A 72,089-nucleotide genomic window follows, 5' to 3' on the forward strand; every position below is an offset into this window, starting at 1 on the left:
TAATGTATGTCATACAGTATGTGTAAGGGGCATTACTGTGTTGGATTATGTGTATAAAGGCATTACTAATGTGTGGCATTTTGCATATACGGTGCTCTACTGTGTGGTGTAACATATAGAAAGGGCACTACTGTGTGGTCTAATGTGAACAAAGAGCAATATGGTGTGGTGTAATGTGAATAAGGAGCAATACTGTGTGATGTAACCTGAATAAGGGACACTATCACATGATAAAATATGAGTAGAGTTGCACTACTGTGTGGCGTATGTTGAATTGGGGGTACTATTGTGTGGCCATGCCCCTTCCCAGCAAGAACACGCCTCCTTCTGGGCTGTGCGCTGAATGTGTGCACTGTTCCTATTTAAAATATAAGGGGTAGGAGCACCAAAACGAGGACTGCTATGGGTGAGGGGTGATGGTGCTGGGAAAGGCGGTGCTAGGGGGCACCAGCCAAAATCTTGCCTAGGGCATCATATTGGTTAGGGCCGGCTCTGCCCCCCTGGCCCCCTAACCCACTCTATTCGTAGCGTTCGGGATCCTGCTGTCAGGAATGCAGGGCCGGGCTGGAGACCCTATTTGGGATGTCAGTGTTGGCATTCCGAATAGTGTTGGGATTCCGGTGTCGGTATTCTGACCGCCAGGTTCCCAATTGACACCCTTTCTCTCACCCTGACACTCTTTCTCTATCGCTCCTCTCTTTCTCCCTGATACTCTCTCATTCTCCCCTCTCTCTCTCTCCCACACAACCCCTCGCTCCCTCCCTGATACCCTCTCTCTCATTCTCCCCTCTATCTCCCTCACTACCCCTCTCTCCCTCCCTGATACCCTCTCTCTCATTATCCCCTCTCTCCCTCACTACCCCTCTCTCCCTCCCTGATACCCTGTCTCTCATTCTCCCTTCTCTCTCCCGCCCCAATCCGCAGCCCCCACTCCCTCGCCCACACCCCGTCACAAGGGGCTACGCCCCTTCACCATCAGACTCCCTTTCGTCGTGCAATATAATATTTAACCACTAACAAAACTAGGAATGCAGGTAATACTCCAGAAAATATAAATATTGAACGCCAGAAAGGCGTGCAGAGGTTAAGGGAGCGTAGCCCCTTGCGATGGTGTGAAGAGCGCCCGCAGGGAGCGATGATCCACCTAGTTACTCTATATTGTAAGTCAGAGGTACGTAGATTAAGTGTGGTAATGGGTATGCGTCCTTGTGGGTGACTGCATTCAATCTCCTGTAGTCGACGCAGAAACTAAGGCTGCCGTCCTTCTTCTTGACAATGACCAGCGCGGCGGCCCACGGACTGTGGCTCTCCTTGATCTTGCCGGCCTCTTGCATCTCACTGATCATGGTTCGTACCAGTTGGTACATGGCCGGTGGGAGCGGTCTGTGTCTCTCTTTGATTGGTGGGCTCACTCCGGTCGGAATGTGGTGTTGCACCCCCTCCGCTCTGCCAAAGTCAGCTGGGTGTTGGCTGAAAGCCCCGGCATTCCTGCACACGACTTGGATAACACCCTCTCGTTGGTCCTCTGGCGTATCCGCATCTCCGATTTGGATCTCGTTCCACTATGGGGTGTCTGTGGTGATCAGGCTGGATTGGCTGGTCACAGTCTACTGTTGGGTTCCGGGCACGGGTTCTCCCAACACGTCCTGGAAGTCGACCCACACCACGCTAGCCACGGGACAGTTTCGAAACAGTCGGATCGGTTAATTGTGCGGATTGAGTACCCGGACTGGAACTCTTCCACGTTCCACTCTCGCCAGCGTCCTGGCCACCGCGAATGGCTGCTGCCCATCGGGATCACAGGCTTCAATGACTGCTTCATAATCCCGCCCACCTGGGCCGATTCTGGCTTTACACCATATCACGTGTTCAGCATTGGGTTGAAGGATAATGGGTCGGCGGTCCGTGATTCTGGCCTTGCCCACCTCTCCCTTGGGATTAACGAACCGTTTGTGTCCTTCAAGCAGACGCATCGTCTGCTGCATCGCCTTCCGTTCTCTCGGGGCTGCGGACTTCATCTCCATCCTGAGGGCCTCCACCAACTCGTCAGGACAACTTTTCAGCACGTTCATCCTCAAAATGACAGGCGGTAGGTGTCCATTGCAGGAAGTCGTGATCAAACAGCCTTGATGTTCTAGCCGGGCTTCACCAATAGATAAATCGGCCTCCCAGTAGCCACTGAACTGAATTGGTTGACCATTGCTGGCCAGTAGACTGAGCCAGGTGGTAGGTGGGGCGTCGTCCTGAGCCTCGCGAGACTTCCCATCGTCGTCTGCTTCGTCCACCCGAATTGCGCCGCCAGCCTCCGCGTTTATTCTCAGCCTGTTCCAAACGTATGTCTCGGATTTCTTTCATAATCTCTGTGACGGCACTAGTGAGAGTTCCAATCGGATCTTGGCTGGCTTGGACCTGTTGAGTGACCACACGCTTGGGCTGGCTGGGTTCGGGCATCAAATACAGTTGTGCCTCGTCGCCCTCTTCATCCTCGGTGAGTTCCAAGGTCGCCCCATCTTCTGCGTCTGTATTCTGATTCAACCCCAGTATGTCCATGGAGGTTTCCTTAAATTCGGGGAATGTACAATTGGGCTTCTGTTTCCTCCACATTCTCAGCTGGGCCCTTGTTGTTTCACTCTGGGCACCTTCAATAAACAGGTCTATCAATGTTTCGTCGACATGTTCCACCTTCCTTGGAGTTCTCGCTTGGATTGCCCGCATCGCTTCCTGTAACCCCAGGGCAAAGTCTCGCAATGATTCTTGCGGCCGCTGTTTTCGGGCGTATAATCGCCCCTTCAGTTCTGCAATGGATTGGGAGTTATAGATGCTGGCCAGTTTCTTTAGGATTCCTTCAGCTGTCTTTCGGTCTGCGTCCGACCATGATTGTGCCTCCCGTAGCGCAGACCCTTTTAGTTGGCCGATGACGATCTCTACTCGCTGTTCCTCGCTCAGCATGTATAACCGGAACATGAAGTGTAACTTTTCCTTGAATTGCCTGAAAGAACTGGTCCCGCGTACGCGGTTGTCGCCCGAGTATGTGGGAAGCCAGGGTGCCCCGAAGTAGTATGGCATGGTGATCCGTCGGCACTGGTGCTGTCGGTATTTGTGCTGTTGGCATTTCTGCCGCTGGAGGTGCCGGGTTGGGTGCATCAGGCGCTCTTCTGCGGCTCGTGGTAGAATCCGCCGACTGCGGTTGTCCTCCCGTATCTGGTGTGTCTTGTGGCTGCGACATCTCGCCGTTCTAAAGGGTATCTGTAATCCTGTTCGTAGACGCCAAGTTGTAATAGTACCCCTGTGTGCGTGAGTGCAACCGTACCTGCTTTCTCTAATCGACGCCTGCGGTTCGAAGGCTTCTCCCGACTTCCTCTTCTGGAGCCTGTGGCAGAAGAATGATCACCCCAAGGAGGACCCCACCAATAAAGGGAAAGGCAAATGGGGGGTGATAACACGTTTATTTGACCAAAAGGACAACCACCTTTCAATACCCTCGCGTGTTGTTCAGCGAGTCAATCGTGCTTCAGAAGTCGCACTGCGCCACATCTTGACCGCATATCATTTGCATAATCAGCATAACCTCTATCACATATCATTGGCATAATCAGCGTGCCCTGTATCACATATCATTTGCATAAACAGCATAACCTGTATCACATATCATTTGCATAAACAGCATAACCTGTATCACATATCATTTGCATAAACTGCATAAATGCTCTTTAAAGCTCAGAAGAAAATCCCGAATGTCCTTTTGACTAGGAGAGTACAGAAATGTTCAGATCATATACCAACTAGAGATGAGCGCCGGAAATTTTTCGGGTTTTGTGTTTTGGTTTTGGGTTCGGTTCCGCGGCCGTGTTTTGGGTTCGACCGCGTTTTGGCAAAACCTAACCGAATTTTTTTTTCGGATTCGGGTGTGTTTTGGATTCGGGTGTTTTTTTTCCAAAAAACCTAAAAAACAGCTTAAATCATAGAATTTGGGGGTCATTTTGATCCCAAAGTATTATTAACCTCAAAAACCATCATTTCCACTCATTTTCAGTCTATTCTGAATACCTCACACCTCACAATATTATTTTTAGTCCTAAAATTTGCACCGAGGTCGCTGGATGACTAAGCTAAGCGACCCTAGTGGCCGACACAAACACCTGGCCCATCTAGGAGTGGCACTGCAGTGTCACGCAGGATGTCCCTTCCAAAAAAACCTCCCCAAACAGCACATGACGCAAAGAAAAAAAGAGGCGCAATGAGGAAGCTGTGTGAGTAAGATAAGCGACCCTAGTGGTCGACACAAACACCGGGCCCATCTAGGAGTGGCACTGCAGTGTCACGCAGGAAGTCCCTTCCAAAAAACCCTCCCCAAACAGCACATGACGCAAAGAAAAAAAGAGGCGCAATGAGGTAGCTGTGTGAGTAAGATAAGCGACCCTAGTGGCCGACACAAACACCGGGCCCATCTAGGAGTGGCACTGCAGTGTCACGCAGGATGTCCCTTCCAAAAAACCCTCCCCAAACAGCACATGACGCAAAGAAAAAAAGAGGCGCAATGAGGTAGCTGTGTGAGTAAGATAAGCGACCCTAGTGGCCGACACAAACACCGGGCCCATCTAGGAGTGGCACTGCAGTGTCACGCAGGATGTCCCTTCCAAAAAACCCTCCCCAAACAGCACATGACGCAAAGAAAAAAAGAGGCGCAATGAGGTAGCTGTGTGAGTAAGATAAGCGACCCTAGTGGCCGACACAAACACCGGGCCCATCTAGGAGTGGCAATGCAGTGTCACGCAGGATGTCCCTTCCAAAAAACCCTCCCCAAACAGCACATGACGCAAAGAAGAAAAAAAGAGGCGCAATGAGGTAGCTGTGTGAGTAAGATAAGCGACCCTAGTGGCCGACACAAACACCGGGCCCATCTAGGAGTGGCACTGCAGTGTCACGCAGGATGTCCCTTCCAAAAAACCCTCCCCAAACAGCACATGACGCAAAGAAAAAAAGAGGCGCAATGAGGTAGCTGTGTGAGTAAGATAAGCGACCCTAGTGGCCGACACAAACACCGGGCCCATCTAGGAGTGGCAATGCAGTGTCACGCAGGATGTCCCTTCCAAAAAACCCTCCCCAAACAGCACATGACGCAAAGAAAAAAAGAGGCGCAATGAGGTAGCTGTGTGAGTAAGATAAGCGACCCTAGTGGCCGACACAAACACCGGGCCCATCTAGGAGTGGCAATGCAGTGTCACGCAGGATGTCCCTTCCAAAAAACCCTCCCCAAACAGCACATGACGCAAAGAAGAAAAAAAGAGGCGCAATGAGGTAGCTGTGTGAGTAAGATAAGCGACCCTAGTGGCCGACACAAACACCGGGCCCATCTAGGAGTGGCACTGCAGTGTCACGCAGGATGTCCCTTCCAAAAAACCCTCCCCAAACAGCACATGACGCAAAGAAAAAAAGAGGCGCAATGAGGTAGCTGTGTGAGTAAGATAAGCGACCCTAGTGGCCGACACAAACACCGGGCCCATCTAGGAGTGGCAATGCAGTGTCACGCAGGATGTCCCTTCCAAAAAACCCTCCCCAAACAGCACATGACGCAAAGAAAAAAAGAGGCGCAATGAGGTAGCTGTGTGAGTAAGATAAGCGACCCTAGTGGCCGACACAAACACCGGGCCCATCTAGGAGTGGAAAGAATAAGGTAAAATATACCCAAAAGGTATTCGGGCGCTGTGAGACAAGATGGTTAGCTAAGCAGCAGCCAATATTACAGGGGAGTCACTCCCAACAAAGGAATACAGGAAAAAGTGGAGGCTGCGCTGGTAGAGGAAAGAACAATGTAAACCACTCAATAGGTAAGTATAAAAATTTATTTATAAAACATAAATTCTTTAAAAAGCAGGAATTCTGTGCAAGATAATGTGCCAAATATATGCAGGAAAAAATAAAAAAATAAAATAATAAATAAAATATAAAAATTGCCAATAATATGCAAGGTTGGAGTTTACCCTGGATGCTGGTACAGGATTAATGGAAATTATTCTCTAGAATCCGTTCCATATTTTGCCCATCAATATAGTGTCCAGTTATAATCCGGAATAGAGGATGCCCTTTTAGATGTTGCTAAAGAGAGTCCATGAGAGATTTTCCATATACCGCTAGAGGATTAATGCAATGTCTCTTAGATGTAGAGTACCTCATGCAATGCGGGAATAGGCTGGTGCCTCTCTCGGGCTTCTCCGGGTAACTGGTCGGCAAAATGGGCTGGTTCGGGTCCAATTCAGAGATGTCCTGTTCCAACGGGTAATACCACTAGCCATGAACATAGGCCAGGGCCTCAGCCGTTCCTTGCCACTCCGTGTGGTAAATGGCATATTGGCAAGTTTACGCTTCTCCTCCGACAATTTTATTTTAGGTTTTGGAGTCCTTTTTTTACTGATATTTGGTGTTTTGGATTTGACATGCTCTGTACTATGACATTGGGCATCGGCCTTGGCAGACGACGTTGCTGGCATTTCATCGTCTCGGCCATGACTAGTGGCAGCAGCTTCAGCACGAGGTGGAAGTGGATCTGGATCTTTCCCTAATTTTGGAACCTCAACATTTTTGTTCTCCATATTTTAATAGGCACAACTAAAAGGCACCTCAGGTAAACAATGGAGATGGATGGATACTAGTATACTTATGGATGGACTGCCGAGTGCCGACACAGAGGTAGCTACAGCCGTGGACTAACGTACTGTGTCTGCTGCTAATATAGACTGGATGATTGATAATGAGATGAAATCAATATATATATGTATGTATATATAATATCACTAGTACTGCAGCCGGACAGGTAGATAATATATTTATTAGGTAATGATGACTGATGACGGACCTGCTGGACACTGTCAGCTCAGCAGCACCGCAGACTGCTACAGTAAGCTACTATACTATAGTAGTATGTACAAAGAAGAAAGAAAAAAAAAAACCACGGCTAGGTGGTATACAATTATGGATGGACTGCTGAGTGCCGACACAGAGGTAGCTACAGCCGTGGACTAACGTACTGTGTCTGCTGCTAATATAGACTGGATGATTGATAATGAGATGAAATCAATATATATATGTATGTATATATAATATCACTAGTACTGCAGCCGGACAGGTAGATAATATATTTATTAGGTAATGATGACTGATGACGGACCTGCTGGACACTGTCAGCTCAGCAGCACCGCAGACTGCTACAGTAAGCTACTATACTATAGTAGTATGTACAAAGAAGAAAGAAAAAAAAAAACCACGGGTAGGTGGTATACAATTATGGATGGACTGCCGAGTGCCGACACAGAGGTAGCTACAGCCGTGGACTACCGTACTGTGTCTGCTGCTAATATAGACTGGATGATTGATAATGAGATGAAATCAATATATATATGTATGTATATATAATATCACTAGTACTGCAGCCGGACAGGTAGATAATATATTTATTAGGTAATGATGACTGATGACGGACCTGCTGGACACTGTCAGCTCAGCAGCACCGCAGACTGCTACAGTAAGCTACTATACTCTATAGTAGTATGTACAAAGAAGAAAGAAAAAAAAAAACCACGGGTAGGTGGTATACAATTATGGATGGACTGCCGAGTGCCGACACAGAGGTAGCTACAGCCGTGGACTAACGTACTGTGTCTGCTGCTAATATAGACTGGATGATTGATAATGAGATGAAATCAATATATATATATGTATGTATATATAATATCACTAGTACTGCAGCCGGACAGGTAGATAATATATTTATTAGGTAATGATGACTGATGACGGACCTGCTGGACACTGTCAGCTCAGCAGCACCGCAGACTGCTACAGTAAGCTACTATACTATAGTAGTATGTACAAAGAAGAAAGAAAAAAAAAAAACCACGGGTAGGTGGTATACAATTATGGATGGACTGCTGAGTGCCGACACAGAGGTAGCTACAGCCGTGGACTAACGTACTGTGTCTGCTGCTAATATAGACTGGATGATTGATAATGAGATGAAATCAATATATATATATATGTATGTATATATAATATCACTAGTACTGCAGCCGGACAGGTAGATAATATATTTATTAGGTAATGATGACTGATGACGGACCTGCTGGACACTGTCAGCTCAGCAGCACCGCAGACTGCTACAGTAAGCTACTATACTCTATAGTAGTATGTACAAAGAAGAAAGAACAAAAAAAAACCACGGGTAGGTGGTATACAATTATATGGATGGACTGCCGAGTGCCGACACAGAGGTAGCTACAGCCGTGGACTAACGTACTGTGTCTGCTGCTAATATAGACTGGATGATTGATAATGAGATGAAATCAATATATATATATGTATATATAATATCACTAGTACTGCAGCCGGACAGGTAGATAATATATTTATTAGGTAATGATGACTGATGACGGACCTGCTGGACACTGTCAGCTCAGCAGCACCGCAGACTGCTACAGTAAGCTACTATACTATAGTAGTATGTACAAAGAAGAAAGAAAAAAAAAAACCACGGGTAGGTGGTATACAATTATGGATGGACTGCTGAGTGCCGACACAGAGGTAGCTACAGCCGTGGACTACCGTACTGTGTCTGCTGCTAATATAGACTGGATGATAATGAGATGTAGTATGTATAAAGAAGAAAGAAAAAAAACCCACTGGTAGGTGGTATACAATTATGGATGGACTGCCGAGTGCCGACACAGAGGTAGCTACAGCCGTGGACTACCGTACTGTGTCTGCTGCTAATATAGACTGGATGATAATGAGATGTAGTATGCTTAAAGAAGAAAGAAAAAAAAACCACGGGTAGGTGGTATACAATTATGGATGGACTGCCGAGTGCCGACACAGAGGTAGCTACAGCCGTGGACTACCGTACTGTGTCTGCTGCTAATATAGACTGGTTGATAATGAGATGTAGTATGTATAAAGAAGAAAGAAAAAAAAAAAACACGGGTAGGTGGTATACAATTATGGATGGACTGCCGAGTGCCGACACAGAGGTAGCTACAGCCGTGGACTACCGTACTGTGTCTGCTGCTAATATAGACTGGATGATAATGAGATGTAGTATGTATAAAGAAGAAAGAAAAAAAACCCACGGGTAGGTGGTGGTATACAATTATGGATGGACTGCCGAGTGCCGACACAGAGATAGCTACAGCCGTGGACTACCGTACTGTACTGTGTCTGCTGCTAATATAGACTGGATGATAATGAGATGTAGTATGTATAAAGAAGAAAGAAAAAAAAAACCACGGGTAGGTGGTATACAATTATGGATGGACTGCCGAGTGCCGACACAGAGGTAGCTACAGCCGTGAACTACCGTACTATGTCTGCTGCTAGTATAGACTGGATGATAAATAATGATATAAAAAATATATATATATCACTACTGCAGCCGGACAGGTATATATTATATAATGACGGACCTGCTGGACACTGTCTGTCAGCAGAATGAGTTTTTTATAGAATAAAAAAACACCACACAAGTCACACGACGAGTGTTTAACTTTTTCAGGCAGACAATCACAATATACTGGTGGTCAGTGTGGTCAGGTCACTGGTCAGTCACACTGGCAGTGGCACTCTGGCAGCAAAAGTGTGCACTGTTTAATATGTACTCCTGGCTCCTGCTATAACCTATAACTGCTCCCCAGTCTCCCCCACAATTAAGCTGTGTGAGCACAGTCAGATATTATACATAGATGATGCAGCACACTGGGCTGAGCACAGATATGGTATGTGACTGAGTCACTGTGTATCGTTTTTTTCAGGCAGAGAACGGATTATATTAAATAATAATAAAACTGCACTGGTGGTCTCACTGGTCAGTCACTAGTATAACTAACTAACTACTATCAGCAAAATTCTGCACTCTCTGAGTACTCCTCCTAAGCTCCAGTAAATGAAGTGTCTCACTCTCACTCTCCTATCTATTTCTAAACGGAGAGGACGCCAGCCACGTCCTCTCCCTATCAATCTCAATGCACGTGTGAAAATGGCGGCGACGCGCGGCTCCTTATATAGAATCCGAGTCTCGCGATAGAATCCGAGCCTCGCGAGAATCCGACAGCGTGATGATGACGTTCGGGCGCGCTCGGGTTAACCGAGCAAGGCGGGAAGATCCGAGTCGCTCGGACCCGTGTAAAAAAACATGAAGTTCGGGCGGGTTCGGATTCAGAGGAACCGAACCCGCTCATCTCTAATACCAACACGCCACTAGCTGGCGCTGCGGGTGCAGGAAAGGCAGTCTCTGGTCTAAAACACAATCCGGGGAAGTTTGATGGTGAACCTAGTGACTTTCCACCAGTATTTACTTAAAAGCGCTGAGCAACGGTCCGACTTAAGGCACAGCAAATGATCTAGGCAGGTTAGGGGATGTCTCAGTTCACTGTAGGGCTGCGTGGGGCTGCAGCGATGTGGTCAGCCTATGGAGGCTAGAAGAACATTCCCCAAAGGGGTGTAGGTTGGTGGTGCTGCTCCTTCAATAAACAGAATGTCTGTTGCACTAATAGGACTGCGGCCAATGTCAGTACATGGTTTTATAAGGGGTTTACCGAGGGAGGTCCAGCGGGGCTCCGGGTACTACTTAGGTCTGCAAGGTGAAGGTATTCTGAGGCACAGCGCATCTATTCTAGGAAAGTCACCGTAACTGCTGTGTGCGGGACTGAATAGGCTGGTAGAGTCCATTCCCCTGTGGGGTACCCCTCAATAATGCAATTGGGGCAGGCTATAGATATCCAAAAAAATACCTTCCTTTTAGCGCTACTGCAGCTGCTGGGCTCTCCTTAGCGCTGGATCCCGGTTCTCAGTGTAGTGCTGCGGCTGGCGGGTGGTCAGGTCTCGGCTCTCCCTCGCCGTCCCGCTGTGCGACAAGCGATTCTCCTCCCTTTACGGCTGGATCTGGCGTGGGGCTGCAGCGGGCGGAACTCTCCTCAGACGCTGCTCCACTGCTCTCCTGCGCTGCCCTCTCAGCGCCACCGCTTCTTCTCCCGCGTACCGTAGCAGGGCGTCTCCCTGGTCTGTGCGGTCTGATCGTGGCGGCTGCACTTCTCCTCACCGCGCCAATACTTCCCGCTCTCTCGATTCTCTCCCCCACGGCTATATCAGTCAGCTCCTCCTTCTCCCTTTGCCGTGTCTCGCCCTCCAATCAGGCGACTCTCAGGCTTCCCGCTCTGCAGGGACAGGGTCAGTTGTCGCTGGGTCCCAGAGCCATCCTAGTTTCCCCCCCCGGCGCTGTGGTTGCTTAGCAATCGGGATAAGGAGATTAACCCCCTCAGGCTGCCCTGGTGTCCATGTTGGCTCCAATAGCTACCTTGGGGGTACCCCAACGGCAGGGTACCACATAAGTAGATGGTAAAAATGTATTGTCCCTCTGAGAAAACAGATATGTGCTACAGTCACACCAAACAGCCCCTCGTGGCACACCAATGTGTGAGAGAATCTGCTAGTGCCGGGTATCTTTTTTTTGCATCTTTTTTCTGCCAAAAATGCATCTTTGTCACACTACAATATGACTAGGATGCACAATGAGACTATGCTGATTAATGTGATATATGACACATGTATATCTGTGTGTGAGGGATGCAGCCAGTTTACCGGCTGTCGGGATACGGGTGTTCAGGAGACCGACGCTGGAATCCCAACACCTACTCGGTTGGTGGATCCGCACCACCGACCTAGTGAGAATAGAAGCCGCCACCAGGCCAGCAAGGGGACTCGCTACCGTGACTTCGGCAGATGATTCAAATGTAACCCTTTTTTATTGTTTGCGCAGGACCAGTACAAGATCCCGGCGGTCGGGATCCCGGGGGTCAAGAGACCGACGCCGGGAGCTCGACAGCCGGAATCCCGGCGGCGAGCACAGCGTGTCCGCTCACCACGCTTTCAGTCGCCACAGGTATCTATTCCCCTCCGGGAGGGGGCGTGGACCACCACCCAAGAAGGGTAACCACCCGGCAGTCAGGACTCCGACCGCCGGTATTTCAGCTGGTGTCAGTATCCTGACTGCCGGGATCCCGACAGGCGGTGAATTGACTGCCTCCCGCTTGTGCAGTATATCATTCCCTTAGTGCTCCATTTTATTATAATTTTATCATTGTAGATGTGTATCTGAGCAGCTTCTCACAACAAGGGCGTTTTTTCTTTTATTTTTATAACAAGTTCTTTTCTGCTGTGTATACAGAGACTCTGGGCCTTATTCAGCTTCAATTGTAAAATTGCAAATTGTCCGACTGCACATGCGCTGCACCAGCATTGTGCATGCACCAAAGCCGCAGTGTGATCACAGGCCCAGCAAATTCTGATTGTAGTGCAATCACCAGGAAGTGACGTTAGTGGGAGGTGTGCATCTGACATCAGCTGCGATTCCTGCAACTGAAAACATGGCATCCGTTGCGACTACATTCTCCTTATTTTGAGTAGCCCTGGGTCATCCGCAACTGTCTATGGTACTCGATTCCTGCGTATGCATCGCAATCCAACCTGCAGTTTCCCGATGAACCTATCCTGTGCATGTACAGGACGGGTGCTGCGATCACATCTCAGTAATGCAATTGCCTCTGCCTGATTGACAGGCAGATGCATTCACGGAGAGGGATGGGGACGGCCGGCATTGCCTGGAAACAGGGTCATGTAGGAAAGAGATGTACTGCCACATACCAACAGCACCGGGTACAGTAACTGGGCTTGATAGCCCTGCGTGTGACAAAAACTAAAAATACCTAACAATAATCACACCCACTTAGCACAGACAATAACTAACAAACACCAACCCACCCTATATACCCTCAAAAAATACCCCCACACCCCAAGAAAATCAGTGCCAAATCCAGAGCCCTTTAGCAGTGGCAGCAAGAAAATTCTTTCAGAAAATGAGGAAGCCAAGGAGTTTTTGAACAGGTCTGTACAGTGGAGAGTGCAGGAGATCCATGCTGCAGGACAGAAAAATCTACAGCACTTCAGCACCCTCTAATATAGGCTGGCCAAACCGGTTTTCAAGATCTGCTAACAGTTCATGTTTTCCAGACTAACTGGTGCACAGGTGTAGTCATTACTAACTGTCACATTTTCAAACATGTGGTGTGTTCATTCCTAACCGACACATTCTACTGATCCACAGGTGATCCACGGGTGGTCTGGAAAACATGAACTGTTGGTAGATCTCGAGGACCGTTTTGGTCTAATAACTTGGGTTAATGTTATGGTTCCATTTTTTCACCCAAGATATTAGAGGGTACACAGGTATTAAAGGAGGTCCCCATTGCACTGGAGAATTGTCTGATTTGCAGTTCGCTGAGAGCTCAAATGGGAATTCTTCCTTTTTTCCTGTATCTACCGCACTACCACCTGGTGCCAACCAAAGAAAAAAAAAATCATTTTGCTGCGTGAACTGATGCCCCATCTTTGCTCTATGCTTTTTATGCATTATTTAGTAGAAATTACTGTCTGGGAATTTAGGGGCAGATTTATTAAGCTCGGTGAAGTGATAACGTGGAAGGTGATAAAGGACCAGCCAATCAGATCCTATCTTCCAAGTTATAGGCTGGGTTTGAAAAATGACAGTTAGGAGCTGACTGGCTGGTGTGTTATCACCTTCCAATTTATCACTTCACCGAGCTTAATAAATCTGCCCCTGAAAGTAATTTATTTAAAAAGAATATAAAGAAGATTAGTTAATATACTGTATCATCTCTGGTGTATTTATAATGGGTGCAGTTACACTCCTCTCTAGTTCCACCCTGTATTCATGGCAATCCAGGCGCTGCAAGTGTGCCCACGACTAGGATGCGCACATGCGTCTAAGTATGCGCGCCAATAGGAATACATGGGTAGCGTAATAAGCCACAGCTCGGCGTACCAAGTCGCACCTGCACCTCGGCGCAGCGCTTGTGCCCGTGCAGCCGTGCCACAGGCTGGATAAGCGTGACTACAGCTGTAGCTTGTATTGAGGACGAGTACTACTGAAATTCAATTTTTACCCATTTCTTTCTAAACAATCACTTTTAAAAGTAAAGTGAATTCACAGGTCTGTGCTGTTCCCTTATGCAGCAAAAAGAGGCCAAGTATCTCAGTGTATTTCAGCATTTTAGCTTCATATTTATGGCATCATGCTATTTCCTGTGAAGAATAAATATCCTACTTATTTCGCTCCATAGTGCCTGATTTTGCTAATGTACCAGAAGCATTTTACCTCTCATAGTTACATGAGGGGATCTTGTGCCTATTTGTAGTACCCACTTATATTCAGACGTGACGGAAAGGTCAGTGCTGCGCGATATAATGATAGCAGAGCACTGCATGACCACTGCAAAATATTAAAAGGCAATGTACTGTAGCTAGCAAGCAAAAGGCTGCAAGCCAGAGCGGAAAGCTACGTATCATTAAATTTCTCAGGTAAAATAGGTCAGTTTTGGGAATATTCTGGAATACCGTGTTTTTCTCTTAGGTTGTATTTTTTTATTTGATCTGAAGCCAAATACTGTAATACCTTTATTGAACAAGGCTACATGGATATTCTATTCTTATTTAGGCGTATAACAAAAGCAGTGCTTACCTAAAGTGTGTTATGATTGTAAAATATAAATTGACTAACATTTTATTTTCCCCAGTATCCATTGACAGGGCTGCCATCAGAAGGGGAAATGCTGGGACTGGAGTCCCGGGACCGGACTCTGGGGGTTATGGGGGGCAGCAGCAGGTCAGGGACAGGCAACCAGCCATAGAGAGACAGAGGCTGCATTTTGAATTTGGCGCAGCAGCTCTCAGACCGGTAGCCAAGCAGGAGCAGCCGCAGTGCATACTTATTACAGATCAAGAATATGTGTGCATCTAGACCCAAAATATTCTTTGATGTTTGTTTTAGATAAATATGATAGATTGACATGTTATAATAACGACCAACCTTTGTCAATTTTTGTTGTTGTTTATGCACCGATTGATGCCTTACCCCTGCTGTAGCTCCACCCACATTATCCACAGCTCCATCCACCTTTATAGCAATCAGGGCCATCTTTTCGTATGGGCTCAATGGTCCTGTGCTGATAGCTGAGGGTTCACTTTTTCCAGGGACACCAGATTTTTGAAAATTCACCCTGGGGATCCAGAGATATTGGACTTCAAAGCAGTGGTCCTCATCCAAGCCAGATAATTGCTCTTCTCAGCCAGATATCTTGGGTTCTGTCTGACCTAGAGTTTTTCTGAGGATATACTCCAAAAGCTGGGATTCTCCCCTTTCGGTGGACACTGGCAGCGTGTCTCTACTATGCTCAGAACCAGAGATATCAACCTTCCAGCAGCTGGTCTCTGCTCTGGCTCCACATGCCTGTTATCGGTTTTATATTTTCGTTGGTGGATTGCTCTGGTTTCTGAACTCTGATCCCCAAGTCCCCAGTACCTCCTGAAAGGTGGGACTCTCTAGTATTTTATCCCATTGAAAGCTAAGAAATCTATTTCAAGGAACTGGAGATATCTGCAGTCAAGCAAGCTGCTCTCCCACCAGAAAAAAAGATGAATTTGAAGCCCACTCCACTATCCACCCCTCCTCTGCATTTTATACACCCCATACCACCCTGGAAGCAGTGCTGAAAGTAGGGTGGTATGGCATACCATTAAGAAATGTGGTGGTACGCAGTACCATCAGCCCACCACCAGCGCTGCAGGATGCAGGGTCTCTGTCCGCAATGAACATACAACGCCTGCCAACGAGCAAGAAAACCCTGACAATGACCATGTAGGGCGATCAGTTCTATAAGTGGCATTATGTGTGTAAGCGGCACTGCAGGGGGCATTATGTGTGTAAGTGACACTAATGGGGCATTATGCATGTAAGCAGCACAGCAGGGGGCATTGTGTGTGTAAGCGGCACTACAAGGGGGCATTATGTGTGTAAGCAGCACTGCAGGGAGCATTATGCATGTAAGCGGCTCAACAGGGGGCATTATGTGTGTAAGCGGCACTACAGGGGACATTATGTGTGTAAGCGGCACTGCAGGGAGTATTATGCGTGTAAGCCGCACTACAGGGGGAATTATAAATGCCATTGGGGGTATAGAAAATGTATAATTACACCTCTGCATTTATAGCGTTACCCAGAAGTGCCAGGAAAGCTGCATCTTTTGCCATGAAACCCCTGGCAGCAAGTAAATAGAAGCCTTACTGTGCATCAGATTTTGTAAGGCGCATTTTTGTATGTGGGACATAAAATGGTGTCGGTGGCATAACTGTGTGGCATAATATGTAATAGGCATTACGGTGTGTTGCATAATGTGCAATAGGCATTACGGTGTGTGGCATAATGTGTAATGGGCATTATGGTGTGTGGCATAATGTGTAATGGGCATCACGGTGTGTGGCATAATGTGTAATGGGCATTACGGTGTGTGGTGATAATGCTGATTACCTAACATGAATGAAAGCTATACCTTATACACACTTAGAATACACTTTACCATGGGGCCGCTGCGGCCGCTAAACCTAGTACACACGCTACGTACTTTATACACTGTTTGCGTACGGAGTCCCGTATCACTGTACGGACTTAGCGTACAAACGCTGCGCTGGGGGTACAAAGTAAACAAAGCGCACACACCCAGAGATACACTTTAAACCTTTACAGTAATGCAATGCAATGCTATTACACTTTAAACCTTATGCAGCAATGCAGTGTGATGCTATTACACTTTAAACCTTATGCAGCAATGCAGTGTGATGCTATTACACTTTAAACCTTAGCAGGGAAATAAATACACGACACCAGTCTGTAGTTAAACCACTGGGTTCCGACACCACAGCGTATTATTGCTGAAAGGGGGTTACAATACAAACAATACAATACAATATAACAGAGTAAATGGCTACATTCAATGGTACATACTTGAGTGGACAAGCTTGCGCAACCCCGGCCGGTCCCCGGTCATCTGATAGATAACTTTGTGAGTCTTGTGTGTGACCAGGCTGCAACAGGCTTTATTTATACAATTCTTCCAAAAGCAATACAATGGATACTGTAATCCCTTTGTCCATTGGACACAGGAATGCACTTTTACAGTACAGGAGAGGTCATAGGTCGATTTGAATAGGTAGGCGATGTCTTTCCCAACTGCTCTTGTGGGTGATCTCCTCTGGATTCCTGCCGCATACATAATGTACAGTAAATACAGTTTATCTCTTTACTCTGCTCCTGCACATAACTATCCGCAGGAACATGCGATCTTCCTCAAACCAACATCGGAATGTTTCCCTTAAAATACCCTACAGCTGGATACCAAACACCACCTTGTAACCTTGTTCTGTCCCCTCCTATCCTGTAAAGGTGAATCCCTTTGTTCTGTTACCATTTAAACTGATGTTAATTTCAGATGTGGTGCTAGCAGACTATGTGTACATTGTGCACTATTTGGATTAAATATGTAATGTGTTTTGATAGCCTTCCGTGCGTTCACAAACTCTACCGTAAATACTCATACCACGCACTAATGCGCAGGACCGCGGGAGCGACCATACGCAAATTGCGGATATGTGCACGCACGACAGAACAAGTGCACGCAGGGAGGCCATCTGTGTGTAGTTTGTACGTTATGTGTGTACTGCAATATTTTTCGACTTTGACAGTGGCATAATGTGTAATGGGCATTATGGTGTCTGGCATAATATGTAATAGGCATTACGGTGTGTGGCATAATGTATAATGGGCAGTATGGTATTTGGCATAATGTGTAATGGGCATTACGGTGTGTGGCATAATATGTAATGGGCATTACGGTGTTTGGCATAATGTGTAAAGGGCATTACGGTGTGTGGCATAATGTGGCCATGCCCCTATTGCCACGTAGCCACTTCCCTAGTTTCATGTGACCACACCCTCTCATGACATGTGGCCACGCCCATTTTTTTTTCTATCAGTACCACTAAGAAAAAAGGTCTACCTGCACCGCTGCCTGGAAGTCATGTACTGGGGCATTCAGCCTAATGCCCCCTTCTACAGTTTAGTGTTCTCCCTCCCGCCCTATCTCTCACCATCTGTGCAGTAAAGGAGTAATTAGAAGAAATTACTGCTCCAGGACCTACATGCTGAGCAGAAGATAGAACACCCCCTACCGCCCGCGGGACATCAAAGCTGCCGCTGATAGCACCCCCCACCCCTACCGCTGGAGGATGGGTAGGGGCCCCAGTGCATTGTTTTGCCAAGGGGCCTACACTGCTGTTAAGATGGCCTTGATAGCAATGTATAACAATAATAAACAGTGCTAGCTGTTTTTCATTGTTATACAATATTTGGTTATTGCACTTTATTACTTTGATAGATGTTCACTGATAGACTCCATTTGTAAAAGATTATGGAGGATGCTGGTGATTTATATAGGAAATAGGGGATGATTCAGGGGTAGACAATAATTGCCTCACCATGTCTTTGTACGCATCGGCAGTGCGCACATATGCTAAATCTGAAAAAGGCTTCTTGTGTAAAAAGACGTCCACCTGTGGCTTCCCTGACCGGCACTGCGTCCGAAGAAACAGCACTGGATACCCATCAAGACCATTGGATTCAGCATCGGTCATCTAACTAACCCTAAGGATACTCACAATGTGCGTCACATTTATGCCGCCATGGCAGGTAAATCTGCGTGGGAAGATGCAGTCACTGGCCTCAGCACTCCCACAAAATGGAAGGGGCATGCCACCGTTTTGTGAAATGGTTAGCGATGTGCGCAAACCTCCACATTTTGCTTTTAGATCTGGATTACTTTTTATGTTTTGGTTTCGTAGAACCACCCTCATGTGTTTGGTTTTGGATCTGTATATTTTTTTTTAATAATACATTTTTATTGATTAAAGCAGTAACCAAGCATAGTATATAAACAAAGTACAAGCAGTGCTACGGTCAAATATCACAACAAGACTCCAATTACAGAGGCATAAATACAGTGCATTGTACATTGTATATAATAAAACCAAACAACCTTACAATCAAGTAAGCAAATATGGGGGGGAAACAAGTGGGCTTATGTGTCTATAGTGTTCCTACGGCTTTTACAAATATTTTAAAAATATTTTATGGTGTTTTATTGGTGTTGTACTTATGATATCTGTTTCACTCACATGGAAATCTCATTGTTTGGTCATACGTGAATATTTAATGATAATAATAAATTCAATTCAATTCAATTCAATTCAAAGACAAACAGGGGTAGACAAGGAGATAAACACAGTATGTCGTGCATGTCAGTCATGGATTGAACAATATAATGTGGCTAGAATAAGTTACAGAACAGAATTGTCTCTCGGAGAGTGTAAAACTGTCAAATCTACAGGATCACTGTATATAGTGGACTGACCCTTATTCTCCCAGTATTCGTTCCACTTGAACCACCTCATATGTATAGAGGAGGCAGAGGAAGAATATTTACAATTAGCCGTTTCAAACAGATGTTTGTGGACTTTATTCACAATATGCTGAATACATGGCGCAGAAGCTGATTTCCATAACTGCGCTATAGCAGCCTTAGTAGAAATGAGTATGTGTCCTAAGAGATAGGCATCGCCACTAAGAAGCCAATGTGAAGTATAATGAAACAACGCCACTACAGGGTCAGCAGGAATTATCACCAATAACACATCTTTTATAAGAGAAAACACCTCAGACCATAGCGGACGACGCACAGGACATTCCCCAAAAATATGATATATAGGGGTCATTTGTCGCAGCTGAGCGAACGGGTCTCTACAGCGCATGCCAGACGGCCGAAGGCCGTAGCAGAGCAGCGATCGCCTCTGCCTGATTGACAGGCAGAGGCGATTGCTGGGCGGGAGGGGGCGGAACGGCGGCCTTTGGCCGCCGTTTTGTGGGAGCGGTCCGGCCAATGCAGGTGTGGCCGGACCGAACTGGGGGTTGGCCACAGCGGCTGCGTGACATCACACGCAGCCGCTGCGGGCTGGGGAGCGATGAGTAGCTCCCGGCCAGCACGCTAAAGCTGCGCTGGTCGGGAGCTACTCTTGAAGTGCAAAGGCATCGGCGCTGTGCGATGCCTTTGCACTTCTGCGGGGGTGCTGGCACTGACATGCGGGATGGACTAGCCCTGCGCGTGTGAATGATCGTAGCTGTGCTAAATTTAGCACAGCTACGATCAACTCGGAATGACCCCCGTACTCCCTATACAGCCACAGTTCCTCCAGCAATACCGGGAAGTGGAAGGCCATATACTATGTTGCCGCTCCGGTGTGAAGTATGCCCTCTGACACAGTTTATAAAACATCTCAGACTGACTCAAACATTTTGACATCTTAAAACAATTATAAGAGATAAAGTCCCATTCATCCTCACTAAGGGTTCTAGACAAATCCTTTTCCCATTTAACCTGACCTTGTAATTTCCCAGTTTTGAAATTAGTCACTATAAAGTGATACCATTTCGTTATACCTCCTCGATGTTGTGAAGAGGTCAACCTAGAAAATAATAGTTTAGGGAAGGGAGGGAGACCATGCACACCAGTGACGCAATTGAAGATTCTTATAAAAATCTTGTTTGGAAATACCAAATTGCATTTGGAGGTGGGAAAAGGACGCAAGTCGTCCCTCAGGAAAAGTATCTCGTAAGCTCAAAAGGCCTGCTAGATGCCACGAATCGAGCTTCAAATCAGGAATGAGCCGTGGTATCGTTGAAAGTGTAAGGTCTGGGGCGGGCAAAGATAAGTAATCATGTACAGAGACAAATCTATGCCACATGGACATAGCATGTGGAGGGAGCCAGAGCAGATCTGTAAGCATCACTGATGACACAAAGGAACGCTCTATCATTACCCAAGGCTTCGGTGCTGGGGAGGCAAACCAATCTCGAATCTGGTTGAGTATACAGGCTGCATGATAACCATCTAGGTCAGGGCAGGCCACACCACCAACAAATTTAGGCAAAACAAGAGTCCGCCTGGCTATGCGAGGCCTAGCACCTTTCCAAACATAATGAGACAGGATTTTATTAAATTTATCACCTATAGATATGGGGAGAGTTCTGGGAATAGCACCGAAAAGATACATGAGTTTTGGGAGGAGGATCATCTTGGCAGCTGCTATACACACTAACCAATAAGTTATCATGAGTTAGCCAATCTTTAACTAACTTCTCAAAACCGCATATCAAAACATTATAATTACAATTAAATAAATCGGTATCCCTAGATAAATGAACCCCCAAATATTTAATAGATCTATACTGCCATGCATACCTACAGTATATTTATCTTTAAGCAACCTAACCACCGCTTCCGAAATGTTTAAGGGGAGAGCCTCAGTCTTAGACGTATTCAATTTATAATAAGAAATGTGGGAATACCTATCTAACACCTGGTGAAGGGACTGGAGGGATATTTCTGGATGCAGCAAACATAAGAGGATATTGACCGCAAATAAATTAATTTTGTGGGATAGTCCCCCTATCTCAGGTCCTCTGATACCTTCAGTAGATCTAATCTTTTAAGCCAGAGCAGAGGCGTATCTAGGGCAGGGTGAGCAGGGCATATGCCCTGGGCGCCGTGACACGCCTGCCAGAAGCGGGCGCCGCCGGCCAGGGCAGTAAAAAAGGTTCAGTGTCGGCCGCTGATCATCCTGCTCCATCTCTGCTCCTGACGTCCAGTGACAGGTGGGAGTGTTTAGTTGCGCCCACAATGCGCCGGACCAATAGGAGAAGGATGGGGGTGGGGACAAGCAGCTCAGGCAGCAGCAGCATTGGTGGGCGGAGTGTCCGGACTCCGGAGGCATCCCAGGCTATATTTAAATGTTGAGCGCTAGAGTCCGGGCGCCGGCATCCCCGCGTAGTGGATTGCGCTGGTGGCAGATTGGGGCTGCTGGGCACTGTGGCAAACGCTGATGGGGAATCACACGGAGGATCGCAGTGCAGCGGCAGCGGCCAGAAGCGGGACACATATCATGCAGTGCATGGCCCTCTCTGTGCTGTTCCGTCTGCTAGAGGCTCCTCCCACCAACCCTCTTACACACATGGCGGGCGGAACCTGCTCCCTCTGCTCTGATGCATGGCACTGAAAGCAGCATGCAGCCACAAGGCCCACACATCCCGGTGAGTTGACTGGGTGTATGAGGAGGACTGTTGCAGGGGCTGGGTGCTGTAGCGTATGAGGGGTGCTGTTGGGGTGTATGATGAAGGGGGGCTGGGTGCTGTAGTGTAGGGGGGGGTGCTGGGTGTTTGAGTATTTGGGGGGCTGGGTGCTGTAGTATATGGGGGGTGCCAGTTTTTGTAGTGTATGAGGGGGTCTGTCTGGGGGTTGCTGTGTCTGAAGTGGTCTGTTGGGGTGTATGAGGAGGGGGGGGCTGGGTGCTGTAGTGTATGAGGGTGGATGCTGGGTGTTGGTGTATAAGAAGAAGTGGGTGCTGTAGTGTATGGGGGGGGTACTGGGTGTTGTGGTGTATGAGGAAGGGAAACTGGGTGCTATAATGTATAAGCGGGGGTTTGACTCTCTCCAGTCTCTGACTCAGCCATTTTAAGGACCCTTAGGTGGATGGTGGGCTGGCACTTATACAGTGTATAATAGACACTACCACTGTGTGGCGTAATGGGTATAATGGGCGCACTGTGCTGCGTAATGTGTAGAATGGGCGCACTGTGCCGCGTAAGGTGTAGAATGGGCGCACTGTGCCTCGGAATGTGTAGAATGGGCACACTGTGACTTAAGGTGTATATGGAGTAGAGATGAGCGCCTGAAATTTTTCGGGTTTTGTGTTTTGGTTTTGGGTTCGGTTCCGCGGCCGTGTTTTGGGTTCGAACGCGTTTTGGCAAAACCTCACCGAATTTTTTTTGTCGGATTCGGGTGTGTTTTGGATTCGGGTGTTTTTTTCAAAAAACACTAAAAAACAGCTTAAATCATAGAATTTGGGGGTCATTTTGATCCCAAAGTATTATTAACCTCAAAAACCATAATTTACACTCATTTTCAGTCTATTCTGAATACCTCACACCTCACAATATTATTTTTAGTCCTAAAATTTGCACCGAGGTCGCTGTGTGAGTAAGATAAGCGACCCTAGTGGCCGACACAAACACCGGGCCCATCTAGGAGTGGCACTGCAGTGTCACGCAGGATGTCCCTTCCAAAAAACCCTCCCCAAACAGCACATGACGCAAAGAAAAAAAGAGGCGCAATGAGGTAGCTGTGTGAGTAAGATTAGCGACCCTAGTGGCCGACACAAACACCGGGCCCATCTAGGAGTGGCACTGCAGTGTCACGCAGGATGGCCCTTCCAAAAAACCCTCCCCAAACAGCACATGACGCAAAGAAAAAAAGAGGCGCAATGAGGTAGCTGACTGTGTGAGTAAGATTAGCGACCCTAGTGGCCGACACAAACACCGGGCACATCTAGGAGTGGCACTGCAGTGTCACGCAGGATGTCCCTTCCAAAAAACCCTCCCCAAACAGCACATGACGCAAAGAAAAAAAGAGGCGCAATGAGGTAGCTGTGTGAGTAAGATTAGCGACCCTAGTGGCCGACACAAACACCGGGCCCATCTAGGAGTGGCACTGCAGTGTCACGCAGGGTGTCCCTTCCAAAAAACCCACCCCAATCAGCACATGATGCAAAGAAAAAGAAAAGAAAAAAGAGGTGCAAGATGGAATTATCCTTGGGCCCTCCCACCCACCCTTATGTTGTATAAACAAAACAGGACATGCACACTTTAACCAACCCATCATTTCAGTGACAGGGTCTGCCACACGACTGTGACTGATATGACGGGTTGGTTTGGACCCCCCCCAAAAAAGAAGCAATTAATCTCTCCTTGCACAAACTGGCTCTACAGAGGCAAGATGTCCACCTCATCTTCACCCTCCGATATATCACCGTGTACATCCCCCTCCTCACAGATTATCAATTCGTCCCCACTGGAATCCACCATCTCAGCTCCCTGTGTACTTTGTGGAGGCAATTGCTGCTGGTCAATGTCTCCGCGGAGGAATTGATTATAATTCATTTTAATGAACATCATCTTCTCCACATTTTCTGGATGTAACCTCGTACGCCGATTGCTGACAAGGTGAGCGGCGGCACTAAACACTCTTTCGGAGTACACACTTGTGGGAGGGCAACTTAGGTAGAATAAAGCCAGTTTGTGCAAGGGCCTCCAAATTGCCTCTTTTTCCTGCCAGTATAAGTACGGACTGTGTGACGTGCCTACTTGGATGCGGTCACTCATATAATCCTCCACCATTCTATCAATGTTGAGAGAATCATATGCAGTGACAGTAGACGACATGTCCGTAATCGTTGTCAGGTCCTTCAGTCCGGACCAGATGTCAGCATCAGCAGTCGCTCCAGACTGCCCTGCATCACCGCCAGCGGGTGGGCTCGGAATTCTGAGCCTTTTCCTCGCACCCCCAGTTGCGGGAGAATGTGAAGGAGGAGATGTTGACAGGTCGCGTTCCGCTTGACTTGACAATTTTGTCACCAGCAGGTCTTTCAACCCCAGCAGACCTGTGTCTGCCGGAAAGAGAGATCCAAGGTAGGCTTTAAATCTAGGATCGAGCACGGTGGCCAAAATGTAGTGCTCTGATTTCAACAGATTGACCACCCGTGAATCCTTGTTAAGCGAATTAAGGGCTGCATCCACAAGTCCCACATGCCTAGCGGAATCGCTCCGTGTTAGCTCCTCCTTCAATGCCTCCAGCTTCTTCTGCAAAAGCCTGATGAGGGGAATGACCTGACTCAGGCTGGCAGTGTCTGAACTGACTTCACGTGTGGCAAGTTCAAAGGGCATCAGAACCTTGCACAACGTTGAAATCATTCTCCACTGCACTTGAGACAGGTGCATTCCACCTACTATATCGTGCTCAATTGTATAGGCTTGAATGGCCTTTTGCTGCTCCTCCAACCTCTGAAGCATATAGAGGGTTGAATTCCACCTCGTTACCACTTCTTGCTTCAGATGATGGCAGGGCAGGTTCAGTAGTTTTTGGTGGTGCTCCAGTTTTCTGTACGTGGTGCCTGTACGCCGAAAGTGTCCCGCAATTCTTCTGGCCACCGACAGCATCTCTTGCACGGCCCTGTCGTTTTTTAAAAAATTCTGCACCACCAAATTCAAGGTATGTGCAAAACATGGGACGTGCTGGAATTGGCCCAGATTTAATGCACACACAATATTGCTGGCGTTGTCCGATGCCACAAATCCACAGGAGAGTCCAATTGGGGTAAGCCATTCCGCGATGATCTTCCTCAGTTGCCGTAAGAGGTTTTCAGCTGTGTGCGTATTCTGGAAAGCGGTGATACAAAGCGTAGCCTGCCTAGGAAAGAGTTGGCGTTTGCGAGATGCTGCTACTGGTGCCGCCGCTGCTGTTCTTGCGGCGGGAGTCCATACATCTACCCAGTGGGCTGTCACAGTCATATAGTCCTGACCCTGCCCTGCTCCACTTGTCCACATGTCCGTGGTTAAGTGGACATTGGGTACAGCTGCATTTTTTAGGACACTGGTGACTCTTTTTCTGAGGTCTGTGTACATTTTCGGTATCGCCTGCCTAGAGAAATGGAACCTAGATGGTATTTGGTACCGGGGACACAGTACCTCCAACAAGTCTCTAGTTGGCTCTGCAGTAATGATGGATACCGGAACCACGTTTCTCACCACCCAGGATGCCAAGGCCTCAGTTATCCGCTTTGCAGTAGGATGACTGCTGTGATATTTCATCTTCCTCGCAAAGGACTGTTGAACAGTCAATTGCTTACTGGAAGTAGTACAAGTGGGCTTACGACTTCCCCTCTGGGATGACCATCGACTCCCAGCGGCAACAACAGCAGCGCCAGCAGCAGTAGGCGTTACACGCAAGGATGCATCGGAGGAATCCCAGGCAGGAGAGGACTCGTCAGACTTGCCAGTGACATGGCCTGCAGGACTATTGGCATTCCTGGGGAAGGAGGAAATTGACACTGAGGGAGTTGGTGGGGTGGTTTGCGTGAGCTTGGTTACAAGAGGAAGGGATTTACTGGTCAGTGGACTGCTTCCGCTGTCACCCAAAGTTTTTGAACTTGTCACTGACTTATTATGAATGCGCTGCAGGTGACGTATAAGGGAGGATGTTCCGAGGTGGTTAACGTCCTTACCCCTACTTATTACAGCTTGACAAAGGGAACACACGGCTTGACACCTGTTGTCCGCATTTGTGGTGAAATACCTCCACACCGAAGAGCTGATTTTTTTGGTATTTTCACCTGGCATGTCAACGGCCATATTCCTCCCACGGACAACAGGTGTCTCCCCGGGTGCCTGACTTAAACAAACCACCTCACCATCAGAATCCTCCTGGTCAATTTCCTCCCCAGCGCCAGCAACACCCATATCCTCCTCATCCTGGTGTACTTCAACACTGACATCTTCAATCTGACTATCAGGAACTGGACTGCGGGTGCTCCTTCCAGCACTTGCAGGGGGCATGCAAATAGTGGAAGGCGCATGCTCTTCACGTCCAGTGTTGGGAAGGTCAGGCATCGCAAACGACACAATTGGACTCTCCTTGTGGATTTGGGATTTCAAAGAACGCACAGTTCTTTGCGGTGCTTTTGCCAGCTTGAGTCTTTTCAGTTTTCTAGCGAGAGGCTGAGTGCTTCCATCCTCATGTGAAGCTGAACCACTAGCCATGAACATAGGCCAGGGCCTCAGCCGTTCCTTGCCACTCCGTGTGGTAAATGGCATATTGGCAAGTTTACGCTTCTCCTCCGACAATTTTATTTTAGGTTTTGGAGTCCTTTTTTTTCTGATATTTGGTGTTTTGGATTTGACATGCTCTGTACTATGACATTGGGCATCGGCCTTGGCAGACGACGTTGCTGGCATTTCATCGTCTCGGCCATGACTAGTGGCAGCAGCTTCAGCACGAGGTGGAAGTGGATCTTGATCTTTCCCTAATTTTGGAACCTCAACTTTTTTGTTCTCCATATTTTATAGGCAGAACTAAAAGGCACCTCAGGTAAACAATGGAGATGGATGGATTGGATACTAGTATACAATTATGGACGGACTGCCACGGTTAGGTGGTATAAAAAAACCACGGTTAGGTGGTATATATTATAATAATAATACAATTATGGATGGACGGACTGCCTGCCGACTGCCGACACAGAGGTAGCCACAGCCGTGAACTACCGCACTGTACACTGGTTGATAAAGAGATAGTAGTATACTCGTAACAATTAGGATGACACTATGACGGTATAAAGAATGAAAAAAAAACCACGGTTAGGTGGTAGGTATATAATAATAAATAATACAATTCTGGTCGGACGGACTGCCTGCCGTGTGCCGACACAGAGGTAGCCACAGCCGTGAACTACCGCACTGTACACTGGTTGATAAAGAGATAGTAGTATACTCGTAACAATTAGGATGACACTATGACGGTATAAAGAATGAAAAAAAAAACCACGGTTAGGTGGTAGGTATATAATAATAAATAATACAATTCTGGTCGGACGGACTGCCTGCCGTGTGCCGACACAGAGGTAGCCACAGCCGTGAACTACCGCACTGTACACTGGTTGATAAAGAGATAGTAGTATACTCGTAACAATTAGGATGACACTATGACGGTATAAAGAATGAAAAAAAAACCACGGTTAGGTGGTAGGTATATAATAATAAATAATACAATTCTGGTCGGACGGACTGCCTGCCGTGTGCCGACACAGAGGTAGCCACAGCCGTGAACTACCGCACTGTACACTGGTTGATAAAGAGATAGTAGTATACTCGTAACAATTAGGATGACACTATGACGGTATAAAGAATGAAAAAAAAACCACGGTTAGGTGGTAGGTATATAATAATAAATAATACAATTCTGGTCGGACGGACTGCCTGCCGTGTGCCGACACAGAGGTAGCCACAGCCGTGAACTACCGCACTGTACACTGGTTGATAAAGAGATAGTAGTATACTCGTAACAATTAGGATGACACTATGACGGTATAAAGAATGAAAAAAAAACCACGGTTAGGTGGTAGGTATATAATAATAAATAATACAATTCTGGTCGGACGGACTGCCTGCCGTGTGCCGACACAGAGGTAGCCACAGCCGTGAACTACCGCACTGTACACTGGTTGATAAAGAGATAGTAGTATACTCGTAACAATTAGGATGACACTATGACGGTATAAAGAATGAAAAAAAAAACCACGGTTAGGTGGTAGGTATATAATAATAAATAATACAATTCTGGTCGGACGGACTGCCTGCCGTGTGCCGACACAGAGGTAGCCACAGCCGTGAACTACCGCACTGTACACTGGTTGATAAAGAGATAGTAGTATACTCGTAACAATTAGGATGACACTATGACGGTATAAAGAATGAAAAAAAAAACCACGGTTAGGTGGTAGGTATATAATAATAAATAATACAATTCTGGTCGGACGGACTGCCTGCCGTGTGCCGACACAGAGGTAGCCACAGCCGTGAACTACCGCACTGTACACTGGTTGATAAAGAGATAGTAGTATACTCGTAACAATTAGGATGACACTATGACGGTATAAAGAATGAAAAAAAAACCACGGTTAGGTGGTAGGTATATAATAATAAATAATACAATTCTGGTCGGACGGACTGCCTGCCGTGTGCCGACACAGAGGTAGCCACAGCCGTGAACTACCGCACTGTACACTGGTTGATAAAGAGATAGTAGTATACTCGTAACAATTAGGATGACACTATGACGGTATAAAGAATGAAAAAAAAACCACGGTTAGGTGGTAGGTATATAATAATAAATAATACAATTCTGGTCGGACGGACTGCCTGCCGTGTGCCGACACAGAGGTAGCCACAGCCGTGAACTACCGCACTGTACTGTGTCTGCTGCTAATATAGACTGGTTGATATTTAAAGAGATATTAGTAGTATACAACAATACTATACTGGTGGTCAGGCACTGGTCACCACTCCTGCAGCAAAAGTGTGCACTGTTAATTAATATAATTGTACTCCTGGCTCCTGCTAACAACCTGCAGTGCTCCCCAGTCTCCCCCACAATTAATTATAAGCTTTTAATTTATACATTGATGACTGTGCAGCACACTGGGCTGAGCTGAGTGCACACAGACTGAGTCACACTGTGTGACTGACTGTGCTGTGTATCGTTTTTTTTTTCAGGCAGAGAACGGATATAGCAGAGAGAAGTGAACGGATATATTATATTAAATAAAAGTTAACTAGCAACTGCACTGGTCACTGACTGTGGTAAACTAACTCTGTCTGCGACTCTGCACAATCTCTCTCTCTCTATCTAATCTATCTCTATTCTAATGGAGAGGACGCCAGACACGTCCTCTCCCTATCAATCTCAATGCACGAGTGAAAATGGCGGCGACGCGCGGCTCCTTATATAGAATCCGAGTCTCGCGATAGAATCCGAGCCTCGCGAGAATCCGACAGCGTCATGATGACGTTCGGGCGCGCTCGGGTTAACCGAGCAAGGCGGGAAGATCCGAGTCGCTCGGACCCGTGAAAAAAAACATGAAGTTCGGGCGGGTTCGGATTCCGAGGAACCGAACCCGCTCATCTCTAATATGGAGTAGTACTGCTGTGCGGTGTAATGTGACTAAGGACCACAATTGTGTGGCATGTGAGTTTTTGGTATTTTACTACAGTATATATAATGTAACATGGATCATATTCATTTATAAAAAGCCACCATGGCCACTCCTGGTTTAAATAGATTTTATTTTTTTTAAGTAAAAATAATAAAAAAGTTCCAAGCCTTGCTTAATAAATAAGAAAAAAAAGAGTCCCTAAGCCTTTTTTCTATATTAAAAAAAGCCTCTTATTTATTAAAAGAAAATCCCTAGGAGAGCGGTGGCCAACCCGCAGCTTTCAAGCCGCATTCAGTGGGTTAAGGGGATGGTGTGCTGAGGGACGAGACAGGGGGTAGTTGACGGTATGCCGAGTGTCGACGCAGGGAGAGCAGGGAGAGGTGATGGTGTGCTGAGTGTCGACGCAGGGAGAGGTGATGGTGTGCTGAGTGACGACACGGGATAGGTGATGGTGTACTGAGTGATGACATGGGATAGGTGATGGTGTGCTGAGTGACGACACGGGATAGGTGATGGTGTGCTGAGTGACGACACGGGATAGGTGATGGTGTGCTGAGTGACGACACGGGATAGGTGATGGTGTGCTGAGTGACGACATGGGATAGGTGATAGTGTGCTGAGTGACGACACGGGATAGGTGATGGTGTGCTGAGTGACGACGCGGGATAGGTGATGGTGTGCTGAGAGACGACACGGGATAGGTGATGGTGTGCTGAGAGACAATAGTGGGGTAAGGGGATGGTGTGCTGAGTGACGAGACAGGGGGAGGTGATGGTATGCTGAATGACAACGCAGGGGGAGGTGATGGTGTGCTGAGTGACGACACGGGATAGGTGATGATGTGCTGAGTGACGACATGGGATAGGTGATGGTGTGCTGAGAGACGACAGTGGGGTAAGGGGATGGTGTGCTGAGTGACGAGACAGGGGAAGTTGATGGTGTGCTGAATGACGACGCAGGGGGAGGTGATGGTGTGCTGAGTGACGACACAGGGGGTAGGTGATGGTGTGCTGAGTGACGACACAGGGGGTAGGTGATGATGTGGCTGAGAGATGCAGGGGGCAGGATGTGAGTCTTGTTGAACCGCTGTTGTATGATGGTGACCTTGTTAATATTCCTACACAAACAGGCATCTTCTGGAAGATGGGATCTCCTACATCAGGCATGTCCAAACTGCGGCCCTCCAGCTGTTGTGAAACTACATATCCCAGCATGCACTGACACAGTTTTGCTGTCAGAGAATGCTAAAGCTGTGTCAGGGCATGCTGGGATGTTTAGTTTCTCAACAGCTGGAGGGCCGCAGTTTGGACATGCCTGTCCTACATGAATAGTGAATACCGACTGAAGACGCCGTCTGCCTCAGAGGATACATTTCTTCAGAGGTTCCACATTGCGAGAAACCATCATACAGGTAAGGTATGCAATTGAAAATAATGTTTCCATTTGTGACGCGAAACAGGTGGCGTGTCATGTCAGCATGCCCCATTTTCAGTGGCCATGCCCCCTCCGGTGCGTGATTACGCCCCCTCTGGTGCGTGACCACACCCATTTTTTCAATGCGCGCCTGCTGCGCGCACACATTCTTTGATTTATACAAAAAAAAAAATTTATGGGGGGGTGGGCGCCATTCATAATCTTGCCCTGGGCTCCTAATACCCTTGTTACACCTCTGAGCCAGAGGCTCAGTGGCCAGAGCAAAAATAAGGGGAGTCAATGGGCATCCCTGCCTAGTACCATTGGAAATGTCAAATCCCAAGGACAGACAGCCGTTCACAAATACCTTCGTGGAAGGAGCGGAATACAAGGCCAAACCAGAGTTTAAAATCCATCCAGAAAAGCCAAATCTGCAGATAGCCCCAATGCAATCTATCGAATGCCTTCTCGGCATCGAAAAACAAAACTAATAGGGGTTCCTTTTTAGAGTCACAATATTCCATGATGTTGAACACCCTGCGAGTATTATCCGGAGCCTGCCTGCCCGGAACAAACCAAACCTGGTCATCAGCAATTAGTGAAGGAAAAAGGGGAAAAAGGCGAGTAGCAATTAGTTTAGCAAACAGTTTAATATCCATATTTAGCAGGGCTGTCGGACGATAATTTTGCACTGAAGATGGGACCTTACCCGACTTTGGTACTGTTATGATTTGTGCTTCTAGCATTTCTTTAGGAAGTCTTCCGTAAGCAGACGCTTCATTGAAGAGTGCCAAGAGAATCGGGGCCAAATCACTTTTATAGCACTTATAGAAATTTGCTGGATAACCATCTGGGCCCTGAGCATTGTCAGCTGGCATAGCATCAATAGCAGCTTCAACCTCAGACAGAGGCCAGGGAGCGCAAAGAGAATGGCAAGTCTCAGAGTCAAGGGCAGGCAGGTTCAAATCAGTCAGAAAAGCCTCAACATCAGAATCTGATGGTTGGGGGGTACTAGGGTCTGCACATAAATTATAAAGCTGGGAGTAGTATTTCGCGAAGGCATTTGCAATATTATATGGGTCCGAAACTTTAGCACCAATGGAATTATACACCTGGTGAACTCGTGTTTTCGCACGACGGCCTCTCAACTTCCTAGCAAGAAGTCGGCCAGCTTTATTGCCAAAAATGTAAAATCGCTGGTTCAGGCGCTGAACTTCCGGCTGATAAAAAGATTTAACCTTCTCTTGTGCCTGTGGAAGAAGCTTATAAAGTGATTTATCAGATGGATCGGCTTTGTGCGCAGCTTCCAACCTAGTAACCTCCCTTTCCGCTGTTGCGCAACTAAGTCTATAAACTTTCTTAAGTCTGGCTGCAGTTTGTATGGCCAACCCATGCACCGCTGCCTTAAGGGAGCACTAGTGGACAAAAGTGTCTGTCTCCTCAGGGCGATTAGTAGGTACAGGGATATGGAGTTTTGTTGGGCCTCTGGCTGAGACAGAAGAAAGTCACCAAGTCGCCATGGGTCTGGGGCACTTCTACATGTCACCAAGTCCCAATGGACAAATATGAGGGAATGGTCAGACCATGTCATGGGCATAATGTCAATCCAACGTAAAGATGACAAAGTCCACCTATCCGTCAGCAATAGATCAATTCTTGAATAGGAGAGATGGACATGAGAATAGTATGTATAATCCCGAACAGTCAGATATTTAGCCCGCCAGGCATCATAAAGGTCATATTCTCCCATCAAGTTATGGAATCCAGAGGCAGATTCCAGGGGTGCGGCAGATTTCAAAGCAGTCGAACGGGATCTACAGTATCTACCTGAGGTTCCAAAGCCATATTAAAATCACAGAGAATCATAACAGCCCCCATAGCATGTTTCTGGAGAACTACACAAAATTTCCTACAGAAAGGGAGTTGCCTAGAGTTAGGGCTGTAATAGGAGACTATGGAAACATCAGTATCATCAAGTCGCCCAACCTAAATAAGATATCTCCCTTCGGGGTCTGCATATTGAGAGGCTAAAACAAAAGGGCAATATTGTGAAACAAGTATGGCAACTCCCGCTTTTTTAGCAGGCCCATTAGCCATATAGCAGTGAGGGTATCTACTATCATAGAATCGGGGATGGTCTGATTTGCGGAAGTGCATTTCTTGAACCGATATGATATGCGCTTTCATCTTATGAATGGAGGACAGAGCTAATTTTCGCTTTTGTGATGAATTTAAACCTTTGGTATTAATTGAGACAACATTAAGCATAATAAAGAATAAGCAATGCAACCAGAGATAGGCAATGACTGAAACATGCACTAAAAGGACTCATAATTAATGTAGACAGGGAGAAGGGAAGACAAGACACAAGACACATGAAGGAGAACACACAGAAAAAAACAATAAGCAAACAAACTCCAAGGGGGGAGTAATAGCAAGGCACCAAAAAACACCTCACTCAATAAGTACTGGGAGGGGGAAACTTACCGCCCCGCACTCGTCCAGAAAAATGTAGTAGCAAGCTCAATTCCAAAACTGTTAAGGGTTGAACAATTATCAAACTGTGCAAAATCGAGGCAGATATGAACCTAAGAGGCCTCGGTAGTACTGACCAAAGGTAAATATAGAGTAAGGTTAACTTCTCACTAACATGCAAAGAGGCAAAGAATAAATAAATAGGAAAGGAAACCACATTAGTACATTATCAAGGAAATATGGTCATGACCGGTGAAGAGCCACAAAGAACAAATAGAAGGAAGGTCAGTACAAGCAAGAAGCCTCAGTCATTGAAGAAGTCTATGAACTCTTCCCAACCATTGCCCAGTCCTGCGGAAGGCAGCGGTCTGGGGAAGAAGCGCCCAAATCACCAGAGAGGTTCCATCTGGCAAGCAGCTTCATGCCATCTTCCACTGAAGTGACGGACACAGTAGATCTCTCCTGGGAGATCAGGAGTCTAGTCGGGAAGCCCCAGTGGTAGGCTATGCCTTCCTTCCGAAGAGTGGCCGTAACAGGTTGAAATGAGCGTCTTTTAGTCAGAGTAGCCCAAAAGAAGTCTCCAAAAAGTTGCAGGTTACCCAATACATCCCCAGATTGAGACTATGGTCTGGCAGCTTTAAGTAAGGCCTCTTTAATATGAAAAAAATGCACTCTCATTAAGACATCACGAGGAACACCATCCGGATCATTTCTGGCTTTCGGCAATCTGTGGATGCAATCTATTAGGAGATCCAATGTGGAAGCCGATGGCAACAGTTTCTTAAACAGTTCAAGCGCCACATCATGCAGACTACTGTTAGAGACAGTTTCAGGATACCCCGTAACTTGAGATTGTTCCTGCATGACCTGCCAGTTTATCCTGTAGGGAGCACAATTGGAGAGGAGAGAAAAGACAAAAAACCCTTGTTTGGGAGCACTCATTTGTAATAATGGATATGATATATATATAAAAAGAAAATGATGAAATAAAATAAAACTTAACCTTTAATTGTTTCTTGAGTAAAAGAACAAGTGGAAAATAAATTTGAGACTCGTGTCTGGTGTTTTGACTAATAAAACTTGTTAAAACCTTTTTAGCAAATGAGGTACAAGATAATTGAAAAAGGTGAAAATATCAGAAAAAATATTTGTGGATGCCATATGGTTCTAATGAAATCAAGGTATCCAGAAGAATCACTGTAAATGCCTTGGAATGCAGGTTTGACTGGTAGCGTAATGTAGTAATAATGGTAGTCTAAAGATTTAGGTATCAAGAAGATAGAGGAAAGATCAACTGGATGTGTTGAAGGTTTTCCTTTAGAAAAAAGGCCCACTGCACCTGGTATTCTCAGGAGGTTTCCCTTCCTAATACTGACCAGGCCATGCCTGCTTAGCTTCCGAGATCGGACAAGATCGGGCGTATTCAGGGTAGTATGGCCGTGGGCCGTTAATTAAGGTAGAAGAGAAAAAATGGGGGGGAGGGGAAATCCACTCCTATTATCTGTACTGTACATAAATCAGAACCATGAATAGTCCGAGAAGGTTTTTCCAGAGGGATCCGGTCTGAAGATCGACAGTGTCTAGGTCGACAATGTTTAGGTCGGCCACTATAGGTCGACAGTCACTAGGTCGACATGGATGGAAGGTCGACAAGGTTTCTAGGTCGACATGTGCTAGGTCAACAGGTCTAAAGGTCGACATGAGTTTTTCTAATTTTTTTTCTTTTTTTGCATTTTTACATACTTAACGATCCACGTGGACTACGATTGGAACGGTAAAGTGTGCCAAGCGGTAGCGGAGCGAAGGCACCATGCGAGGGGACGCAGTGCACTAATTTGGGATCCCGGTCACTCTACGAAGAAAGCGACACCAAAAAAAAAAAAAAAATCCTCATGTCGACCTTTAGACCTGTCGACCTAGAAACCCTGTCGACCTTCCATCCATGTCGACCTAGTGACTGTCGACCTATACTGGTCGACCTAAACATTGTCGACCTAGACACTGCCGATTTGATGAACCACACCCTTTTCCAGAAGCAGGAGTATGAAAAATGTATGATAATGCTTTTCCTTAAAAGGCCCACTGCACCTGGTATTCTCAGGAGGTTCTCCTTCCTAGTACTGACCAGGCCATGCCTGCTTAGCTTCCGAGATCGGACAGGATCGGGCGTATTCAGGGTAGTATGGCCGTGGGCCGATGTAAAGGAAATATGAATGAAATGGAGAGACACACACTCTCTACTTTCTGTACTTCACTCTCGTGACCAAGCCTAATCAGGTGAAACGTACGTCGAGAGAACGTCCACAGTGACGTCATCGCGGCAACGCCCAGTCCGGAAGCGGGCGTCCGCGCTCACCACTGTAGTGGGACTTCGGAAGAGGAGACCAGGACAGCATTGGCCGCATACCTTGCGGCTGCGGTAACTGACACTAGACCACCAGGGTTTAACTGTGCTGCGGCAACTGACACTAGACCACCAGGGTTTAATCGGAGTTTATCTTTTGTCAAGCATTGGCCGCATACCTTGTGGCTGTGGTAACTGACACTAGACCACCAGGGTTTTACTGTGTTGTGGTAACTGACACTAGACCACCAGGGTTTAATTTGTGTTTATCTTTTGTTAAGTATTGACCACATACCCTGTGGCAGTGGTAACAGACACTAGACCACCAGGGTTTCACTGTTTTCCTCTCTCTTAGAACATTGTTAATTTCTACAGCAACTATACTATACCTGCAGAAATAACCTGTACAGCATTGTCCTAACAGGACTACAAATTATTTTTACTGTACTATTTCCCCGCTCATGCCCTAATGTTCAATTACTAGATTAAGGTATTTAACCTTGATATCGTTATATAAGTGTGTGTATGGTAGCATTTGATTTCAATGTTATTTCTATTTTTCTTTATTTAATTTTTTTTGTCTTCTCTAAAAGGATACTATAAGACTTTATGTATTATATGTGAGCCAGCCTTGAGCTCCAAACTAACATACGATTATTCATCAATCTGGCTTCCTTTCAGGGAACGAGCAATTAGAGTTTCAATTGTCATTTAACCATCTACGAGCCAGCCTTGAGCTCTTAATTTATCTATCAATTGGTGTCTCTTTATCTAAGGAGTAGATTTGTATATGCAGTACACAATCTTTCCATTATTCTCCTGTGAGCATATTATCTACTAGGTGCTTCATCGTGCCCTACGGGCGCTCTTCACACCGTCGCAAGGGGCTACGCCCCCTTAACCCTTGCATGCATTTCTGGGGTTCAATATTTGTATTATATAAAGTATTACCTGCATTCCTTTGTTAGTGGTTAAATATTGCACAATGAAAGGGCGTGCGATGGTGAAGGAGGCACAGCCCCTTGTGACGGCGTGAACAGCACCTGCAGGGCACGATGTACAGAATGTAGCGGGTGCGGGGGGGACTGCGGATGGTGTCTGTAGATGCTGCAGGTGGAGGGGGGGCAAAAGTGGGGGTGGGGCCTGGATGGGGAAGAGTCGGGAGGTGCTGCGGGTGGGGGAGGGGCAGAGGAGTGGGGGATGCAGATTGGGGAAGGGTCCGGAGGCACTGCAGGTGGGGGAGGGTCAGGGGTGCCATGGTTGGGAGAGGGGCAGGTGTGGGGATGTTGTGGATGGGTGAAGGGTTCCGGAGGTGCTGTGGGATGGGAAGGGGCGGGAGTGCCGGGGGTGGGGTAGGGGTCCGCAGGCGCCATGGGTAGGGGAGGGGCAGGTACGGGTGGTGCGGCGCATAGGGAAGGAGGTCCGGAGGTGCTGCTGGTGGTGGAGGGGCAGGTGCAGGAGTGCCATGGGTGGGGGAGGGGTGGGTGAGGGGGGGACCGCGGATGGAGGAGGGTGTCTGCAGATGCTGCGGGTGGAGGGGGGCAGGTGTGGGGGGAGACATATAAAGGGGGTGGATGGTGGAGGGGGCCTGGAGGTGCTGTGGGTGGTGAAGGGGTGAGGAGTGGGAGCCGCGGGTGGTGTAGGGGGTCTGGAGGCACAGCATGTGGGGGAGGGGTGGAGTGCCGCATGTGGTGGAAGGGAAGGTGCGGAGGTGTGGTGCATTGGGGAGAGGTCTGGAGGCGCTGCGGGTACTGTACCTGCCAAAAAGGTAGTTGGAGGGTATGCAGTAACAGGGCCAGGACAGGGGTGACAGGGTCAGAACAGGGTTGACGGGGCCAGGACAGGGGTGACAGGGTCAGAAAACGGGTGACGGGGCCAGGACAGGGGCGACGGGGCCAGGACAGAAATGACAGGGACAGGATAGGGGTGACAGGCCAGGGTAGGAGTGGCAGGAGCAGGACAGGGGTGACAGGGCCAGTATAGGGTTGACAGGGCAAGCACAGGGGTAACAGGGCCAGGATAGGGGTAACATGGCCAGCATAAGGGTAACAGGGCCAGCATAATGGTGACAGGGCCAGCATAAGGGTGAAAGGGCCAGGATAAGGGTGACAGGGCCAGGATAAGGGTGAAAGGGCCAGGATAAGGGTGGCAGGGCAAGGCCAGGGGTGACAGGGACATGACAGAACACAGGGCACGGGAGAGATTTGTATTAGGGACAAAACAGTGGTGACAGACAGATGTGTCTTACCGGAGTCACTGCTGCTGGCTGCTGCTGTTCCACTCCAACCTGTTGGGATCTGCTGCTGGTGGAGACTTGGCATGGCTGACTCTCTTAGGCTGGAGCCCTGCTTCCTCTGCCCGTCCGCATCCCTCCCCCCCTCCTCAGTCACACACCGCAGACCTCGCGCAGCTGCCGGGCACTGTGGTAAGGGGAGACTGTGAGTGACTGGTTAGCCCCCAGGAGATGCTGCAGCTAGAGGAAGGAGGGGGTCGGAGCCTGCAAGCAGCTCGGACTTCAGCGTTACCCGCCGGCTAAAGTGTGTGAAGGAGCTGGGCGCACCTCACTGTGGGTGGCAGCGCTGCAGCTAGCGGTGGGGTTGCCGGGGCTGGAGATAACAGAGGCAGTACGGAACCTGCACAGCGGCAGGTGCCCCACAAAACTGCAGCTAAGAAGCGTGGAGTGTGCCAGAAAGTGACGCTCCATCGCACCAGAGAGGGGGGGGGGGGGTCAAGCACACAGTGAGCCGGTGCCCGTCTGTCTGCACGGCATACCCCCTCACACACCCCCATACCTCCCAAATGTCCTGATTTTCGCGGGACAGTCCTATTTTTTTGGGTCTGTCCCGCTGTCCCACCCGCGGGTCGCAGTGTCCCGCGGTAACGGGGGGGTCAGTTGGAAAGCTCCTGTACTCGCTGTTCTGCTTAGCAGAGCAGCGGTGAATAGTGGAGACAGAGGGAGAGGGGGCATCAGGGGGTATGGATTAAGGAGGGGTTCCAGCAGCAGAGCCGGATTAAGGAGGGGGGGCAGGGGGTACGTACCGTTGGCCCCACAGTTTTAGGGGGCCCCCCGGCTCGAGTAGCTCTGTCCCAGCTCAGAAGCTCCCCCCCCCCCCCCCCGTGCTGCCAGCAACAACGGCAGCATTGTGCTACTGCTGCGTATTGGCAGGTCTGTGGTGTTGCAGGGAGGCAGCAGTCTCCCTGCTTTCTTCTGCCTGTGCGGGTGTGTAGAGGGGAGCGACCACCCCTTCTGGATTTACCCCTAGCTGAGGGGCCAAAATTCCTTGTTAAAAAAAAAAAAAAAGGAATTTGCGTAAGGGGGCGTGGCCTCGCGGGCCGCGATTAGGCCACGCCCCCAACCCACAGCAGGCACAGCAATGAGATAGGGCTCCCCTGTCTCAAGTGCCCTGGGCCCCCCGGACTCATAATCAGCCCCTGGGGGCATGCCAGCAGCTCACAGAGTGCTAGGCATGCCCCCTCACTGACGAAAACGGGGGCCTTCCCGTGAAGCCACACCCCCTTTTCGCCGAGTGTGTGTCCCTCCTTCTGCCTGAAGAAAGCTCCTGCAGAAAGCTGGGAGGTGTGCACCCCTGCCTGTGCCATGCCCATACTATCTGCTTCTGCTCCTAGTCTCCTATAGATTTGGCCAGATCTGTGACTCATTTGACTAACTCCGCCCAGTGTTGTGACTCCGCCCAGCGTTAGCAAATGAATCACAAAGTCACAGATCTGGGCTATTATATAGGAGATAATATTCTACATTCATTGCTAACATATTTATTATAGTGTCTCACTAAAAAGATTTAAATCTTTCCACATTTCTTCAGACACCCTTAATTATTCTGACACACCCTTATCTGGAAATACCATTTCAGACTATTTATAGCCTTGATTGAATGCGAAGTACAGAAAGTAGAGAGTTTGTGTCTCTCCATTTCATTCATATTTCCTTTACATCGGCCCACGGCCATACTACCCTGAATACGCCCGATCCTGTCCGATCTCGGAAGCTAAGCAGGCATGGCCTGGTCAGTACTAGGAAGGAGAACCACCTGAGAATACCAGGTGCAGTGGGCCTTTTAAGGACAAGCATTATCATACATTTTTCATACTCCTGCTTCTGGAAAAACCTTCTCGGACTATTCATGGTTCTGATTTATGTACAGTACAGATATTAGGAGTGGATTTCCCCTCCCCCCCCTTTTTTTCTCTTCTACCTTAATTAACGGCCCACGGCCATACTACCCTGAATACGCCCGATCTTGTCCGATCTCAGAAGCTAAGCAGGCATGGCCTGGTCAGTATTAGGAAGGGAAACCTCCTGAGAATACCAGGTGCAGTGGGCCTTTTTTCTAAAGGAAAACCTTCAACACATCCAGTTGATCTTTCCTCTATCTTCTTTGATACCTAAATATTTAGACTAATTATTACTACATTACGCTACCAGTCAAACCTACATTCCAAGGCATGTACAGTGATTCTTCTGGATACCTTGATTTCATTAGAGCCATATGGCATCCACAAATATTTTTTCTGATATTTTCACCTTTTTCAATTATCTTGTACCCCATTTGCTAAAAAGGTTAAACAAGTTTTATTAGTCAAAACACCAGACACGAGTCTCAAATTTATTTTCCACTTGTTCTTTTATTCAAGAAACAATTAAAGGTTACGTTTTATTTTATTTCATCATTTTCTTTTTATATATATCATATCCATTATTACAAATGAGTGCTCCCAAACAAAGGGTTTTTTGTCTTTTCTCTCCTCTCCAATTGTAGTCTAATCTACAAAATTCCTGGGAGCACCGCCAATCATTAGCAGTTTAAGATTTACTTGTTAACTGCATGTATATTGGTATTTCATCTCTGATGTCATTTCTACACCTCGTTTAGATTGTAAGACTAGTGCGGTTCCACACTAAATACATTCCTGCATATATCCTGTAGGGAGGCCACCTCACCCTCCAAGGTTTCGTGTGAAATAATCAGATCATTATGGGAACTCACTACCTCTCCAATTTAGATTCTACATGATCAGTGTGGTCGCCAAGGTCATCTATAGATTATTGACAAGCTTGGAGCGTAGCATGAAAATCCGCTGCGACTTCGTCCTTGTACTGAGCCAGGAGTAGTTTTATGGTGCCTACGGTCAGGGCGTCACTGCCACCCATCTGTAACGGGATATCGTCTCTGTGAGTAGGAGATGATGCAGACACAGCAGCAGGGGGAGGTTTTGTGCCAACGCTTGATTTAATAGTCGCCTGAGTGGCCGTACGGTGAGGTGATGGTTTGAAGAAAGCCACCTGTAACACCGACTTGGAGACTTTATGTTTCTTCGGAGGCATGATGATGCAAAGCAATATCCGGCGATCAAGGAGAAGGCAGAAGGCGCAGTTGGAAGACTCTCTCCAGGCAACTCTATTACAGCATGACGGAGTATGGATGAGTGCCGGGGGGTAAGGGGTGATCCATCAGTATGGGTAGCTACATCAGGGAAAGAGGAGACCCCAACAAAACAGTCCAATATACCCACTGGCAGTCATGTATATCCCACACACCAAAGAGCCAACTGTAATCTTGCAAAGTGCACTTAAGTGTAAGGAAAAAGAGGGGCTAGGCTATAAGTCAAACAAGAAAGGGTCATGTGCAGGTGAATGGTCAGAAGCACTCACCCTGACCAATGCAGTTCAGGAGACACTATAAAATTACTGGCTCCAAAACGCCAAAGGGAAGCAATATGCTGCAGGGATGCGCACACTTCAGCAGCTAAATGGGTCTCTCTGAGGCAGCGCAGCAGGCCAGGAGCTCCACGTCAAGAAGCCAGGGTCCCTCCAGGAGCGTCCAGTGGCTCCGTACACCAAGGTGCGGCTCAGTCTTCAGCGGCAGGTAGCAGCAGGAGAGAGCCACTTGCTCCAGAAGTCACACTGCCGGGAGCCGCAGGGAGAAGCCAAGATCCCCTAAGGAGCATCCAGTGGCTCTGTTCCCCCAGTTGCGTCTGCAGCTCAATCTGCGGCAGCAGGTAGTGGCAGTGGATAGCTGCCTGCTCCAGAAGTCAAACTGCCGGGAGCTGCAGGTAAAATCCAGGGTCCCCCAGCAGTGTCTAGTGGCCCCATGCACCCAGTCGTGGCCTCGACTCAGTTTTCAGCGGCGGTAGGCAGCGGCAGGGGAGAACTGCCAGCTCCAGCAGATACAATGCTGGGAGCTGTAGAGAGAACGGACCCTCCTGGGATGCGCTGCGGTCCAAATCACCGGTCAGCGGGAGATGATGGGAGAGCAGAGAGCAGGGCCCGAAACGGATGGTAGCTTCTTCCGCCCACACCAATCTCGAGGTCCCGGGTATCTGTGTGTAAGCAGGCCGCAACCCACAGAGGAGCTGAAAGATTCTCCCTGCTACGCAAGCCGGACAGCCATACTACGGAGGTACAGGGAAGGCACAGGTGCATACACAGAAGGTACCAATAAAGGTGAAATAGAAGTATATTGGGGTGCAAAGAAGGAGCTGCAAGGCTCTGCTTCTTCACTCCTCAGCAGCCAGGCCACGCCCCTTGTATTTTTTTTTTATATGTTAAAATCATTTCATTTGGGCCTGTTTTTGTTCCTACAGTATTAACCTCAATAACATTTATTTCCAGTCAATTTTGAGCACCTTACAGCTCACAATATTGTTCACCAATATTGGCCAAAAGCTAGCTGGCTAAACTAAGCAACAGAGCAGCAGCACACACACACGGCAGTTACTTCTGTTTAATAATGTGTTATTAATTAGTAATGTATTAGAGCAATAACCAATAAAAAATGTTTATTTATGCAAAAAAGACTGTCACCAATGACCACCACAAAATACAGCCCATTATGAATAGAAAAGAGGTGCAAGATATATTAAAAGTTACATTGCACAGTTTAACAAACCAAACACTTCAATGACAGGGACTGACACTTTTGTGGCTGAAGTGGTGGGTTTGTTTGGACACCCCACAAACCATTTTTTAAAGGAATACCTCCAATCATTAATGAGGAGGTTAATGATTAGGGTGCAGGTTGTGGGGATTGCATGGTTTGGCCCAAACTGCTGGTAGATGATACTGGAGATCTTGTTATTATTTTACAAATTATTATAATTTTATAAAGTAAATTTCATGACCTCAGCGCAAATGATGTAACATAGAGAAGGTGCCTAGATGGTTAATATCCCTACCGCTGCTAACTTTGGTCTCACAAATGGAGTAGAATTGTCAGAATTTGGGTAAAAATAATTCCACACCCAAGCGATTGCTTTTTGTTCTTATGCACAGGAATCACAATGGATTTTTTTTATAATCAAGTAAGAACTGCTGGCACTTATGACTGACTTACACAAATAACATCGTCAACATCCTCATGATCAATATCCTCCTTAGCATCAGAGTACACAAATATCCCCCTCATCCTGTTGCACTTCCACACTAGCATCCTCAGTTTATATTATGTCATAATCGCCATCTTTACTTATACTGCTCATCCCACATTTTTCAGATGGTGCAGAAAAGGTAGAAGGAGGTGATGGAGGCTTCTCTATGAGTACAGTATGACAAATGTCAGACTCACACATAGCTAGCGTGGACACCCCTAAAAGATTCTCAGGGAATTGTGAACAGACAGTTTGTTCTTCAGCCTTAGTGTTCTTTTTTTAGGCACTGATTTGCCAGTTTCAAAGGTTACACCTCTACCTCTTTTTTAAACATTGTGAAAGATGTAGTATTATCATGATTGACAGCAGCCACAGCACTAGTACTTAGTTGCTGCTCCTGCTCTTCCATCTACTGATTGTGATACATATTGACTCACAGCACTTATTAACACAATGGTACAGTACAGCACCTACTGAGCATTATTGTAACACAGTGCCACTGCCTGTTCCTGAACACACACAAGATTTACAAAAAAATAAATAAATTATGTTTTCCAACAAATGACAACTTTACACTGCAGCTCACCCAGAGCTTATATTATTAACGCTGTGGCATGGCACCGGCACCTACTGAGCTTTGTTGTAACACAGTGCTACTGCCTGGACCTGAATATACACAAGTTTAAAAAAAACATGTTTTTTTTAACAAATGTCAACTTCCCACTGTGACTCACAGCATTTATTTTATTATCGTAGTAGCACTACACCTTCTGAGCATTATTGTAACACAGTGCCACTGCCTGGCCATGAACACACACAGGTTTTAAAAATAAAAGTGTTTCCTGTTTTTTTTAACAAATGATAACAACTGCCTGACCCTGAAAACATGCACTTATATCAAATCTAAAACACACAAGATGCGGGCCGGGAAGACTACATTTTGCCTCATTTCAGGATTCCGAAAATGGCAGGGAGATCCAAGTTGGGACTCTGAATCACTCAAATCACTGAAGTTCGGAGGGGCTTGCTTTTCAGGAAACCAAGCCAGCACATTTCTAGAAATGTTCCCTGTCTCCACCCTCAAAGGCCACAGACTGTCAATCAGGGTGTGACGATCAGGCCACTGTGACCATGGTCGCAGTGAAATCACAGCACATGCACCCTGCGGCTCCAGCACATGCGCAGTCCCAAAAATATTGGACAATTGGGATTGATTCAAGACTTGCGTGCAGGGTTGAATTAGCCTCCTACAGGATATTTGGAGGAAGCAAAGGATTTTGCTCTCTCCTTTCACACCCAACAGCAAGGCTAATGAAAGAGCAAAGCAACTTTGTCAAGATTGATAAATATATGCCTTGAAAAGTTTTAAATCCGAGAAGGAAGACACTAGGGGGTATATTTACAAAGATTCGTGTTTTAGCCGTTTTTAAGGGTGTTTGAACTCGAATGGTATCGGGTGCATTTTACTGCAACTTTTTGAATCCTGATACGATCATTCACTAAGCTGCCGAGTTTTGCACAATCGTTTTTTCCGATGTCGATGTGATTCGTAATGTCAGGCAGTGTTTTACGGGAGTGATGAGTAAAACACTGCCTGTCAAAACACAAGGAATCCCGGCCGGATCTGTGAGATCCGTGCAGGGCTTCATTGTGCACCTTTTAAAAAAAAATTAAAGAGTTAAAAAACAAGAAAAAAACTGCATAGGGTCCCCCCTCCTAAGGTTACTCGCGGTCAACTGCTGACCGCAAAGTTCCCACCATTGGATACAATGGTGCGCCTATGCGCTACATTGTATCTTCACTGCACAGCCTCACTGACACTACAGGAGGTCACAGCCAATCAGGAGGGTGCCACGACGTGGCGCTCCCTGATTGGCTGAAGGGACCCTCTTTTACAGGAGTCAGGGGGGGTCCCGGCAGACAGGGAAAGGGGTCCCATGTGTAAATACACCCGCACTTGATCACTCAGAGACTAACACCCAAATACGAATGAATAGTGAATACCCGTGTTGTATGAAATAACAGCCGCGTTTGACCGATGGTCTATTCATTCGTATTTCTGAGGTTTGTCATTTAAACCATTACGAATAGTCCAAACACTGCCGAGATTGGTGCTTAGTGAATTCCCGTGTTGGGACTTAGAAAAAAAAACACAAATCGGACAAACTCGATTTTTTAGTAAATATTGGCCTAGGATAGGCAATCAGTTACAAAAAGTTTTTTTATATAAAAAATCAACTAACTCCAAAAATATATACAGAATGAGATGTAAATCAGTGTATACAAAATCAAGAAAAAAACAACAACAGCCAATACAAACACAATAAACATTTTTGTCTTAAATGTTCTTTCTAACAATAACTTTTCCATTAAAACAACAACAACAACAACAACAGTGATTTAAAACGTTCTGGTCATTGTTCCTCTTCTTTTTCTTTCTCTTCTTTTTTTTAATAATAATAATAATAATAATAATAATAATAATAGTAATAATGTTACTTATTTCTCTTATCAGGAATAAAAAAAATGGCAAGTAGGAAACACTATTTTTATCACTAAATAATGAACCTCACTTTTAATTAAGAATCATTAAGGATGACAGCATTTGTTATTTTATTGTGATATTGCATACTTCTTTATGGATAGAAGCTATGACATCAAACAGAACGCGGAACACCTGTCTCTTACATCCCCAGTACATTTGAACACTTCCATGCAGCCACCCGCTAAGATGGGCTATATTAAGAAACCCATTAAAACCTCTTTGAAAAGGAAAAAGAAAATGAAAATCAGAGAAAGGAGAAAATAGGGACCCAGTGTGTGTGTTTTCATAAGTCCTGTAAGAACTGGCAGTATGTGCCTCTGATATCACACTGTGCATATGGACCTCTTTCATTGTGCGATGCTCTGCTGGATGATAAGTGGGCATCAGCATAGAACCTTCCCGGAAAATACATTCGTCTCCGAATTCATCTGCAAAACACCCTTTAGGTGGGAAAAAAAAGAACAACACATTATTAGTAATTTTCTTTTTCTCACTGATACAATCCATAGTTTATTTTTGTGCATTCTCTTTTCCTCTAACCCCCTTCCCTTTGATTATTTGTTTTGTTTTGGTTACATAACTGAGTTGGAAAAACTCCATGAGGAATAATGATTAATTACCAGTGTGGATTCATTATTTTGTACCCCTGCTGCCCGATGCATACTGGCTGTGGGTGGTGTCAGGCAGTTTTCCATTGGGATAGCTCTCGGCTAAAGCCTCTTGTGCAGTACAGCTTGCTCTGCTGGAAATTCTGTAATTGGCCATAAACCAAGACTTTCCCATTCTGTGTGTACTGGAGATGGCATTGCCATTCAAGGAACTGTGGCAGCCTGACTTGGCAGCTACACATGCAAACCCCTTCTTCTCCTGCTTCATGTTTCTTTCACAATCCTTGTTTATTTCCTCCCAACTGGCATTCTTTAATTGAGGCCTCCTCGGTTTTATCTCGCAGCCTGCAGCAAACAAGCCAGCGTTCTCAGCTCACAACTTTCTCTTCATTTCTATAATCTCTTGAATGAAAGGAAACAGGAACTTTCTTCTACTTCCAAGTAAACTAGCCTTCAATTTCTTAGAGGGGTTTACTGCCAGGAGGCATCAGAATTGCAGATATACTGTATTTTGGCATCTCCATCACTGGGATATGATAAGATTGTGCTTACATGGTTTATATAATCATTATTGTAATGTTAATTCAGCACTAACTGCATCTACCAAAGTACTCTAATTCCCCAGTACCCCCACTCCTTCCCTTTCTTTTTAAAAATGTAAGCTCTTGTGACCAGCGTCATCCCCCCTTTCTCCTAATGTACTATCCCCCGGTCGCCAGGTTAGCGCCATTGTGAAAGTTACAAAGAAGCAGCCAACGGCATAGTAGTGGTGAGGATCAGGCCAGTAATTGTGGAAAGGGTGTATGAGCCAATAACTTATGGTCCCAGCATAGTCAGGCCCTGCAACAGGGCTATAGAAGGGGGAAACGTGTAACAGTCCCCAAGCTTTCAATGGGCTCTGGCCGTCAGGAGCCAGCTGCCACACAGAACCAGTGTCAGCAAATATAGTGGGAGACTTGTTTTTGGGGAAGAAGCGTCTGCCACAGAAAGTGCTCTTAATATCCCGGCTGTCGGGATCCCGGCGGTCAGCAGACCAATGCTGGAATCCCGACAGCTGGAATACCAGCGGCGAGCGCAGCATGTCCCCTCGCCATGCATCAGCCCCTCTGTCGACCTTTGGTCGCCACACTAATCTATTCCCCCTCGGATAGTGGTGTGGACCACCACCCAAGTGGGGATTCCGGGCGGCGGGTGGGATTTCGACCACTGGCATTTCACCAGGTGTCGGGATTCTGGCACCAGTATCCTAACCACCGGGATCCCGACAGCCGGAAAATTTACCGCATACCCTCTTGACAACAGTATGCGCGCCCCCATCCCCAAATATAAACAGCTCATGGCACATGTCATCAGATCAGGAATAAAGGAGATATACTGTATGCATGTGCTTTGGAGCCCTTCGGTCCCTGTTTAAGCCGGTAATCATACGAGCCAGCTTCAAAAGAGGAAAAAAATACAAGCATCATCCTATGAAGTAATTGCCTTTTACACAGTTTCTTCTCCAGTTCCTGTTCACCTCATTCCTGAATCATACAATGATGATTGCCTTCCCACAGAATTGATTTCCACACACGCTGTAGAGTTGATGCAGCGGCTGCAGCATTACACGGTAGGCCAGCTTACCTACTCTCCTGCTGCAAGAATCTGTTGTGGCACGGCCATCTTGTCTGTCTGAGTGGAAGACTTGAGAGACTAAGGGGGTTATTCAGAGATGAACACAGATCGCTGCATACACTGCCAGATCTGTAGTCATCTCCTCACATGCTGGGGGGCCGCCAGCACAGGGCAAGGCTGCCCAGCATGTGTCAGACCGCCTCCCGATGCATCCACAATAAGATTGCTGACGCATCTGAACTAAGGTTGACCTTGGCAGCACAGCCTGTCTGTGCAGTGAGGTGGTCGGTCGCCATCTTTTTAATTGGAGCGGTTGCGTGTGATAAAAAAATAAGATTTTACTTACCGATAAATCTATTTCTCGTAGTCCGTAGTGGATGCTGGGGACTCCGTCAGGACCATGGGGATTAGCGGCTCCGCAGGAGACAGGGCACAAAAATAAAGCTTTAGGATCAGGTGGTGTGCACTGGCTCCTCCCCCTATGACCCTCCTCCAAGCCTCAGTTAGGATACTGTGCCCGGACGAGCGTACACAATAAGGAAGGATTTTGAATCCCGGGTAAGACTCATACCAGCCACACCAATCACACCGTACAACTTGTGATCTGAACCCAGTTAACAGTATGACAACGTAGGAGCCTCTGAACAGACGGCTCACAACAATAACAACCCGATTTCTTTGTAACAATAACTATGTACAAGTATTGCAGACAATCCGCACTTGGGATGGGCGCCCAGCATCCACTACGGACTACGAGAAATAGATTTATTGGTAAGTAAAATCTTATTTTCTCTAACGTCCTAGTGGATGCTGGGGACTCCGTCAGGACCATGGGGATTATACCAAAGCTCCCAAACGGGCGGGAGAGTGCGGATGACTCTGCAGCACCGAGTGAGAGAACTCCAGGTCCTCCTCAGCCAGGGTGTGCCCCTGACCAAGTAGCAGCTCGGCAAAGTTGTAAAGCCGAGACCCCTCGGGCAGCCGCCCAAGATGAGCCCACCTTCCTTGTGGAATGGGCATTTACATATTTTGGCTGTGGCAGGCCTGCCACAGAATGTGCAAGCTGAATTGTACTACACATCCAACTAGCAATCGTCTGCTTAGAAGCAAGAGCACCCAGTTTGTTGGGTGCATACAGGATAACAGCAAGTCAGTTTTCCTGACTCCAGCCGTCCTGGAAACCTATATTTTCAGGGCCCTGACAACATCTAGCAACTTGGAGTCCTCCAAGTCCCTAGTAGCCGCAGGTACCACAATAAGCTGGTTCAGGTGAAACGCTGACACCACCTTATGGAGAAACTGGGGACGAGTCCGCAGCTCTGCCCTGTCCGAATGGACAATCAGATATGGGCTTTTGTGAGACAAAGCCGCCAATTCTGACACTCGCCTGGCCGGGGCCAGGGCCAACATCATGGTCACTTTCCATGTGAAATATTTCAAATCCACAGATTTGAGCGGTTTAAACCAATGTGATTTGAGGAATCCCAGAACTACGTTGAGATCCCACAGTGCCACTGGAGGCACAAAAGGGGGTTGTATATGCAGTACTCCCTTGACAAACTTCTGGACTTCAGGAACTGAAGCCAATTCTTTCTGGAAGAAAATCGACAGGGCCGAAATTTGAACCTTAATGGACCCCAATTTGAGGCCCATAGACACTCCTGTTTGCAGGAAATGCAGGAATCGACCGAGTTGAAATTTCTTCGTGGGGCCTTCCTGGCCTCACACCACGCAACATATTTTTGCCACATGTGGTGATAATGTTGTGCGGTCACCTCCTTCCTGGCTTTGACCAGGGTAGGAATGACCTCTTCCGGAATGCCTTTTTCCCTTAGGATCCGGCGTTCAACCGCCATGCCGTCAAACGCAGCCGCGGTAAGTCTTGGAACAGACATGGTACTTGCTGAAGCAAGTCCCTTCTTAGCGGCAGAGGCCATGAGTCCTCTGTGAGCATCTCTTGAAGTTCCGGGTACAAAGTCCTTCTTGGCCAATCCGGAGCCACGAGTATAGTTCTTACTCCTCTACGTCTTATAATTCTCAGTACCTTAGGTATGAGAAGCAGAGGAGGGAACACATACACCGACTGGTACACCCACGGTGTTACCAGAACGTCCACAGCTATTGCCTGAGGGTCTCTTGACCTGGCGCAATACCTGTCCAGTTTTTTGTTCAGGCGGGATGCCATCATGTCCACCTTTGGTCTTTCCCAACGGTTCACAATCATGTGGAAGACTTCCCGATGAAGTCCCCACTCTCCCGGGTGGAGGTTGTGCTGAGGAAGTCTGCTTCCCAGTTGTCCTCTCCCGGAATGAACACTGCTGACAGTGCTAACACATGATTTTCCGCCCAGCGAAGAATCCTTGCAGTTTCTGCCATTGCCCTCCTGCTTCTTGTGCCGCCCAGTCTGTTTACGTGGGCGACTGCCGTGATGTTGTCCCACTGGATCAATACCGGCTGACCTTGAAGCAGAGGTCTTGCTAAGCTTAGAGCATTGTAAATTGCTCTTAGCTCCAGTATATTTATGTGGAGAGAAGTCTCCAGACTTGATCACACTCCCTGGAAATTTTTTCCTTGTGTGACTGCTCCCCAGCCGTGCAGGCTGGCATCCGTGGTCACCAGGACCCAGTCCTGAATGCCGAATCTGTGGCCCTTTAGTAGATGAGCACTCTGCAGCCACCACAGAAGAGACACCCTTGTCCTTGGAGACAGGGTTATCCGCTGATGCATCTGAAGATGCGATCCGGACCATTTTTCCAGCAGATCCCACTGAAAAGTTCTTGCGTGAAATCTGCCGAATGGAATCGCTTCGTAAGAAGCCACCATTTTTCCCAGGACCCTTGTGCAATGATGCAGTGACACTTTTCCTGGTTTTAGGAGGTTCCTGACAAGCTCGGATAACTCCCTGGCTTTCTCCTCCGGGAGAAAAACCTTTTTCTGGACTGTGTCCAGAATCATCCCAAGGAACAGCATACGTGTCGTCGGAGACAGCTGCGATTTTGGAATATTTAGAATCCACCCGTGCTGTCGTAGAACTACTTGAGATAGTGCTACTCCGACCTCCAACTGTTCTCTGGACCTTGCCCTTATCAGGAGATCGTCCAAGTAAGGGATAATTAAGACGCCTTTTCTTTGAAGAAGAATCATCATTTCGGCCATTACCTAGGTAAAGACCCGGGGTGCCGTGGACAATCCAAACGGCAGCGTCTGAAACTGATAGTGACAGTTTTGTACCACGAACCTGAGGTACCCTTGGTGAGAAGGGCAAATTGGGACATGGAGGTAAGCATCCTTGATGTCCAGGGACACCATATAGTCCCCTTCCTGGTTCGCTATCACTGCTCTGAGTGACTCCATCTTGATTTGAACCTTTGTATGTAAGCGTTCAATTATTTCAGATTTAGAATAGGTCTCACCGAGCCGTCTGGCTTCAGTACCACAATAAAGTGTGGAATAGTACCCCTTTCCTTGTTGTAGGAGGGGTACTTTGATTATCACCTGCTGGGAATACAGCTTGTGAATTGTTTCCAATACTGCCTCCCTGTCGGAGGGAGACGTTGGTAAAACAGACTTCAGGAACCTGCGAGGGGGAGACGTCTCGAACTTCCAATCTGTACCCCTGGGATACTACTTGTAGGATCCAGGGGTCCACTTGCGAGTGAGCCCACTGCGCACTGAAACTCTTGAGACGACCCCCCACCGCAGCTGTTTGTACGGCCCCAGCGTCATGCTGAGGACTTGGCAAAAGCGGTGGAGGGCTTCTGTTCCTGGGAATGGGCTGCCTGCTGCAGACTTCTTCCCTTTCCTCTATCCCTGGGCAGATATGACTGGCCTTTTGCCTGCTTGCCCTTATGGGGACGAAAGGACTGAGGCTGAAAAGACGGTGTCTTTTTCTGCTGAGATGTGACTTGGGGTAAAAAAGGTGGATTTTCCAGGTGTTGCCGTGGCCACCAGGTCCGATGGACCGACCCCAAATAACTCCTCCCCTTTATACGGCAATACTTCCATGTGCCGTTTGGAATCTGCATCACCTGACCACTGTCGTGTCCATAAACATCTTCTGGCAGATATGGACATCGCACTTACTCTTGATGCCAGAGTGCAAATATCCCTCTGTGCATCTCGCATATATAGAAATGCATCCTTTAAATGCTCTATAGTCAATAAAATACTGTCCCTGTCAAGGGTATCAATATTTTCAGTCAGGGAATCCGACCAAGCCACCCCAGCGCTGCACATCCAGGCTGAGGCGATCGTTGGTCGCAGTATAACACCAGTATGTGTGTATATACTTTTTAGGATATTTTCCAGCCTCCTATCAGCTGGCTCCTTGAGGGCGGCCGTATCTGGAGACGGTAACGCCACTTGTTTTGATAAGCGTGTGAGCGCCTTATCCACCCTAAGGGGTGTTTCCCAACGCGCCCTAACTTCTGGCGGGAAAGGGTACAACGCCAATAATTTTCTATCGGGGAAAACCCACGCATCATCACACACTTCATTTAATTTATCTGATTCAGGAAAAACTACAGGTAGTTTTTTCACACCCCACATAATACCCTCTTTTGTGGTACTTGTAGTATCAGAAATATGTAACACCTCCTTCATTGCCCTTAACATGTAACGTGTGGCCCAAATGGAAAATACGTTTGTTTCTTCACCGTCGACACTGGAGTCAGTGTCCGTGTCTGTGTCTGTGTCGACCGACTGAGGTAAATGGGCGTTTTAAAAGCCCCTGACGGTGTTTGAGACGCCTGGACAGGTACTAATTGGTTTGCCGGCCGTCTCATGTCGTCAACCGACCTTGCAGCGTGTTGACATTATCACGTAATTCCCTAAATAAGCCATCCATTCCGGTGTCGACTCCCTAGAGAGTGACATCACCATTACAGGCAATTGCTCCGCCTCCTCACCAACATCGTCCTCATACATGTCGACACACACGTACCGACACACAGCACACACACAGGGAATGCTCTGATAGAGGACAGGACCCCACTAGCCCTTTGGGGAGACAGAGGGAGAGTTTGCCAGCACACACCAAAACGCTATAATTATACAGGGACAACCTTTATATTAGAGATGAGCGCCTGAAATTTTTCGGGTTTTGTGTTTTGGTTTTGGGTTCGGTTCCGCGGCCGTGTTTTGGGTTCGAACGCGTTTTGGCAAAACCTCACCGAATTATTTTTGTCGGATTCGGGTGTGTTTTGGATTCGGGTGTTTTTTTCCAAAAACACTAAAAAACAGCTTAAATCATAGAATTTGGGGGTCATTTTGATCCCAAAGTATTATTAACCTCAAAAACCATAATTTACACTCATTTTCAGTCTATTCTGAATACCTCACACCTCACAATATTATTTTTAGTCCTAAAATTTGCACCGAGGTCGCTGTGTGAGTAAGATAAGCGACCCTAGTGGCCGACACAAACACCGGGCCCATCTAGGAGTGGCACTGCAGTGTCACGCAGGATGTCCCTTCCAAAAAACCCTCCCCAAACAGCACATGACGCAAAGAAAAAAAGAGGCGCAATGAGGTAGCTGTGTGAGTAAGATTAGCGACCCTAGTGGCCGACACAAACACCGGGCCCATCTAGGAGTGGCACTGCAGTGTCACGCAGGATGGCCCTTCCAAAAAACCCTCCCCAAACAGCACATGACGCAAAGAAAAAAAGAGGCGCAATGAGGTAGCTGTGTGAGTAAGATTAGCGACCCTAGTGGCCGACACAAACACCGGGCCCATCTAGGAGTGGCACTGCAGTGTCACGCAGGATGGCCCTTCCAAAAAACCCTCCCCAAACAGCACATGACGCAAAGAAAAAAAGAGGCGCAATGAGGTAGCTGACTGTGTGAGTAAGATTAGCGACCCTAGTGGCCGACACAAACACCGGGCCCATCTAGGAGTGGCACTGCAGTGTCACGCAGGATGTCCCTTCCAAAAAACCCTCCCCAAACAGCACATGACGCAAAGAAAAAAAGAGGCGCAATGAGGTAGCTGTGTGAGTAAGATTAGCGACCCTAGTGGCCGACACAAACACCGGGCCCATCTAGGAGTGGCACTGCAGTGTCACGCAGGATGTCCCTTCCAAAAAACCCTCCCCAATCAGCACATGATGCAAAGAAAAAAAAAGAAAAAAGAGGTGCAAGATGGAATTATCCTTGGGCCCTCCCACCCACCCTTATGTTGTATAAACAAAACAGGACATGCACACTTTAACCAACCCATCATTTCAGTGACAGGGTCTGCCACACGACTGTGACTGATATGACGGGTTGGTTTGGACCCCCCCCAAAAAAGAAGCAATTAATCTCTCCTTGCACAAACTGGCTCTACAGAGGCAAGATGTCCACCTCATCTTCACCCTCCGATATATCACCGTGTACATCCCCCTCCTCACAGATTATCAATTCGTCCCCACTGGAATCCACCATCTCAGCTCCCTGTGTACTTTGTGGAGGCAATTGCTGCTGGTCAATGTCTCCGCGGAGGAATTGATTATAATTCATTTTAATGAACATCATCTTCTCCACATTTTCTGGATGTAACCTCGTACGCCGATTGCTGACAAGGTGAGCGGCGGCACTAAACACTCTTTCGGAGTACACACTTGTGGGAGGGCAACTTAGGTAGAATAAAGCCAGTTTGTGCAAGGGCCTCCAAATTGCCTCTTTTTCCTGCCAGTATAAGTACGGACTGTGTGACGTGCCTACTTGGATGCGGTCACTCATATAATCCTCCACCATTCTATCAATGTTGAGAGAATCATATGCAGTGACAGTAGACGACATGTCCGTAATCGTTGGCAGGTCCTTCAGTCCGGACCAGATGTCAGCATCAGCAGTCGCTCCAGACTGCCCTGCATCACCGCCAGCGGGTGGGCTCGGAATTCTGAGCCTTTTCCTCGCACCCCCAGTTGCGGGAGAATGTGAAGGAGGAGATGTTGACAGGTCGCGTTCCGCTTGACTTGACAATTTTGTCACCAGCAGGTCTTTCAACCCCAGCAGACCTGTGTCTGCCGGAAAGAGAGATCCAAGGTAGGCTTTAAATCTAGGATCGAGCACGGTGGCCAAAATGTAGTGCTCTGATTTCAACAGATTGACCACCCGTGAATCCTTGTTAAGCGAATTAAGGGCTGCATCCACAAGCCCCACATGCCTAGCGGAATCGCTCCGTGTTAGCTCCTTCTTCAATGCCTCCAGCTTCTTCTGCAAAAGCCTGATGAGGGGAATGACCTGACTCAGGCTGGCAGTGTCTGAACTGACTTCACGTGTGGCAAGTTCAAAGGGCATCAGAACCTTGCACAACGTTGAAATCATTCTCCACTGCACTTGAGACAGGTGCATTCCATCTCCTATATCGTGCTCAATTGTATAGGCTTGAATGGCCTTTTGCTGCTCCTCCAACCTCTGAAGCATATAGAGGGTTGAATTCCACCTCGTTACCACTTCTTGCTTCAGATGATGGCAGGGCAGGTTCAGTAGTTTTTGGTGGTGCTCCAGTCTTCTGTACGTGGTGCCTGTACGCCGAAAGTGTCCCGCAATTTTTCTGGCCACCGACAGCATCTCTTGCACGCCCCTGTCGTTTTTAAAAAAATTCTGCACCACCAAATTCAAGGTATGTGCAAAACATGGGACGTGCTGGAATTTGCCCATATTTAATGCACACACAATATTGCTGGCGTTGTCCGATGCCACAAATCCACAGGAGAGTCCAATTGGGGTAAGCCATTCCGCGATGATCTTCCTCAGTTGCCGTAAGAGGTTTTCAGCTGTGTGCGTATTCTGGAAAGCGGTGATACAAAGCGTAGCCTGCCTAGGAAAGAGTTGGCGTTTGCGAGATGCTGCTACTGGTGCCGCCGCTGCTGTTCTTGCGGCGGGAGTCCATACATCTACCCAGTGGGCTGTCACAGTCATATAGTCCTGACCCTGCCCTGCTCCACTTGTCCACATGTCCGTGGTTAAGTGGACATTGGGTACAACTGCATTTTTTAGGACACTGGTGAGTCTTTTTCTGACGTCCGTGTACATTCTCGGTATCGCCTGCCTAGAGAAGTGGAACCTAGATGGTATTTGGTAACGGGGGCACACTGCCTCAATAAATTGTCTAGTTCCCTGTGAACTAACGGCGGATACCGGACGCACGTCTAACACCAACATAGTTGTCAAGGACTCAGTTATCCGCTTTGCAGTAGGATGACTGCTGTGATATTTCATCTTCCTCGCAAAGGACTGTTGAACAGTCAATTGCTTACTGGAAGTAGTACAAGTGGGCTTACGACTTCCCCTCTGGGATGACCATCGACTCCCAGCGGCAACAACAGCAGCGCCAGCAGCAGTAGGCGTTACACGCAAGGATGCATCGGAGGAATCCCAGGCAGGAGAGGACTCGTCAGACTTGCCAGTGACATGGCCTGCAGGACTATTGGCATTCCTGGGGAAGGAGGAAATTGACACTGAGGGAGTTGGTGGGGTGGTTTGCGTGAGCTTGGTTACAAGAGGAAGGGATTTACTGGTCAGTGGACTGCTTCCGCTGTCACCCAAAGTTTTTGAACTTGTCACTGACTTATTATGAATGCGCTGCAGGTGACGTATAAGGGAGGATGTTCCGAGGTGGTTAACGTCCTTACCCCTACTTATTACAGCTTGACAAAGGGAACACACGGCTTGACACCTGTTGTCCGCATTTCTGGTGAAATACCTCCACACCGAAGAGCTGATTTTTTTGGTATTTTCACCTGGCATGTCAACGGCCATATTCCTCCCACGGACAACAGGTGTCTCCCCGGGTGCCTGACTTAAACAAACCACCTCACCATCAGAATCCTTCTGGTCAATTTCCTCCCCAGCGCCAGCAACACCCATATCCTCCTCATCCTGGTGTACTTCAACACTGACATCTTCAATCTGACTATCAGGAACTGGACTGCGGGTGCTCCTTCCAGCACTTGCAGGGGGCATGCAAATAGTGGAAGGCGCATGCTCTTCACGTCCAGTGTTGGGAAGGTCAGGCATCGCAACCGACACAATTGGACTCTCCTTGTGGATTTGGGATTTCAAAGAACGCACAGTTCTTTGCGGTGCTTTTGCCAGCTTGAGTCTTTTCAGTTTTCTAGCGAGAGGCTGAGTGCTTCCATCCTCATGTGAAGCTGAACCACTAGCCATGAACATAGGCCAGGGCCTCAGCCGTTCCTTGCCACTCCGTGTGGTAAATGGCATATTGGCAAGTTTACGCTTCTCCTCCGACAATTTTATTTTAGGTTTTGGAGTTCTTTTTTTTCTGATATTTGGTGTTTTGGATTTGACATGCTCTGTACTATGACATTGGGCATCGGCCTTGGCAGACGACGTTGCTGGCATTTCATCGTCTCGGCCATGACTAGTGGCAGCAGCTTCAGCACGAGGTGGAAGTGGATCTTGATCTTTCCCTAATTTTGGAACCTCAACTTTTTTGTTCTCCATATTTTATAGGCAGAACTAAAAGGCACCTCAGGTAAACAATGGAGATGGATGGATTGGATACTAGTATACAATTATGGACGGACTGCCACGGTTAGGTGGTATAAAAAAACCACGGTTAGGTGGTATATATTGTAATACAATTATGGATGGACGGACTGCCTGCCGAGTGCCGACACAGAGGTAGCCACAGCCGTGAACTACCGCACTGTACACTGGTTGATAAAGAGATAGTAGTATACTCGTAACAACTAGTATGACTGACTATGACGGTATAAAGAATGAAAAAAAAACCACGGTTAGGTGGTATATATTGTAATACAATTATGGATGGACGGACTGCCTGCCGAGTTCCGACACAGAGGTAGCCACAGCCGTGAACTACCGCACTGTACACTGGTTGATAAAGAGATAGTAGTATACTCGTAACAACTAGTATGACTGACTATGACGGTATAAAGAATGAAAAAAAAACCACGGTTAGGTGGTATATATTGTAATACAATTATGGATGGACGGACTGCCTGCCGAGTTCCGACACAGAGGTAGCCACAGCCGTGAACTACCGCACTGTACACTGGTTGATAAAGAGATAGTAGTATACTCGTAACAACTAGTATGACTGACTATGACGGTATAAAGAATGAAAAAAAAACCACGGTTAGGTGGTATATATTATAATACAATTATGGATGGACGGACTGCCTGCCGACTGCCGACACAGAGGTAGCCACAGCCGTGAACTACCGCACTGTACACTGGTTGATAAAGAGATAGTAGTATACTCGTAACAACTAGTATGACACTATGACGGTATAAAGAATGAAAAAAAAACCACGGTTAGGTGGTATATATTATAATAATACAATTATGGATGGACGGACTGCCTGCCGACTGCCGACACAGAGGTAGCCACAGCCGTGAACTACCGCACTGTACACTGGTTGATAAAGAGATAGTAGTATACTCGTAACAACTAGTATGACTATGACGACGGTATAAAGAAAGAAAAAAAAATACCACGGTTAGGTGGTATATAATTATACAATTATGGATGGACGGACTGCCTGCCGAGTGCCGACTGCCGACACAGAGGTAGCCACAGCCGTGAACTACCGCACTGTACTGTGTCTGCTGCTAATATAGACTGGTTGATAAAGAGATAGTATACAACAATATACTACTATACTGGTGGTCAGGCACTGGTCACCACTAGTCACACTGGCAGTGGCACTCCTGCAGCAAAAGTGTGCACTGTTTAATTTTAAATTAATATAATATTATGTACTCCTGGCTCCTGCTATAACAACCTGCAGTGCTCCCCAGTCTCCCCCACAATTATTATAAGCTTTTATACATTGATGTGCAGCACACTGGGCTGAGCTGAGTGCACACAGACTGAGTCACACTGTGTGACTGCTGTGTATCGTTTTTTTCAGGCAGAGAACGGATATAGCAGAGAACGGATATATTAAATAAAAGTTAACTTAACAACAACTGCACTGGTCACTGTGGTAAACTCTGTCTGCACAATCTCTCTCTCTCTCTCTCTCTCTCTTCTAATCTATTCTAATGGAGAGGACGCCAGCCACGTCCTCTCCCTATCAATCTCAATGCACGTGTGAAAATGGCGGCGACGCGCGGCTCCTTATATAGAATCCGAGTCTCGCGAGAATCCGACAGCGTCATGATGACGTTCGGGCGCGCTCGGGTTAACCGAGCAAGGCGGGAAGATCCGAGTCGCTCGGACCCGTGAAAAAAAAAGTGAAGTTCGTGCGGGTTCGGATTCAAAGAAACCGAACCCGCTCATCTCTACTTTATATAAGTGTTTTTCCCTTATAGCATCTTAATATATATAATCATATCGCCAAATAAGTGCCCCCCCTCTCTGTTTTAACCCTGTTTCTGTAGTGCAGTGCAGGGGAGAGCCTGGGAGCCTTCCCACCAGCATTTCTGTGAGGGAAAATGGCGCTGTGTGCTGAGGAGAATAGGCTCCGCCCCCTTTTCGGCGGGCTTCTTCTCCCGTTTTTCTGAGACCTGGCAGAGGTTAAATACATCCATATAGCCCCAGGGGCTATATGTGATGTATTTTTTAGCCAGAACAAGGTATTCTCATTGCTGCCCAGGGCGCCCCCTGCAGCGCCCTGCACCCTCCGTGACCGCTGGTGTGAAGTGTGTGACAACAATGGCGCACAGCTGCAGTGCTGTGCGCTACCTCATGAAGACTGAAAAGTCTTCTGCCGCCGGTTTCTGGACCTCTTCGCTTTTCGGCATCTGTAAGGGGGTCGGCGGCGCGGCTCCGGGACCGGACTCCATGGCTGGGCCTATGTTCGATCCCTCTGGAGCTAATGGTGTCCAGTAGCCTAAGAAGCCAATCCATCCTGCACGCAGGTGAGTTCACTTCTTCTCCCCTAAGTCCCTCGTTGCAGTGAGCCTGTTGCCAGCAGGACTTACTGAAAATAAAAAACCTAAAAACTTTTTCTAAGCAGCTCTTTAGGAGAGCCACCTAGATTGCACCCTGCTCGGACGGGCACAAAAACCTAACTGAGGCTTGGAGGAGGGTCATAGGGGGAGGAGCCAGTGCACACCACCTGATCCTAAAGCTTTATTTTTGTGCCCTGTCTCCTGCGGAGCCGCTAATCCCCATGGTCCTGACGGAGTCCCCAGCATCCACTAGGACGTTAGAGAAAAGGTGTTTCAGCACAGGTGATGGCAATCATACAGTAAGAGGGGAAGTCCTGGAGCAGAGCATTCTGTCCCTCCTGGAGAGGGTCATGTTGGGAGGTATGCACATGTAGCAGATGGACCTGCACTTAGGGCTGGGGCCAGACTATGCTTAGTGTGGACAGGCCTGGTAGTGCAGTCACGTAGTGTGTTTGTATATCAGGGGAACTGAAGAGAAGTTTAAAGGCCCCTCTAAAAGTTATCTTTTGTGAATAAATATTCTATGGAAAGAAAAGGACTGGCAACTTATATTTAATATGAATATTTCATAACCATAAAGGTGCTTTGGGCAGATGGTGGTAGACTGCTTTTGTTGAACTACAATTCCCAGTAATATCTGATTTTAAGCTGTTTGGAAACAGCGGAAGAGACTATCATCAATAGTAATGAAATATAATTAAATAAGCAGTTTACAGTGGCAGATTGATTAAATATCTTAAACTTCCCCCTGTTTTAACAGTAAGTATGCTTCTGACAAATGACACTATGAATTCCTCATAGTCAGTAATGCACACTCGGGCTGTCTGGTAATACTTTGTTGGAAAATATTGTGCCAGAAAATGCTATAACAATAAGTCATTGTCTTTAATTTAGATGCCCTATTAAAGTGCTTTATTATACCCACCAAAGTTGATTAACTCAGTGGGATATTCTAGAGTTTATGAAGTTGAAGAAGTACAGTACAAGTTCTCTTCTGGCAGCGAAGCAAATGAAAAACCAACAACTTTCTCATTTATAATAACAATATAATAACCCTAGAGTTATATCTTTGGCTGTGCAGACAGGAAGCTAACGACGCCTAAATATCAAAAGGAATAGAAATGTGCATCATGTACTGTACTTGTTTTCAAGAGCAAGCTTTATAATCGCTACTAATACCATTCACATAATAATTTCCCTCTGCAATTGCAGTAAGCTACACAGAAAGCAAACTACGGTAATAGAGGCATGCCTCTGAGCGTGGGGGCGGGCGTTGTGCACTGATGGACACTTGGATGTGTCATGTGATCAGGAAGTGCACTGCAGTCGGAGTTCAGTCAGCAGCAACAAGAGAAGACACAGTGATACAGGTAGGAGACTCAATGGACACTGTAGCTTAGTGTAGTGAGAGGAGAGTTAAGGGGCTTACACACGTACCAATGTGTACAGAGATGTGTGCTGAGTGGTGTGTGTGTGTGTGTGTGTGTGGTGGGGAACACTCACTTCACCCAGCAGTGAAGTGAGTGATCTAACTAGATTTGGGCTGCATGTAGGCCAATCTAGAGTCAGCGATAGCGCTATCGCTATGGGGCATACACACGGAGAGATGTGTGCTTCTTTTCTAAGCAATCTAGCCAGATTGCTTAGAAATTACGCATATATCTCTCCGTGTGTACCCCCCTTTACAGTGAGTAGGGGGTGAGACAGGCTCCCAGCAATCAGCCCCAGCCCCAGGTGTGCCTCCCCAGACATACACCTCACCGCACATCACTGGGTATGTGTAGTAGTGAGTCACAAAATGAGCTGTGTGATAACATTAAATATGACAATACTCAGTTATATTACTATAAGATGGGACTCATTTTCAGTCGCACCTGTTCTACATCAGTGCAACTACATACAGCTGTATTAAATAATGAGATTATATATTAATTACACTATTAGTTAAGTGTTAGTATTACTAACAAACACTATTTAAAATAAAAAAATGCATACTCTCAGAAAACAATAAGAGAGCAAAAAACTATCCAACTTAATAAGATTTATAGTGTAACTATTTCTGAATATTACTGCTTTACAATTACAAGTAGTATTAGTAAGCTGAAAATCTTCTCACATTACCCAGTAAAGGGTATAGAGCAGAGATAATTACAAAGTTGTCGTCATTTACGCACATAAAAATCCTACATAAAAATAGCATAATTATGCCAATATCCCATATGTTGAGATGCACGCAGCGCAATATAATGCCCCGCCACCAGGGGCGGCTCCAAAGGTGGGGCTGCAACGCAGTCCAGAGTTCAGGAGCCACACTATCTGCCAGTGAGTCAGTTTGGGATGACAGTTGGTGACAGCTGGTGTGGTTCTTCTATTTGAATTTTGGACTGTACTGCAGTCCCATCCCTAGAGCCGCCACTGGTCGCTATCCCGGTGACATAGAGGTCTATTTACTAAGTTTTAGATGGAGATAAAGTCTCTTGAGATAAAGTACCAGCCAATCAGCTCCTAACTGCCATGCCACAGGCTGTGTTTGAAAAATGACAGTTAGGAGCCAATTGGCTGGTACTTTATCTCCAGCGACTTTATCTCCATCCAAGGCTTATGCGCCCTACACATTAGGCGATGTGCCGCCGAGGTGCCCGACGGCCGATACGGCAGACTGGCGACCCGGCGGTGGGGGGGCAGTGACGGGGGGAGTGAAGAAACTTCACTCCCCCCATCACTGCCCCCCCGCCGCCGGGTCGCCCGTCGGCCGTATCGACGTATCTTCACTCCCCCAGTCACCCGGCTCCATAGATGTGCAGGCAAATATGGACGATCTCGTCCATATTGGCCTGCATGCACAGCCGACATGTCACCAGCGATGAACGAGCGCGGGGCCGCGCATCGTTCTTCGCTGGTGACTCCAGACTGCACGATATGAACGTTATCTCGTTCATTAATGAACGAGATCGTTCATATCGTGCAGTGATATCGGCATGTGTGTAGGGCCTATAAGTAAATAGACCCCTTAGGCAGGTGTCACTGCCAGGGTGTGGTTGACAGAGAAAAGCAATGATGTGGGATAGCCACATTCCTGGGGGAGATGTATCAAAGCTTTGAATGAGATAAAGCTTGAAAGGAAGTGTTTGTCATCGCACCCTGTTTACACTGAGCAGCGGAGGATTTCACAGCAAGATGCTGTGGCCGGAAACAACATACAGTATTGGACTGAGATTATTCTAGTGTGTACCTTCCCTAAGGCAGACATATATATATATATATGACGGTTTTATAAATCGAAACGTTGATCTTCATGGAGTGATTTATTTGCTCGTTCTAACTCTTCTACGTTATTAGCCCTGTGAGTGCCGCCACTTGTTTACCGTTATTATATATATATATATATATATATATATATATTACGAATGCTTGTTTGTAATAATTTGATTTACTTGCAAAATAAACCTTCACTGTTAATCATCGATAAAACTTCAAAAAGTTGATGGCGCCATTTTGCCACTGTAGCTCTGTGGAAGAACCTACTATATCCTGCATTGAATGCCAACATACATGACTGGCTGGTCCGCTAAATGCTCTGCTGCATGGGGATCTTTCCGATCTCATCACTGGGCTGCGTATTTGCTGCCCTGCAATCAGAAAGTTGTCTCCTTCAGGAGGAGGGGGAAATCGATGTGCAAGTGTGCGATCGCTTCTTTTGCAGAGCTGCACAAAAATCAATTTGTGCAGTCTCTGCAGAGCCCAGAACTTACTCTCCTGGAAAACGGTCAGTTGCCACCCACAAACGGAGTCTTCCTGTCAATCACCTTGCGAACGCCCGTGGGTTTGGATTTTTCGCACCATCCTATCACTAGGCACCGATGTCTGTCCTGTTGTGTAACACTCTGGCGCATTGCGGTGCATACGTATGCGCAGTTCAGACCTGATCGCCCGCTGAGCAAAAACACAGAACAGCGATCAGATCTGAATTACCCCCCATGTCCGCTACCTGTCTGTGTAACTGTGAGTACAGTTGTACAAAACTTGTGCACTGCAATAAACACAAGCTCCTGGTTAAGTCTATCCAGTTGGTGTGTCTCCAAGACTTGTTGTCACTGGTGTCTACATTTTACTAATTGTGTACACCACAAAATAGTACACACAGAAGAGATGTGCAGCTTCGGTTCTCCAGAAATCCAAATCCACCTGAATTTTGATCCAAACAAAAACCCGGCTGGCTCTGCCCAAGAGATTCCAACTGAGTCCCGGTTCTGATCTTCTCGTGGTTCAGGATTCGAATTTTAAATCCACATTTGGGGTTTTGGATGCAAACATTTTATGATTTTAGCTGTTTTTTTGAATTAATTTTTATCACTAATTTTTAACGGAATGAAAAACTAAATCCGAACCAAAACACTTGAGGGTGGTTTTGCCAAAACACGATTTAGAGATGTGCACCGGAAATTTTTTTGGGTTCTGTGTTTTGGTTTTGGATTCGGTTCCGCGGCCGTGTTTTGGATTCGGACGCGTTTTGGCAAAACCTCCCTGAAAATTTTTTGTCGGATTCGGGTGTGTTTTGGATTCGGGTTTTTTTTTTAAAACCCCCTCAAAAACAGCTTAAATTATAGAATTTGGGGGTACTTTTGATCCTATTGTATTACTAACCTCAATAACCACAATTTCCACTCATTTCCAGTCTATTCTGAACACCTCACAATACTATTTTTAGTCCTAAAATTTGCACCGAGGTCGCTGGATGACTAAGCAAAGCGACCCAAGAGGGTGGCACAAACACCTGGCCCATCTAGGAGTGGCACTGCAGTGTCAGACAGGATGGCACTTCAAAAAATTGGCCCCAAACAGCACATGATGCAAAGAAAAGATAAAAAATAGGTGCACTGTGGTCGCTGGACGGCTAAGCTAAGCGACACAAACACCTCAATATCACAGGAATTATTCGTTCTAATCAATGGTATTATTGGTCCTAATCAATGGAAGAAAATGACAAAATCACAGGAATTATTCGTTCTAATCAATGGTATTATTGGTCCAAATCACTGGAAGAAAATGACAAAATCACTGGAATTATTCGTTCTAATCAATGGTATTATTGGTCCAAATCACTGGAAGAAAATGACAAAGTCACTGGAATTATTCATTCTAATTAATGGTATTATTGGTCCAAATCACTGGAAGAAAATGGAATGGATGGATACTTGCAGTAACACAGAGCTGCAAGATACAGCAATGGCCTACTGTACACAACTATATACTGTTGGGCCACCAAAATGCTGCACTGTAATTAGAGATGAGCGCCTGAAATTTTTCGGGTTTTGTGTTTTGGTTTTGGGTTCGGTTCCGCGGCCGTGTTTTGGGTTCGAACGCGTTTTGGCAAAACCTCACCGAATTATTTTTGTCGGATTCGGGTGTGTTTTGGATTCGGGTGTTTTTTTCAAAAAACCCTAAAAAACAGCTTAAATCATAGAATTTGGGGGTAATTTTGATCCCAAAGTATTATTAACCTCAAAAAACATAATTTACACTCATTTTCAGCCTATTCTGAACACATCACACCTCACAATATTATTTTTAGTCCTAAAATTTGCACCGAGGTCGCTGTGTGAGTAAGATAAGCGACCCTAGTGGCCGACACAAACACCGGGCCCATCTAGGAGTGGCACTGCAGTGTCACGCAGGATGTCCCTTCCAAAAAACCCTCCCCAAACAGCACATGACGCAAAGAAAAAAAGAGGCGCAATGAGGTAGCTGTGTGAGTAAGATTAGCGACCCTAGTGGCCGACACAAACACCGGGCCCATCTAGGAGTGGCACTGCAGTGTCACGCAGGATGGCCCTTCCAAAAAACCCTCCCCAAACAGCACATGACGCAAAGAAAAAAAGAGGCGCAATGAGGTAGCTGTGTGAGTAAGATTAGCGACCCTAGTGGCCGACACAAACACCGGGCCCATCTAGGAGTGGCACTGCAGTGTCACGCAGGATGGCCCTTCCAAAAAACCCTCCCCAAACAGCACATGACGCAAAGAAAAAAAGAGGCGCAATGAGGTAGCTGACTGTGTGAGTAAGATTAGCGACCCTAGTGGCCGACACAAACACCGGGCACATCTAGGAGTGGCACTGCAGTGTCACGCAGGATGTCCCTTCCAAAAAACCCTCCCCAAACAGCACATGACGCAAAGAAAAAAAGAGGCGCAATGAGGTAGCTGTGTGAGTAAGATTAGCGACCCTAGTGGCCGACACAAACACCGGGCCCATCTAGGAGTGGCACTGCAGTGTCACGCAGGATGTCCCTTCCAAAAAACCCTCCCCAATCAGCACATGATGCAAAGAAAAAGAAAAGAAAAAAGAGGTGCAAGATGGAATTATCCTTGGGCCCTCCCACCCACCCTTATGTTGTATAAACAAAACAGGACATGCACACTTTAACCAACCCATCATTTCAGTGACAGGGTCTGCCACACGACTGTGACTGATATGACGGGTTGGTTTGGACCCCCCCCAAAAAAGAAGCAATTAATCTCTCCTTGCACAAACTGGCTCTACAGAGGCAAGATGTCCACCTCATCTTCACCCTCCGATATATCACCGTGTACATCCCCCTCCTCACAGATTATCAATTCGTCCCCACTGGAATCCACCATCTCAGCTCCCTGTGTACTTTGTGGAGGCAATTGCTGCTGGTCAATGTCTCCGCGGAGGAATTGATTATAATTCATTTTAATGAACATCATCTTCTCCACATTTTCTGGATGTAACCTCGTACGCCGATTGCTGACAAGGTGAGCGGCGGCACTAAACACTCTTTCGGAGTACACACTTGTGGGAGGGCAACTTAGGTAGAATAAAGCCAGTTTGTGCAAGGGCCTCCAAATTGCCTCTTTTTCCTGCCAGTATAAGTACGGACTGTGTGACGTGCCTACTTGGATGCGGTCACTCATATAATCCTCCACCATTCTATCAATGTTGAGAGAATCATATGCAGTGACAGTAGACGACATGTCCGTAATCGTTGTCAGGTCCTTCAGTCCGGACCAGATGTCAGCATCAGCAGTCGCTCCAGACTGCCCTGCATCACCGCCAGCGGGTGGGCTCGGAATTCTGAGCCTTTTCCTCGCACCCCCAGTTGCGGGAGAATGTGAAGGAGGAGATGTTGACAGGTCGCGTTCCGCTTGACTTGACAATTTTGTCACCAGCAGGTCTTTCAACCCCAGCAGACCTGTGTCTGCCGGAAAGAGAGATCCAAGGTAGGCTTTAAATCTAGGATCGAGCACGGTGGCCAAAATGTAGTGCTCTGATTTCAACAGATTGACCACCCGTGAATCCTTGTTAAGCGAATTAAGGGCTGCATCCACAAGTCCCACATGCCTAGCGGAATCGCTCCGTGTTAGCTCCTTCTTCAATGCCTCCAGCTTCTTCTGCAAAAGCCTGATGAGGGGAATGACCTGACTCAGGCTGGCAGTGTCTGAACTGACTTCACGTGTGGCAAGTTCAAAGGGCATCAGAACCTTGCACAACGTTGAAATCATTCTCCACTGCACTTGAGACAGGTGCATTCCATCTCCTATATCGTGCTCAATTGTATAGGCTTGAATGGCCTTTTGCTGCTCCTCCAACCTCTGAAGCATATAGAGGGTTGAATTCCACCTCGTTACCACTTCTTGCTTCAGATGATGGCAGGGCAGGTTCAGTAGTTTTTGGTGGTGCTCCAGTCTTCTGTACGTGGTGCCTGTACGCCGAAAGTGTCCCGCAATTTTTCTGGCCACCGACAGCATCTCTTGCACGCCCCTGTCGTTTTTTAAAAAATTCTGCACCACCAAATTCAAGGTATGTGCAAAACATGGGACGTGCTGGAATTTGCCCATATTTAATGCACACACAATATTGCTGGCGTTGTCCGATGCCACAAATCCACAGGAGAGTCCAATTGGGGTAAGCCATTCCGCGATGATCTTCCTCAGTTGCCGTAAGAGGTTTTCAGCTGTGTGCGTATTCTGGAAAGCGGTGATACAAAGCGTAGCCTGCCTAGGAAAGAGTTGGCGTTTGCGAGATGCTGCTACTGGTGCCGCCGCTGCTGTTCTTGCGGCGGGAGTCCATACATCTACCCAGTGGGCTGTCACAGTCATATAGTCCTGACCCTGCCCTGCTCCACTTGTCCACATGTCCGTGGTTAAGTGGACATTGGGTACAACTGCATTTTTTAGGACACTGGTGAGTCTTTTTCTGACGTCCGTGTACATTCTCGGTATCGCCTGCCTAGAGAAGTGGAACCTAGATGGTATTTGGTAACGGGGGCACACTGCCTCAATAAATTGTCTAGTTCCCTGTGAACTAACGGCGGATACCGGACGCACGTCTAACACCAACATAGTTGTCAAGGACTCAGTTATCCGCTTTGCAGTAGGATGACTGCTGTGATATTTCATCTTCCTCGCAAAGGACTGTTGAACAGTCAATTGCTTACTGGAAGTAGTACAAGTGGGCTTACGACTTCCCCTCTGGGATGACCATCGACTCCCAGCGGCAACAACAGCAGCGCCAGCAGCAGTAGGCGTTACACGCAAGGATGCATCGGAGGAATCCCAGGCAGGAAAGGACTCGTCAGACTTGCCAGTGACATGGCCTGCAGGACTATTGGCATTCCTGGGGAAGGAGGAAATTGACACTGAGGGAGTTGGTGGGGTGGTTTGCGTGAGCTTGGTTACAAGAGGAAGGGATTTACTGGTCAGTGGACTGCTTCCGCTGTCACCCAAAGTTTTTGAACTTGTCACTGACTTATTATGAATGCGCTGCAGGTGACGTATAAGGGAGGATGTTCCGAGGTGGTTAACGTCCTTACCCCTACTTATTACAGCTTGACAAAGGGAACACACGGCTTGACACCTGTTGTCCGCATTTCTGGTGAAATACCTCCACACCGAAGAGCTGATTTTTTTGGTATTTTCACCTGGCATGTCAACGGCCATATTCCTCCCACGGACAACAGGTGTCTCCCCGGGTGCCTGACTTAAACAAACCACCTCACCATCAGAATCCTCCTGGTCAATTTCCTCCCCAGCGCCAGCAACACCCATATCCTCCTCATCCTGGTGTACTTCAACACTGACATCTTCAATCTGACTATCAGGAACTGGACTGCGGGTGCTCCTTCCAGCACTTGCAGGGGGCGTGCAAATAGTGGAAGGCGCATGCTCTTCACGTCCAGTGTTGGGAAGGTCAGGCATCGCAAACGACACAATTGGACTCTCCTTGTGGATTTGGGATTTCAAAGAACGCACAGTTCTTTGCGGTGCTTTTGCCAGCTTGAGTCTTTTCAGTTTTCTAGCGAGAGGCTGAGTGCTTCCATCCTCATGTGAAGCTGAACCACTAGCCATGAACATAGGCCAGGGCCTCAGCCGTTCCTTGCCACTCCGTGTGGTAAATGGCATATTGGCAAGTTTACGCTTCTCCTCCGACAATTTTATTTTAGGTTTTGGAGTCCTTTTTTTTCTGATATTTGGTGTTTTGGATTTGACATGCTCTGTACTATGACATTGGGCATCGGCCTTGGCAGACGACGTTGCTGGCATTTCATCGTCTCGGCCATGACTAGTGGCAGCAGCTTCAGCACGAGGTGGAAGTGGATCTTGATCTTTCCCTAATTTTGGAACCTCAACTTTTTTGTTCTCCATATTTTATAGGCAGAACTAAAAGGCACCTCAGGTAAACAATGGAGATGGATGGATTGGATAGTTTACTAGTATACAATTATGGACGGACTGCCACGGTTAGGTGGTATAAAAAAACCACGGTTAGGTGGTATATATTATAATAATAATACAATTATGGATGGACGGACTGCCTGCCGACTGCCGACACAGAGGTAGCCACAGCCGTGAACTACCGCACTGTACACTGGTTGATAAAGAGATAGTAGTATACTCGTAACAACTAGTATGACACTATGACGACGGTATAAAGAATGGAAAAAAAACCACGGTTAGGTGGTATATATTATAATAATAATACAATTATGGATGGACGGACTGCCTGCCGACTGCCGACACAGAGGTAGCCACAGCCGTGAACTACCGCACTGTACACTGGTTGATAAAGAGATAGTAGTATACTCGTAACAACTAGTATGACACTATAACGACGGTATAAAGAATGGAAAAAAAACCACGGTTAGGTGGTATATATTATAATAATAATACAATTATGGATGGACGGACTGCCTGCCGACTGCCGACACAGAGGTAGCCACAGCCGTGAACTACCGCACTGTACACTGGTTGATAAAGAGATAGTAGTATACTCGTAACAACTAGTATGACACTATGACGACGGTATAAAGAATGGAAAAAAAACCACGGTTAGGTGGTATATATTATAATAATAATACAATTATGGATGGACGGACTGCCTGCCGACTGCCGACACAGAGGTAGCCACAGCCGTGAACTACCGCACTGTACACTGGTTGATAAAGAGATAGTAGTATACTCGTAACAACTAGTATGACACTATGACGACGGTATAAAGAATGAAAAAAAAACCACGGTTAGGTGGTATATATTATAATAATAATACAATTATGGATGGACGGACTGCCTGCCGACTGCCGACACAGAGGTAGCCACAGCCGTGAACTACCGCACTGTACACTGGTTGATAAAGAGATAGTAGTATACTCGTAACAACTAGTATGACACTATGACGACGGTATAAAGAATGGAAAAAAAACCACGGTTAGGTGGTATATATTATAATAATAATACAATTATGGATGGACGGACTGCCTGCCGACTGCCGACACAGAGGTAGCCACAGCCGTGAACTACCGCACTGTACACTGGTTGATAAAGAGATAGTAGTATACTCGTAACAACTAGTATGACACTATGACGACGGTATAAAGAATGGAAAAAAAACCACGGTTAGGTGGTATATATTATAATAATAATACAATTATGGATGGACGGACTGCCTGCCGACTGCCGACACAGAGGTAGCCACAGCCGTGAACTACCGCACTGTACACTGGTTGATAAAGAGATAGTAGTATACTCGTAACAACTAGTATGACACTATGACGACGGTATAAAGAATGGAAAAAAAACCACGGTTAGGTGGTATATATTATAATAATAATACAATTATGGATGGACGGACTGCCTGCCGACTGCCGACACAGAGGTAGCCACAGCCGTGAACTACCGCACTGTACACTGGTTGATAAAGAGATAGTAGTATACTCGTAACAACTAGTATGACACTATGACGGTATAAAGAAAGAAAAAAAAATACCACGGTTAGGTGGTATATATTGTAATACAATTATGGATGGACGGACTGCCTGCCGAGTTCCGACTGCCGACACAGAGGTAGCCACAGCCGTGAACTACCGCACTGTACTGTGTCTGCTGCTAATATAGACTGGTTGATAAAGAGATAGTATACAATACATACAACAATGAATATACTACTATACTGGTGGTCAGGCACTGTGGTCACCACTAGTCACACTGGCAGTGGCACTCCTGCAGCAAAAGTGTGCACTGTTTAATTTTAAATTAATATAATATTATGTACTCCTGGGGGCTCCTGCTATAACAACCTGCAGTGCTCCCCAGTCTCCCCCACAATTATTATAAGCTTTGCCTTTTATACATTGATGTGCAGCACACTGGGCTGAGCTGAGTGCACACAGACTGAGTCACACTGTGTGACTGGCTGCTGCTGTGTATCGTTTTTTTTTCAGGCAGAGAACGGATATAGCAGAGAACGGATATATATTAAAATAAATAAAAGTTAACTAACAACAACTGCACTGGTCACTGTGGTAAACTCTGTCTGACTCTGCACAATCTCTCTCTCTCTTCTAATCTAATTTCTAATGGAGAGGACGCCAGCCACGTCCTCTCCCTATCAATCTCAATGCACGTGTGAAAATGGCGGCGACGCGCGGCTCCTTATATAGAATCCGAGTCTCGCGAGAATCCGACAGCGTCATGATGACGTTCGGGCGCGCTCGGGTTAACCGAGCAAGGCGGGAGGATCCGAGTCTGCTCGGACCCGTGAAAAAAACATGAAGTTCGTGCGGGTTCGGTTTCAGAGAAACCGAACCCGCTCATCTCTAACTGTAATACTATATACTGCTCACAAAAATGCAGCACAGATATGGAATGGATACTAGCAGTGACACAGAGCTGCAAGATACAGCAATGGCCTACTGTACACAACTATATACTGTTGGGT

General features: G+C 47.0%; 4 pseudogenes; 2 read left to right on the forward strand and 2 right to left on the reverse strand.

The window, feature by feature from the left end:
- Positions 1–34,813: 34,813 nt before the first annotated feature.
- On the reverse strand, positions 34,814–34,931 carry LOC134939036 (5S ribosomal RNA; annotated as a pseudogene).
- A 631-nt stretch (positions 34,932–35,562) lies between these two features.
- On the reverse strand, positions 35,563–35,680 carry LOC134938819 (5S ribosomal RNA; annotated as a pseudogene).
- A 4,106-nt stretch (positions 35,681–39,786) lies between these two features.
- LOC134938962 (5S ribosomal RNA) lies at positions 39,787–39,904 on the forward strand (annotated as a pseudogene).
- Positions 39,905–40,055: 151 nt separating this feature from the next.
- LOC134937041 (5S ribosomal RNA) lies at positions 40,056–40,173 on the forward strand (annotated as a pseudogene).
- The last annotated feature ends 31,916 nt before the right edge of the window (positions 40,174–72,089 follow it).

This window comes from Pseudophryne corroboree, chromosome 6 (genome assembly GCF_028390025.1).
Source record: "Pseudophryne corroboree isolate aPseCor3 chromosome 6, aPseCor3.hap2, whole genome shotgun sequence".
Taxonomy (NCBI): Eukaryota; Metazoa; Chordata; class Amphibia; order Anura; family Myobatrachidae; genus Pseudophryne; species Pseudophryne corroboree.